Source organism: Haematobia irritans, chromosome 2 (genome assembly GCF_050003625.1).
Source record: "Haematobia irritans isolate KBUSLIRL chromosome 2, ASM5000362v1, whole genome shotgun sequence".
NCBI classification, from domain to species: Eukaryota; Metazoa; Arthropoda; class Insecta; order Diptera; family Muscidae; genus Haematobia; species Haematobia irritans.
In genome coordinates, this window is record NC_134398.1 from 219,108,385 (window position 1) to 219,180,061 (window position 71,677).

The following is a 71,677-nucleotide window of genomic DNA, read 5'->3' on the forward strand; positions in this document are numbered from 1 at the left end:
GCTGTATATACTTGTTTTAAGTTAATTTTGATTTTTATTTTAGCCGTCAGGGCCCAGCGCCTTAGATGGTTTCGCGCTGTTGATGACATTGGTAACTTCGGCTGCAGTAAATTGTGGTGTGTCATCGGCTCGGAGACCACGTACACGACGGGTGGCTCTCCTTATCGCTCTATCACTCTCGGGATGCTCGACAAACTGTCGGTTGAAGTATTTGGCGCACCTCTTCGGATCAGTCACAGTCACGCCGCCAAATGTGACTGAAATCCCATCATCCCTTGTGGAGGGGTTCGAGAGGGCTCTAACTGTTGACCACAATTTACCAGTTCCTGTTCCTAAGTTGCATTGCTTCAGGTGCTCTAACCAAGTGTTCCGCTTGTGCTCGTCGACTATCTTACTAATCTCTAGATTTAGTTCTCTGATTCTAGGATCAGCAGGGTTAGCACGACGGCGTTCATCACGCTCGTCTGCGAGTCCCGCCGCTTCGGCTGGGAAGTTGGGCCTCACTTGGGCAAATCGACCAGCGGGTATGAAGCGAGCGGCTGCTGCGTTGATGATGTCCCGGAACTCCCTCTGGGCAACATGAACATGTGAGGGGGACGGGAGATCACTGAAGCGGCGATCGGTGTATTCTCTGAAGCCTTCCCAGTTGGCTTTCTTTTGATTAATAAACGTCCGGCGTTCAGAGGTTATGAAATCGGAAGGTCGGTTGATGGTGAGAATTATGGGGAGGTGGTCCGAACCCAATGAAATGACGGGTTGCCAGGAGACGTCATTTATCAGCCCAGGCGATGCTAACGATAAATCTGGCGAACTGCTGCAGTCACCCATAATTCTCGTGGGGGCCTCTTCGTTCACCGTGCAAAATGTGGAGTCGTCTATCTGCTCTGCCAAAGCTATGCCCCTCTGGTCATTACCCAGGAGAGAATGCCAAAGTTCATGGTGGGCATTAAAATCTCCTAGAACCAATCGGTTATGCCCGCTCAACAACCACTCAATGTTTGGGCTATAACCAGGAGCACAGCTACCAACCGGCGGTATGTACACATTGTATAGCTCTATCTCGGCAGCCCCACACTTAACTGCTACCCCCATACATTCCATGTACGGGTCATTAGTGTCTAGCACAAGCGTGATAGGTCTATACTGCACGGAACGGTGTAATATGAAAGCCAGGCCACCACCTCCATTTCTTGTGCGATCCTTCCGTAGGACATTGTACCCATCACAATGTCGTAGGCTGCAGGTGGGATTCAGCTTTATTTCCTGGATCGCCGCGACCCTTATCCTTTTCCGATTCATAAAGTCTACGATCTCACTAATCTTACCACGGAGCCCGTTGCAATTAAATTGCAAAAATGATGCACTCTCCGGAACTGGTACAACAATATTCGGTGTAAGATGCTGCGGCGGAGAATATTGTTGTGCGGGAGAAGTCGGTGGGGTCACATAATCAGATGACCCACTGCTGCTGTCATTGGCACAGCATCCTGCCACGAAGTCAGTTTGACTATACTCCCGCAGCGATGTTAGGCCGGAGCAGTTCCGGAAGTGCACCCATTCCATGCACCGGTTACACCTCACCGAAACCGAGCGATGGTGAATTCGATTTCGGCAGACGGCACAGTACCATGGTCCGGGGTTTTCCTCTATCCCGGCTCGGACCAAAAGCAGGCGGAGAAGGCTCCCCGGGATGCACCTTCTCCAACACGAAAAAACGGACGAGACAACACGTACACTGAGGTGGCAGCCGCTGGCCGGACCACAATGAAAAAGTATTGAAAAAAGTACTATAGTACTGCATTTTTCATCCCTGAGCCAAGTTAACGTTTATGAAATGGAGAAGTTGCAAGTTTACTAACAATGATCAAAAATTAAAACCAACTGTTTTTCACGATCACAAAATCTAAGGGCCGTTTGCACTGAATGAAGACTCCAATTAATTTTCTAAATAATGCTAAAAGCGCCACAAATTTAACAAATTGGAATTATTTTTTCGGGATTCCGAAAAATTCCGGGATTAAAAATGCGACGTTCATATTACAAGTTCCATATCGATCTTTATCCTTATTAGATTTTTTGGGGATTTTCCTTTCCCCAACTACTTTTCTACTCTCCAATTAAATTTTCCCATCCTTACCAATGTTTAACTAGAAATATTAATGAACAAATTTTAAAATTTCTAAATTTGGTTTTATATAAATGCACATAATATATTTTCTGTATTTGTACTTATTTTTAATAAAATAGCAATTTTCATTGGCCGTTGTAGTACATTTCAAAAATGGAAAGGTAAGCTAATTCATAAGATAAAAAAGGGCTGGAGAAATAAAAGAAAACCTTTTACTAAAATATAACAAATATTGGCGTAAATAATAAACTCTAATTTAATAAATATTGTGTGTATTGATGATTCGAAGAATACGAATCGTTGGATTTCTATGTATGGAGTGTTCGGTGTTGTACAATATGTAAAAGTTTTTTTTTCCAATCGTTTAACATATATTCGACTATTGTGTTTTTTTTTTTTCTTTATGATAAACTAGATAAAAAAAGTTTATGCTGTAAAGCATTCTGAAAAACATTTTTTCTAAGCCTTATTGAGGGACGTATTCGCCGAAGATGTTGAAGATGGCGATCCATGCCAAACTTTACCCATTTCCAAAGCCTGTAACTTGAGTAATTCATTTTGGCTTTCTTTGGCCTGAAGCAAAAATACACTTTGCTGGAAAAAGATTATAGAAGAAAAATAGTTAAAATTTTTGCAAAGAGGACTTTTGTGGTAAATACCTTTATCTCCTTGCTGGTTAGAACATCCATTTTATCATAGATGATTGCATGCAAACCCAAATCTTTTAATAGTTTTATGGTAGTCTTGCAATTGTTATCATCGCCCCAGCAAAATACAACCAAGCCACGCTCCTTTGCCAGATTTACCTAGAAGAAAGAAAAGAATAGCAGAGGAGAGCTTAAGGATTGCAATAACAATCAAAATGTCGGCTTTTGCAACAGGGGTGGAATGACACCAACCTGTAATATTTTACGTAGTACATTATCTCTTCATATTCACTTGCTGTCCAATCTGATATTGGATATGGAATCATATTCTTTACCAACAACAAAAATTGCCCACTAAAAACTCTTACCAAATAATCTTGGAGGTAACTTAGTTCGAAATTGTTAAGCAGTTACTATTAAATGGAAATCTTGATTACCTTTGTGCTTTGAGGAAAGTACTTCTCTTCACCATTATCAAGAGTAACAATTGTAAGTTTGGACAAAATATGAAAACAATGTAGATTTTGAGAAAGGAATTAAGAACATCTGAAACGGCTGTCCATGTAGCCATCTTGGCCGTCTTTGGACTTTGCCCACACAAATTCTAAATGTTAATGGTGTTTATAAAAATTCGTTAATTTGTTATGTTTTAAAATGTCATCCAAAGGATGTTCAAGAACCTAAGTTAGGTAAGGTAGGTTAGTTATATGTATGTAGCGGAAGCCCAATATTTCAGGCTCACATGGCCTATTGAGTTATATCGGTCGTTAGAGAAGTTGATATATTGATCGAAGAATTCACGCTAATATCGAGAACTGAAAATTCTGATTTTTGCTCCATATAATATCACAGAATTCTCACACATTTCTTTAGTAGATGATTATCTCCATGGCTAAAATTAGCTTATATTAAAATGCACCAACTCACCTGAGATGGATCCCGTAGCAAATCTTCCGTATGTGCTACAATGCCCAATAATTCCATAGCCAGTGAATTAAAAACTGCCGTCTCAATACGATTGCCACGGGGATCCATAAATTTCTTATATTTATCCGTTTCACCAATAGTGAGGAACATAACAGGATAACGATTTTGTTTGAATCGCAACATTGTGCAAATATCCGGATCGAAACAAGAAAATATGATGCGCCTCTTGCCAGCCTTACGAAAGACTACATCCAGTATGCAATCGACATACAGATTACGATCAATGACATGTTCGAATTCTTCCTCCATGGTGCCATCGTGAAGGCGTTGTGACCATTTAACTTCAATGTTAAAGCCCACATGGGGATCTATGGCATCTAAGACATCGGAAAGTTGGGGAAAAGGTTGATGCTCCAACAAATCGTCGTTTTGAAAAGAGCGCGAAGAACGAGATTTCCCTTCGGCGGTATGATAGACTTTCAAGTTTTTCAATTGTTGCAAAGTTAACTCCCGCATGGGTAGGGCTAGAAAATCATTCTCTTCCAAATTACTTTTCGATTTCAATGAAACGTAGATCATAAAGTCATGATAGACAACAGGCACAAGGTCTTTGCTCAATTGAACATCAAATTCCACCATATCAGCACCATGTTCAGCGGCGTTCTTCAATGAGGTAATTGTATTTTCCCTAATGGATATATCATTGGTCTTGAATGAAGTACCCGATCCCCGATGACCAACATCCAAACCGGTCCATTTCTTATTCCAGTAACGCGCATACGACAAGGACATATCGAGAGCTAGAGAAGGGGTGGGTTTTACAAGTAAATAACCCAATTGCATCATACCCATTGGACGATGCTTTGAGGCACATGTTATGGGCACTTCCAGACGTCCTTCAGACATTTTAAAGAGATTTGGCAAAACATAATGATAACCCACATGATGCGGTGGTTCATCATCGCTGGCCTTGGAGCTATAGGTATACAGATCAATCAAGTAGGCGGTATTCTCAAAATCGCCAATAGTCAGATGGAATATGACCAAATCATCGGGTCCACATCTAGTACCAAATTGAGGTTGAGGTTTTATAATCGAATCATCTGCCGACAAGGTTACAACTTCGGAAAATGAAAATGCCAAGCCACAATCGCCGCCATTTTCTCTCGTATCATGGGTATCGTTCGATAAGGAATCTTCTAATGGGGCTATTGAACCGGCCAGCAGGTTAGTGCTTTCGGCACCATTGGCTGGTATTCGCAAATTCATTGGCGTAACTTTCACATACATCAAACGTCTCTTCATGCGTTGTTTCCAGGAAAATGGTGCATTAAAGATTTTAAATTGCACAAGAGTTTCGGATGATAGCCAACCACGGTCCACCTTTTCTCTTCCATTAACAATTCCAAAGACATCATGGCACTCAGTGGGCTGCTCCTGATCTGTTACACATATTTGCCTCAAAGCCATTGAGGTCTCCCAACGCCGTACCAGATTCTTCTCGGTACTCGGATCCACTGCACATACAAAATAACGGAAAGCTATTGTGCGATCCCTGGGTATAGGAACTTCCACACTCCATATATTCGAATCTGGAGAAGAGTTTAGGAAAAAATGTTGTGTTGTATGTGTGCGCGCACGAGGTCCTCTTTGACCACATACATGCGGACGATCATCATTGCCTACATACCCTCATCATCCTTGTTCATTACGACACTTGCATTTAGCTGCCAATTACCCAAAGAATCGCAGCTGCCCACCAAAGCCAGTTTTTCACTGGACGCCATGTAATCATTCATGAGAACCTTGAATGTCCATAATCGTTCGCCATGACCATTCGTACTTGTATTGGCATTGCGTACAGGAGGCGGGGCCAAGATCATAGCATCGCAAGCTTCCGATTCATCGTGTACCCACTCGTTATCCATGCTCGACGTTTAACGTTCGTTGACTGCTGAGCTATAACAAAAAATATGCTGCAAACAAAAGGGAAAGTGTACTCCTAAAGAAAGATCACCCATGTCGTCACCATACACAAGGGGTGAGTGACACAAGGTAAAGAGAAATAAATTAGAATGAATTGCCAACAGCGAGATACGTATTGTGACGATACGATTCTCATGTAAACACAAACTAGCACACATCAATACATACATACCTCTTGTAATGGACAATGGAAATATGCTGGTCGCCGATTTCCGTATTAAAACGTAGATTAGATGTAAGGCGACAATGAAGAATTATAGCGTTGTTGAATTTGAACCAACAAAAACAGGAAAAGTATATAAAATCTGCACTTACAGAATCAAGTCTGAGGTGATTTACAAAAGAAAAATTGTGAGTTGTTGGCTTGACTTGTTTTTCTGTCCACCTGGCTTATGATGTTGTTATTGGTAGCTATTGATGGCCTTGTTAAAATTCTTTTTGAAGGTTAATCATTTTTTGTGGTTAATTTTCCCATCCTTTGTAGAATACAGATTTTTCTCACTTTATCAATTCACTTTGGGATATTGGGCGAAATCTGGATGGGATTAGACAGCCCTACCAATTTTTCTTTATTAATTTTAATGACCACTAGGTCAATTGTGATTTTTTTATCAGTTTCACTTTCAATACTGCCGATCGCTAAATTGGCCCGTATGAGCGTGGCGTAGATGATATTAGAGGTGATTCGTTGGAAAACTACGCCACTGTCAAAGAGTTTTGGAATATGCATATAAATACAACTAGAAAGTCTTCTGCGCTTTACAGACTATCAGTTATTCCGGTTGGAATGTAGGTGTTTGTAAAGAATCTTACAGTGTGTCGGATCGATAAGACTTGTCGGCGATGACTAAATAATCGGTAAATGTGTTATCGATCCCATAAACATGCAGCAGTATCGATTATGCCTTCAGACTAAACTTATAATGTGCACGATATATGGGATATGTTCGACACGAGCACTGTCGTCCGGAATAACTGATAGTCTTAAAGCGCATTACGGTTAATTAAATTATATCTATCCCAATAAACACAAACGTTTGAAAAATGCTAAGTTTCAACAATTTTTCAAACATTTTTTCAAAGGTTGAGAAATTGTTGAGAAAATCGCGTTCTCAACAAAAAACAGTGAAATTCAACACATTAGGAATAATATCTCAAATGTTATCCTCAAATTGAAATATATTGCTACTCAATACTTTGTCAAACAAATTTGCAAATACTTTTCAACCTAAATTTGTATGAATGATATCCCTACTTCAAATTGAAAGTCAAAGCCAAAATTCTTTGAAGTTTGTATAATTTATTCATTTTCATCAAAATAAAATATATAATAATATACTACACTGCATAATACACTACAATACCAATTGATAAATAACCCTGCCAACATTTTTTGAATTTGGGGACTCTTTTGAGAATCCTCACTACGTCGAAAACAATCATATACGACATCAAAAACTCGTCGGAAAAGCGCCGTCACTATTGAGAAGTTGTACCACGCCAAGTTACTACAAAAATGTTTCGCATGAGTGCAATTATTAGGTGCCTTTATAGATCAATTTAGAACGACGCCAATAAGGGACCCTCCAAACAATCAAAAAAAGTGAATTTTAAGATAGTTGTAAAAGAATCATTGTGGTCGAGTAAAACACGTTTGTTTAGATATTTATTAATTTGATTAAATATTTACAAATTCTTAAAAATATAACATTTATACCACTATCACATTACATTTAACATAATTTTTCGCATTAATGATGATGTTGAGTTACAAGTAGCGAGTTACATGTTGCTGCGTCTATCAACCAGTGTTTTTATTCCATGGAGGCAGCGTGTCTGTAAAATATCTGAAAAACAATCACTTTATTCCATTTGGAAAATCACCAAATTGTTCACCAATATACCTTTCACAATTTTAAGCGTATAATCTATGTTTTCAGAACTTTATTTTCGTTTTTATTTAATTAAAATATAACAAGCTGGTTGCGCTTGGCGTTTCACAAAAAAATGGCTTTTTTTAACAGTAGGGATGGCAAATTACTTGCATGTACTTTTTGATGTACCTTTTCATGATGGTTGAAGTGACATTTACGAGTCTGTGGTAACGATGAGGTTGAAATGGAACTTTGAAATGCTGGCAGGGAATAATCTTATTAAACATATCAACAAATAAGAACAAAAAAAAAAACAAACAACAAAACTTTAACAGCCGTATTCATAAATTTTTAACAAAGGTTTATCAAAAGAAAATAGGCTATCTTTGCTGTAACCTCATTCATAAACATAAAATAGCCTATCATATGTTTAATAACCTCTTCATAAGTTACAAAAATTTATTGTAGGTCTTACCCTTCTTTATCACTACTTTAATTTGACATTTGACACTTTTTGACAATTGGCCGTTGATTATAGATTGTTTGTGTAGCAGATTTTCCTTAAAACAAATAATAAAATGGATAAAGTGCATAAAATTAATAAGATAAGGAGAATTGGTGAGTTTTGCATTGGAAAAATTTAACATATATTAATTTCTTCCTTCCCCACAGAGCTAATTAATAGGATTGTAAATTACCATTCCCCAAAAAATTATAAGGAACGAATCGACCCTTTCTTACTGGAAGATGACCAATTATTCAAAAGAAAGTATCGTTTCACAAAAAACACGGTAAAAAAATCGTTGAATTGGTCAAGGAAGACATACAGCTGGATAAAAGAGGTTGCGGCACTTCTCCTGAACTACAGGTAATGGTTGCTTTGCGTTGTTGGGGACGAAGAGAGGTAAGTTGTTGGTTTCATCTGGAGAAATTGTGCTATTATATGAATAATCGATATATTTCAGTATCAAGACGATGCTGGTGACCTTCATGGTCTCTCACAACCAACGGTATGCAGAATATGTGCAAGAGTGGCTCGTGCTATAGCAAAGCATGCGAGAAGCTATATTAAAATGCCTGAATGTATTGCAGAGGAAACAATAATTATGCGGGATTTTCAGCGGATTCAAAATTTTCCAGGCATAATTGGGGCTATAGACGGCACTCATATTAAAATAAAAAAGACTGGTGGCGACCTGGCCCAGTACTATATAAATAGAAAAGGCTATTATTCGCTAAATGTACAGGTAAAAAGCAAAATTTATTGCATCATGTAATTTCGATTATATTTTAATTTAAATTTCAAGGTAATTTGTGACGCAAAACTAACAATTCGAGATATAGTAGCAAGATGGAGGGGAAGTACGCACGACTGTAGAATTTTTAATGAGTCCACAATCAAAGAACGGTTCGAAAAGAAAGAGTTCAAAGGACGTTTACTCGGGGACTCTGGATATAAATTAACTCCGTATTTATTTACTCCATTGCAAAACCCACAAACAGAGAAGGAAGTAAAATACAATAAATCTCACATTTCAACTAGGAACACTGTTGAACGGTGTTTTGGAGTTTGGAAGCAGAGGTTTCGTTGTCTCCTTGACGGTTTGACAGTCTGCCTTTCCAATGGTAAAACGGTCATAGTAGCACTTGCCGTTCTCCATAATATAGCAATTGAAGAGAATGATGAACTGCCAGGTGAAGTATACGTTACTTTTTACGAAACATTATTGAAGAATATGTGATAACAAAAAATTAAATTAGTAGATGATATCACTGAGGAGTTCCAATGTCCAGCGCATGTCACCGAACCCCAAACGTATGCGGGAGCATCAGAAGGAAGAGTAAAAGCTCTGCTTAAATCATTTATACAACGTCATTTTTAAAACGGACTATATTCTACCTTCCACCAATTTGTAGACCAACACAGTAATTCCAATCTAAAACAGTTCAAATTTGCTGTTATTAAAATATTAAATTGATGTTAAAATATGGTATGTTTATTGCAAAACGAATATTTTGTTTTAGTTTATTTGTACATTTTCTCAAACCAATAACATTTTTTTCCATGTATGTCTAAAAAAAATATGAACTAACCGCGGGTATTAATTTCAATGAACATACAAATAAATAAGCTGCAGAAATTAATGAAATGATTTCGGAAAGTCAAAATCGCAAAATGTCAGTAAATGCTGGCAGTTTTCTTTTTTGTGTAAATAAAAAAAAATAATTTGCAATAAACATAAGTTAATTTGCATTTAACAACAGATTTTTTCTGTGTAGGGACCTATGTTAAAGCCGATGTGTCCAACTAAAAACAGACCAACATCGTGCAATTGTTTCAGCACCTTCTTGGAGTTACATATAAATGCCCAAAGTAGTACCCTGTACCGCAGTAGTAGTGAAGGACATAAGCAGTTGTATATATTTATCATATCATATATAAAGTTTTCTGTCAATTTTAGATATTTCTTAATAACCAAATACTTACAAATTTTTCAAATTACCAAATAAAAAATTGTATGTCTTTGAAATAAAATTTTGTATTTTACTTACAAAAAGTGAAACAATATATAAAGTGAACAATATTAATAATAAAAAATGAAATTAGTAATTGAAATGAACATAAATTGGACAATGTTTATTTTATGCATATTATAATTATAAAAGAAAAATTATTAAGTTATAATAAGCTTATAAAACTCTTACATACAAAATAATTATTAACTCGAAATAAGATTCAAATTCATTTTATAACATTCAATAAAAAACTTAAGACACATTTCATGCGTTTTATTAAAAAGTAATTAACCAACGAGTTATATACACACGCTTCGCGTAGTAATGAATAAATATATTTTGTTTCCGAACACTAAACAAGTGATAGCATTTTCATCCCTAAAATTTCCAGATTGAAATTATTTGCAATTATATATTGTCTGTAAAAAGAAATTTAATTTGAATGCAAACGAACAGATCATACTACTTGTTTTGGAAACAGAACGGTATTAAGCAATATCAAGTGGTTGATTGTATTAACATTTTTTATGATCACAATTTATGACAGCAAGTGAAGCTAGTTAATAAAAATGTCATAACTATTTTAGAAGACCTTTCCGAATACAAACTGACATGTAGTTGACTAATGAGCAAGTTATGAAATTTTAATTAGTCGACTGCATTTGTTCTCATAAATTGCCCCTAATGAAATTACACAAACATTTTTTTCTAATTGAATCACGAAATTAATTGAAACAATTAATTTTTTATTTAAAATTGCTTCAATGACGAAAATCATCAACCCCAGAATTAAATAGAATAGTATAATGTACTTTCCTATTATAATTCTAATTGGATTTTTTAGAATAGTGAATAGTATAAAACTAATTATTTCGGAAGGAAATTTGCAATTATATTTTAATATATTTTAAATATATATTTAAAACTATACGGCCGTAAGTTCGGCCAGGCCGAACTTACGGCCGTATATACTTGTTGTTTAATTAAAATGTTAATTAAAGAAAAAAAATATTTTTTTTAAATATAAAAATCGAAAGCATAACAATTTACAATCATTTTTTTAACTTAAAGGCCGGTACTATGTTCATTCTTGCGAAAAATTTTTATGGAAACCATTATTTCGCACATAGAAAGCGGCGTTTTTTTAGGTAGCTTGGAGCGCTATTTTACAGGGAGCGATATTGGATTAAGTTGGTGGTTGTTGCTTGTTTTTACAAAATAACATTTTATTTTTCCTTGGGCAATTGATCTGCTATTCCTTTGATCCTTTGTATAGTTTCGGAACAAAAATATGGTCCGTGTTTGATTTATAAACCCGCACAAATAGTTTTTAATAAATAAATAATTTCTTAATTCACATTGCAAATGGCGCCGTGCTATAAACGTCAGTTTTTCAACACGAAAAAAAACAAAGTATCACAAATGGAGAAAATTTCGCAAATTTTTCGCATTTTTTGGTTTTGTATGGAGTTTCAACGCGAAAACCGAACAGAGTACCGGCCTTAAAGGCCGGTACTATGTTCATCCTTGCGAAAAATTTTATGGAAACCATTATTTCGCACATAGAAAGCGGAGTTTTTTTAGGTAGCTTGGAGCGCTATTTTACAGGGAGCGATATTGGATTAAGTTGGTGGTGTTGCTTGTTTTTACAAAATAACATTTTATTTTGCCTTGGGCAATTGATCTGCTATTCCTTTGATCCTTTGTATAGTTTCGGAACAAAAATATGGTCCGTGTTTGATTTATAAACCCGCACAAATAGTTTTTAATAAATAAATTATTTCTTAATTCACATTGCAAATGGCGCCGTGCTATAAACGTCAGTTTTTCAACACGAAAAAAACAAAGTATCACAAATGGAGAAAATTTCGCAAATTTTTCGCATTTTTTGGTTTTGTATGGAGTTTCAACGCGAAAACCGAACAGAGTACCGGCCTTAAGGTGGTACTAAGTTCGAGTTTAGCCGCTAAAATCAAAAATAAATCTGCAAAAGCATATTAACTTCATAATTTTGGACTAATTTTGATATAACTTGTTGGGGAATGATCCAAAGAACAATTGAAAAAGTTTATTTTCTCTAAAATGAATTATTAGAGAAAAGTAATCGCGAAAAATGGCTATTTTAGCGCGATAATGCCAACTTTGTACTGGCCTTTACTTAATTTTTTAATTTAATTAAAATTTTAATTGTATCAGTAAATTTTTTAATTGATAACATTTTCAACTTCAAATAACTTGTTAATTAGTCGATCACACAACATTAAAGCGAAAGTGGAATTTCTAAACAACTTTGAGAAATGTAATTATCTCTAAAATAAGCCAATAACTCGATTTTGAAGATCTTTGCTAATATCGGCTTTTTTGAAAAGGTCAAAACTCATAGCTTAAATTTTGACTTCTTCAAACTTTAAAAAGTCGATAAGTTCATCTTTGATTCTTTTCATTCAATGAACTTTGTAACGGCCTTAATTCTGATTCTCGATACGGGTGAATTTTCTTTCTAAAGGTGGGTACTAAGTCCGATTTTAGCCGCTAAAATCGAAAACAATATAAAATTGTACCTCTTTGAGGCAAATTTTAATATAACTTAATGGGCTACTAAGCAACTTTTTATAAAGTTTATATTCTTTAAAATGGATTATTAAAGTAATCGTGAAAAAATTGCAGTTTCAGCCGCTAAACTCGAACTTAATACTCACCTCAAATTCTAAACTACGTTTTCGTACGAAGTGCTTACCAACTGTTCTCTTTGTGTAAAAATTGAGTTTTGCCTGAAGAATGTCGTACTCAAGATCCAAGTTACGGAGTTTCTTTTTCTCGACTTCAACTTGAAGTTTGTGGAGTTCCATTTGGCATTCCACCTCCGTTGTTACAATTTTTATTATATTGTTTTCTGCCACACTCGATTTCTCCGCGGAAGGTTTCTACATTCAAAATATAAAAAAGATAGATTGCGACTTCTCGAATTCTAGATTTATATAGGTACAACCTTTTTTTTTAAAGATTTGACTGTTTTCAGTGTATCTGAGTTGAGTTTAATTTCTTCTTTCACTTCCTCCTCAATATCTGACAGCATCTCAACCTCGAGAAACGTATTTTCATCCAAAGTATCATCGTTCTGGGGAGTATATACATTTTGAAGGGGTCTTTTGATAAAATTAAATATTCTTACCTTAGAAAAAGTAATATCGGAGTCGAATTCGTTCTCGTCTAACACGAATTCGTTTGGTAGCAAGATCGCTATGTCATTACCCTGTAATGGGGCGCCCAGGGGAGCCTGACCTCCACCTGTCTTTCTTATTTGTGATCGATATTCCGACATCTCTTTTTTTTAATTGTGGAACAGTTCGATGTCCACAAGATGTCATGTTGTTAAAGCTACAAAAATAACACTTTATCCTGGGCAATGTATACTTCATGATGAACTTACTCTTTCTCGAGCTCCAGCCAAGCTTTCTTTTTCGCCTGATTTGTATTTGTGTCCGTATTTTTATTTTCAATGGCTTTCACCCTCATTTTTACGAGCTCCTTTAATAGTTCCTGTAAAAGAATTGGAAATTTGGAAAATGTAAGAACCGAATGACCAACACTACTATTATAAAGCCCGTAAAATAGATACATACCTTATCATCTTCACTCCAGTTTTCAGAACGTGGGCGTTTGCTGCGGCTTTCTGTTTTCTGAACACTCTCCTCCATTTCTTTTATAATTTTTAATAAAACTTTTTATAATTGTGAAATACTGTTTGCCGGTAGCGCCAATGAATGAAAAACAACGCTGTAGTGATACGTAAACATAACAGTTGGTTCGTATACTCGGTTATTCTCCGGTTCTTTTTTAGTTGTATTTAAACAAAATGATATGTGGACACCTAAAATTCGTCTTAATGGGTTGGTTCCTTATACCCCGTAATATTTACGAGCGACACAATTTTGTTTATTTTAAAAATTTAACGAAATTGATGATTTAATTTTCTTAACGAGAAATCCGAATCAATTGATTTCCATCACTAACATCATCCGTCAGTCTGAAAATGTTAAGGGTTGCCAATATTAACAGCAGAAACGTACAATAGTTATCAAGTCCCAATTAAATGGTTATGAATGCAAATACTTAACAGAAGTTTATAAAACCAGATGTGTTTGATAACTAAAGTACGCTGTAAGCGCGTATTAGGATTTTTTTATGAATACGGCCGTAAATATCTTCAACATTATTAGTAAACACTTTTGCATTGATAATTCGATTTCCTTCCTTTTGGTGTCATAAAACAGCATTAAAATTTATTAACCTGCGGGCAATTTGAAATTAGGAACGTACTGGACCGCGTGTTAGAATTGATTTCCAGCAGAAGGAATTCACAAAATATCAATTTTAAACTAATAATAGCATATGAATTAAACTCACGATGTGATGCACATTTTCATCCAGAAGTTGTTGATTTCAACAATTTGTTGTTTTTAACAATTTTAATTGGTTGCACTTGTAATGTTTCTGGAAACTTTTTCTTGTCGATAAGCCACTCATTTTTCATTGGTCTGCTTCTTAATGTTTGCAAGAATGTAGCATCCAAAGATTTTAGTTTTCTGCAAAGAGATTTAAATTTAGTGACTTCTTTAAAGTGTTGATTTAATTTTTCATATTGACGTACCAATTATTATAAACTATTTGAAGCAGTTCCAGTTAATTGTACACCATTTTTTCATTGGTCAGCTTTTTAATGTTTGCAGGAACGTAGAATCCATAATTTTAGTTTTCTGCAAAGAGATATACATTTATGGTGTTTTCTTTTCTGAAAAAAGTGCTTTGCCGTCATTTTGTCTGTACAGAATGCGCATTTTTAAAATGTTACCAGCAACCTAAAAAATGCTATCATTTCAGCGGGCAGAAAAGAATTCAAAGAAGGAAACAGGGCAATCGCAGCACTCTCTTGGCAGTGCTGAAAATGCCCGTAATTTGCCTCTATGCGTGGCACTATTTTCACAACAGAATTCGAAGCCTTTTCGCACTTTTGCCTGTTTTTTTAGAAAAGAACCTAAAAAGTACATTTTCCGGCCAAAATGCAAAAAAGTGCGCATTTTTCATAAGAAAAGAAAACGCCATTAGATTTTTTTAAATCCCAAGTTAAGGTGGGTACTATGTTTGTTGGCACGAAAAAAACTTCACTTAACCATTCTTTCGCGTTGAAAAATGAGTGTTGACAATACATTTCGAACGAAGAAAACAGCTATTTTGGAGCTATTCCGCGTTTATTTCTCTGCAATTTAATTGACAACATCGCCAAATGTCATACTATTTTTACTTATACATACGCAGCAGCTGATTGTTTACATACACGCATTCATGATAATTGTTTTGAAAAGTGTTTTTCTACCAGTTTTTGGATTGTTTTGCTAAAAAATCTCATACAGCACTGGACATTAATAATTGTTAAGAATAAAGCTCCAGCCGCTCTACTCCTGGTGTCTTACCACATTCTGCAACAGCTTTTACAACATGTGGTACATTGTCTTCTTCAGCTTTTCCAAATGGATACCGTCAATTTGTAACGCACATCAAAAAAACATATAATTCCGGTGTTATGCAATCTTTTACATCATCCGCAGCAATGGGTTCATAATTCGTTCAGCAACAAACTTAATTCGTTGGTGTCCACAATATCTACATAATCGCATTGCATTAACAGTGGACAAGAGTGTACTTATGCACATGCTGTTGCCGCCTCACTAGCAATTTCAACTCCAGTGGTCACCACCACAGTTCCCACAAAGGATAATAACGCCATTTCATTTGCCAATATTGTTACATCGGGGGGAACAACCAACTTAAGCCCATAACTCAAGTTCAAGGGTAGTTCCTAAGCCAAAGTCACTGTTCCCGACTTATATTTCGTCACAAAGGGATGTTAGTGTTCTATACCAGACTCTTCGTTGACTGAAATTAATACATTGAGAAGCAATTGGCTGGTTTACTGAAGGATGTTATACTCTCCCAATGTATAAGTTCCAATAACTATTTCAGTCACGTTATGAAATTCAACCAGTGTTTTGAATTGATAAAATGCAAGAATGCCGCTAACTGAAATTTAAAAGCCACAACGAAATTAAATCGTTTCATTCCAGCCTATCGCAATCATTTTGGACAAATGATGAATACAAGAAAATTATTTTGCTATTTAAATAAAAATTATTTAATTATTTACTATAAACATTTATTTTGGATATAACTTTGTTCAGAAAAATTTACTAATTTTATATTAAAAAGTATAAAACGTATAAGACCACCCAATTACCTATACCCCGGTATATAAAAATAAGACAAGTTCGATTATAATTTTATTATGAGTTTTTATTAATTTGTACATTTATACACTAATTAAAGACCCTAGAACACAATGTTTTCTTTTCTGGACTATCAGCTTTCTTTCATTAATATTGTTATATTTAAAAATTTTTAATTATCATTTCTCATATTTAGCTTTCATGTTGTTTCCATTAAAAATTACAATTGCATTAACATTTCTTTTGTTCAGTTCTCATTCATTTACGCCTCTTACACACAAAAAACGAGCTCGCTTAACAAATAGAAAAGGGAGCAATTACGAGGAGCGGTAAAATAATAAAAAAAGTACAATTCATTTCTTTGTAAAAAATGGGTGTTGAATGTAGAAGCACTGGGTTTACAGAGATAAGACGAAATCGTTTTTAAGCATATTTTAAAAAAGAAATCTTCATCGATTACATCTGCAGTATTATGACAATTAGCTTCTTCTACTTCTTCGTGTTCTGTGCAAACATTATGTTGCATAACATTAGTCAATTCTAAATTAGCAGGGGATGATGATAAATGGTGGCCTGGTTGTATCTCTACAATATGACGCTGATGGAATGCTATTGTTGCTGATGGCTGAAGCGATGATGGTACTGTTGTAATAGGCGGAGTTTCCAACGGGCACCGGTCGCCGATTGGAAACTCCTAGAAGACATTCCTTAGGGGTAAAATTTCACCCAGCCACTTCTTCGCCAGCAAAATCCAATTTAACAACATCACCTGGTAAACATTCCTCCACATCAACTTCATTCTCTGCCGTATTTATACGGTTCAATGTCATTGTAATATCTGGACCAGACTTAAGTCCCACGGTAGCTCCTGCTAAAGCCATTGTAGTGGTGGGAACAACAATATTCGATCCAGCTGCTGGTGATACTATTGTGGATGATTGTGAAACCACCATTGCATTAGTATTGCATTTGTATTACTAACGGCAGCAACAGTCGATATTGCATTTGAAGAATTAGTAATAGTGGCTAATGTTGGAGTATTTGCTGCCACCCCAATGGGACCACTCACTACTTGGGCGGCCGTTGTATTTGGTTGTTGCAATACAATATTTGCGGTCACAGCCACTGTGGTCGTGGCAGGCGTTGAGGGTGCTATGTTGGAGTTGTTCACTGTAGCTGATGTAGTGGCTGCAATTGTGGGTGTCAGGGATGTGAGGGCAGACGCTACTGTGGCAGAAACGGCTACAGAACCAGATGCTGTTATATATGTTATATACATATAGCACTCCGTTATTTTTATTTCGTCAATCGAATTGCATTTTTAAATAACAACGCGAACCACTTTCGTATTCTAATTTAACACAAATCATTTGAATAAATCAATTATTTCTTAATTCACATTACAAATGGCGCCATGTTTTGAAACTAACTAATCTCAACATATGGAAAAATTTAAAGCCGAACTAATTAGGGACTATGCACTTTATGTCAGTTTTTCAACTCGAAAAAAAAACAAAGTACCACAAATGAAAAAATATTTCGGTAATTTTTCGCATTTTTGGTTTTGTATGGGATTTCGCTTCGGAAACCGAACATAGTACCTACCTTTATTTGTAAAATAACTTCTGCTTCTTCTTTTTCAATTTAATTATGTATGCGTTTGTGTGTAAATCGAGCCACTAGTTTCCTATGTATATGTAATCATCTCGTGACATTTTGCGATGTTGTCAATACATTTCGATGAAATAAACGCGAAAAAGTTCCAAAATGGCTGTTTTTTTTTTTCTTCAAAATATATTGTCAACACTATCATTTTTCAACGCGAAACAATGATTGAGGGGAACTTTTTTCGCACCAACAAACAGAGTACCGGCCTTTAAGTGGGAAAATAGAATTTGGTGTCTGTTTCGAATGTCCTTCTAAGTGGACATCGGTAGTGAAAGGGTTAACAAAGGAATTATGTTGAATTTTAAATTGTAATTCTACTATATTCAGCAGATACTCCGGCGTCTATCAATGTTTATTGTTGAAAAACAGTCACTTTATTCTATTTGGAAACTCGCAAATTGTTCACTAGTACACCTTTCATTATTATAAGCGTATTAACTATGTTTTCAGCATTTATTTTCGTTTTTATGTACATAAAATAAAAAAAGACGAGTCTGTGATAGCGTTTCATTATTTCGCTTTTCAAATTTTTGTTGGCAATGTTATTAAAAAGGGTGATTTGTTAAGAGCTTGATAATTTTTTTTTAAAAAAAAACGCATAAAATTTGCAAAATCTCATCGGTTCTTTATTTGAAACGTTAGATTGGTCCATGACATTTACTTTTTGAAGATAATTTCATTTAAATGTTGACCGCGGCTGCGTCTTAGGTGGTCCATTCGGAAAGTCCAATTTTGGGCAACTTTTTCGAGCATTTTGGCCGGAATAGCCCGAATTTCTTCGGAAATGTTGTCTTCCAAAGCTGGAATAGTTGCTGGCTTATTTCTGTAGACTTTAGACTTGACGTAGCCCCACAAAAAATAGTCTAAAGGCGTCAAATCGCATGATCTTGGTGGCCAACTTACCGGTCCATTTCTTGAGATGAATTGTTCTCCGAAGTTTTCCCTCAAAATGGCCATAGAATCGCGAGCTGTGTGGCATGTAGCGCCATCTTGTTGAAACCACATGTCAACCAAGTTCAGTTCTTCCATTTTTGGCAACAAAAAGTTTGTTAGCATCGAACGATAGCGATCGCCATTCACCGTAACGTTGCGTCCAACAGCATCTTTGAAAAAATACGGTCCAATGATTCCACCAGCGTACAAACCACACCAAACAGTGCATTTTTCGGGATGCATGGGCAGTTCTTGAACGGCTTCTGGTTGCTCTTCACTCCAAATGCGGCAATTTTGCTTATTTACGTAGCCATTCAACCAGAAATGAGCCTCATCGCTGAACAAAATTTGTCGATAAAAAAGCGGATTTTCTGCCACTGATTTTGGTAATAAAATTCAATGATTTGCAAGCGTTGCTCGTTAGTAAGTCTATTCATGATGAAATGTCAAAGCATACTGAGCATCTTTCTCTTTGACACCATGTCTGAAATCCCACGTGATCTGTCAAATACTAATGCATGAAAATCCTAACCTCAAAAGAATCACCCTTTATGTATTCGTCGTGTAAAAATGATTCGCCTAACGCCTATCGCTATGGTTAGGTTTGCCCAATAACACAGTTCTTTCTCAGCTCTCATTTGCCGGCAAACGATTTCATACTCCGTCGAAGAAAATATTGGTCGACTCTGTAATCTTTTTGTAAACAAACACAATTATCCTTTATTTTTTTTTTCGAAATATGACGGCATCTGTAAGAAAGAAACGAACCACGAGTAAGTTGGTTGTACTCAATGAGGAGGAACTTATACATCAGGTACATCTACGTCCTATCCTCTACGACCGCACATTGAAATCTTTCCGTAAGCCATCATTGCGCCAATTCCAGTGGCAAGAGGTTAGTGATATTATGGGAGCTACGACATCTGAATGCAGGCGAAGATGGAGATCTTTGAGAGATTCCTTTGCCAAACATTATAAACAAATTCAGCGTACAGAGGACGAACACATTCGAAATAAGCATAGGAAATGGATATTCTATGACCAGATGTCTTTCATGATACCCTATGTTGACAATGCCAGGTAAGCAAAGGGAAAACCTTAGATACTGAAATACTAGGGAATGAGATTAAATCTTAAAAATATATTGTGGAGATCTGAAATAAAGCGGCACAAGCCACTAGGCAATATCATGAATCGGCCGTGTTGAAACGATAATAAAACAGCCGCTACAAATGAATTGATACTATTATGTTACATGAATATTTGAATATTTCATTTCAGCTATGTCCTAGATGATCAACTTATTGAAGAATTCGGGGACAATTCCGATGATCAGAGTGTTCATTGTGAATCGAATGTTATACAACCGCCACAAGGCACACAAGGAAATACCACTAAACTCTCTTCTAGCATAGAGGAACACAGTGATGATCACGTACATCAAAATACCGTATCTGTGCAAGCAACTGATTTTGTACCCATACCGGAAGAGACTGTAGTAATGGACCATCACCATGGTAGTTCAACAAAAGAAAATTTTGATTTCTCCAGAGCGGATCCCCATAATCACATAACCAATAGCAATACCAATCAACATTCATGTAGCAATTCTAAAAATTGTTTTGATTCAGATGAAAAATTCCTATTAAGCTGTGCCCCAGCCATGCGTCGTTTAACAAATAAACAAAATGCTCGGGCTCGTCTCGAAATTCAGCAAATTCTCTTTGATATTGAATTTGGAAGTGATCGATCAAATCACCATTAGTTAGAATAAATCGATTCGAATGAAATAGATGGAATCTACAAATGCCGAAAAGTATTTTTCACATGGATATTATGTTGTAGTACATGTGGAATATACATTGATAATAGCAATCTAGAAGTCGGAATGAGTGTTTTCGTAATGTTATTGGTAAGTTGTAAAATCCTTCAATCAATAGTATCGATAGTTTTATTTTAAGCTACTATCGATATTTAATTTCCGATAGCGATACTATCGAAGAAATCCAGATCCAGTTAAAAATACCACCGATACTATGTACTAATGTAGGTAAAAATAAACCAACAATTAAAAATTCTGATTTATTTTGATGTCTAAAAAGTTATTGCTTTAAAAACAGACTAGCCTTCCCGGCACTCGAAACTCGAGTGCATTGTAAGCCATTAACGGTGGGATAGAGGTCCTAGATGATACGGAACTCTAGCGAACTCTATATCATATAATTTATGTTAGTTAGTTTTTTAAAATAGTCTTCTCTGAATTCTGTAACTGATATTTTACATTGTTCTTCTATATTGTGTGCAAGTAAAGTTAATCGGAGTATGATATAAGTGGCGCACTATTTATACAAATGTAGCCACAATTTTTTTTTTGAAAGTTTTATAAAAAGTAGTGTGTTTTTGATGTTACTCATTTAAGGTGGGAATAGGGAGCCACCGTGGTGCAATGGTTAGCATGCCCGCCTTGCATACACAAGGTCGTGGGTTCGATTCCTGCTACGACCGAACACCAAAAAGTTTTTCAGCGGTGGATTATCCCACCTCAGTAATACTGGTGACATTTCTGAGGGTTTCAAAGCTTCTCTAAGTGGTTTCACTGGAATGTGGAACGCCGTTCGGACTCGGCTATAAAAAGGAGGTCCCTTGTCATTGAGCTTAACATGGAATCGGGCAGCACTCAGTGATAAGAGAGAAGTTCACCACTGTGGTATCACAATGGACTGAATAGTCTAAGTGAGCCTGATACATCGGGCTGCCACATAACCTAACCTAACCTAAGGTGGGAATAAAGGTCGAGTTCATCCGCTAAAATTGAGAATAAATCTGAAACAACAATAAGAAATTATAACTTTTTTGAAAAAAATATTATAACTTGGTGGAGAATGCATAAATTTAAAAAGCATAATATTAAAAAATTCAGTCCTCATTACTGTCAGGCTAACATAAAAATAATTGTAATTTTTTTTTTCTTTAAAATGAATTATTAAAGTAAACTAACAGTGAAAAAGACTTTTTTACTTTGATAATGTGAACTTATTACCCATCTTTATCGTAAAATGATAAAAAAAACTATTCGCATACAAATTAGTGTATGCGTGTATGAAAACCATTTCCTTACTTTTAAACCAACAGTCTTTAAATAAAACAACAAAATGTTTTTTAAAGTGAAAAACTAAAGGTTACTAAATAAAAGAGGCTCCTAAAGATACACACAGATTTTCTATGATGATTTTTATAATGTAATTTCCATATATTTTATTTTCGAAACCAAATTTTTAGTTAACTTAAAATTTAGGAGATTAGTATATATATTCAATATGGCTCGTGTACTGAAAGCATACTCTATTATTTGTATGCTTCATCTTACCTAAACAAACTTCTTTAAAGTGGCAGTGAATATTACCCGTGTAAAAATTGGTGGATCTGACCAGATATTATTAGATCTGCCGCCATATCTGATTAGATACGGTAGTATATCTAGGCAGATGTGTTCAGATCCGAAAAATGGTAATATCTGATCAGATCTAATTCTAAAGGAGTTAGATCTGACCAGATCTCAAATTTGGCCCACATCTAATTATATCTAATCTGATATAATTAGATGTTAATATATCTAATTATATATAATTTTATCTACAAATTGTAACACTTCCCCGTTACATATAATATTACCCTATTTAATAAAACGAATTATATAATATACTATATTAATAATGGTAAAACTGTATTATATAAATTACTATTAATTTCGTACATTTTATGTATGTTAAGTAACTTAAGTTTTAGAATTCATTAAAAACAAAAAACGAAAAAGTTAAACAATAGTGGTCTATTTACTACTTTTGTCGTTTGATCTCGCCAAGACGTTGGGACATTGCCCTCTCGACGTCTTTTTTCGATTGTGGCTCCCAATTCCGCTCTTTCGCAACCCGGAATGAAAAATCTAAAGACAGAAACAGATTTATCAGTTAATTTGAAATTTATAGATTTGGTATAAGGGTATACTTACCAACAATAGCTTCTCTGGCCCTGTAATTTAGGGCAAAAACGGGTTCTAACTGTCTCTCCAAACCCTGTGCCCTTGGGGGTTGTCCAGTGAGGGTGGCTTTCTTAAGTACATTTCGTTTGAATACGCCTTCCAGCAATTTGCGAGCCACATGCGAAGCCTTGTGGGACGTCCCCAATGCCATGTTGTGAATGATGGCTCGACAATATATGTTGTTCCCAATACATATCATCTGTAAAGAAACAAAAATAAAAGCATTGCAAAATATTTAATTTTGTCTAAATTCATTGTTTCAAAAAAAGTAAAAGTAGGTCCAACAAAACACTTTTGACAACTATTAGATTTGCTCTTGATACTTACCTTTTCATTAAAATTGCTGCAAAGAAGCTGCTCCTCATCATCACTACATTGGACGGATTGCTCTACCGTAATTTCTGGTAAAGCCTGGCTTTGTTTTAGAGCTTCTAGTTGATCCTCCGTCTCCCTTATTTTCTTTTGCAGAACCTCAATTTCATTTTCCTGAAAGAAAAACCATTTAGTTTTATATTTATACACTGAAAAAAAAACATGCCCGGTTCCAAAGATTTTGTCTTTACTTTAAAAATTTTGGTATTGATTCCGAGCCAAAGAAGCGGAGAATACAAGTAAGGATACTTTTAAGACACTATTCTCTTTTAAATTTGGGTTTTGTGTACTTGCTTTTAGGAAGCAAATTTTAATTTTTCGCTTTTTCAGCTTTTTTTTCTTCATATGCTATCAAAGTCCTCTAAAAACGAGTTAACGACAACTTTATTTTCCAAATTAAGACTTGACTTCCAGTAGAAATTATGATCTGTTTCAAGTACTAAACGTCTTTAAAATGAAGTGTTGAAAAATATGTCCTATATTTGAACGATTTTTTGCTTTGTAGTCAAGATGCAAAAAGGCAACAAATTTAAAGACAATTTCATTAAATGTAAAGCTTTTTCTGAGTTATTAAAGTCAAGTTGACCTTAGCCCAAACATTTTTCTTTCATGTTATGATATCCATTTTTAAGTGAAATCACTTAATTATAAGGATAATACGACTTCATTGAAAAGTTTATTGACTTTTGGACAAGGAAAAAAACTTTATGGTAGAGAATTGCGTCTTCCGTGCTAAGCAAAATTTGCATTCGTATTTTAAAGACATGAAATCTTTGACCTCACGACAATATTTTTTTCAGTGTATATAGATAATAACAAAACACAAAACTTACCTCGTCACTGGACGTAGTTATACGTCTTTTTATGTTTTTTTTTATTTGCATTTGCATTTCATCAATATATAAAAATTGCAACAAAACAATAAACTTACCTTATCACAGCTTCTCTTACTCTTTTATCTTCCTCGAAAAATGAGAAGACATTAGATTTTTATATGAAATAAAAATATCAAACTCGCATTATCAAATATTTGATAATTTTTTTTTTTTCAAATTTAATAACAACAGGCGTTGCTAATGGTGATAGTTATGGGGTGACATTTTTGAAAACAAAAAGACAGTTGTGTCTGAAAGTCAAGCATTTTATGAAGACACTTCAAAATGATATTTAAAAGGGTTTCTTGAAACTGTCGCAATATATAAAGATTGTTTGGTTATGTTCACCACTTGTTTTGATGTGCTACCAAACATACGTGCTTGTAACCAAGTATATCACGTTAATATTCTCGTAACAAACACATTATTTTTAAACACAAACATATACAAATATTTTTTTATCCGTGTTACAGAACTGGTTCATGATTTAATGCGATATATATATATAATTAGATATGGAGCTATATATAGTATATATAATTAGATATGATGTCATATATGAAGATATAAAATTAGATCTTACCAGATATGACTGATATAAATAGATATAACAACATATATAATTAGATCTTGAATCAGATCTAATCATATATCACACTATACATAACATATCTCCGTAGATCTATTTATATCTACAACCATATCTGAGCAGATATAATTATATATACTTTGATATTATTAGACATGATTAGATCTCTCAATTTTTACACGGGTATTTCATTATTTCATAAACAGAAAAATGGGTTTTATACACATATCATATGATTTGCACTAATAGTGTCACATGCATTTTTATTTAGCTTTAAAACTGTCTTCTCTAAATTTTGAAATTGATATTGTAATTTATTATATTTATGTGGATTCGATTAAGACATATATGTGGCGCACAGTTATACAATTTCCTTAGGACAATTTTGTAGAATGGATAATTTAGAGCTATTCCCAACAGTTTTGCGCAAATTTTCCGTATTTATTAACCGACCCTCTTCAACTACAATTAGTAAAAGTGCATTCGCCTCAATAATTTATATTGGAATTCAATAGAATTAGAAATAAATTTATTAAATGGTTGGTAAGGGTGAAAAAAATAGTATGCGTGTGTTACACTAATTCATTCCTTCCTTTATTTTTGCCCAAATGATAGTTCCATCCAAAGTTTATATTAATTCATAATATTTTGAGGTATTCTATATGCAAAAATTAGGACAGTCTCCTTCGATCAATTATTCGAATCGAAATCGCCATTAATCTTGAAAACCAATTCAAAAGTTTGTATTTTACTCCTCTCATCACAGCCCAATCCTATTATTCCTATTTCAGTAGCACGCTCACATCTCTCTATTAATGCTCTACCAATGACTCTGAAACTGTATCAATGGTCGCATAACAAAAGCCAAACAAATACAACAATCGGCATAAAAATAAATCGATTCTTGGGTACGACCGTCTTCAAATTAGAATAATGCCTTAAATTGGTTTAATTGTGCCCACTCAATAATTTTGGAAAAGTACACTCAAAAAAGGGGCTATAATACCAACTGAACTTTATTTTAGTTCATAAAGATTTATTGATGTTAGTGTGAGCAAGTGTTCCTTAGATGAATATTTTTTTGCTTATTTATTGGTGTGTACTAAAAAAAAGAAAACAAAAGTTTTATGCAAATATAGTAATTTTACTAAAAAATAAAATATTTCATATTTTCCTAAAATGGGAGAAGTTTGCTTAAATTGTGTTCATAATCCTCTCAAATGAGTAAATTTTACTAAACTTTTACCGGCCTTGAATTTCGTACAGCGCTAAAGACATTTTAACAATTTTTGGATCCAAATTTTTTCTTTCAACATATTAAATTTTCTTAAACAACACAAAAATATTATTACTTCTAATAAATTTTCTTCAATTTGACAAAAAGAATTAGCTTATTTGTAATATGTTGCAATTAAACAAAATAGTTAAAATTTTCCAAAATAATAGCAACCATATATCCGTATATGGCAACCCTATAGAAGTAAGCTTAACTAAATTTAAATTAAAATTGTTTAATGTATTGGTCTAAATATTATTTAACAAAATTAAATATAATTTTACTTTCCAAAATTACTATTTCCAGCGCCTTTAGAAAATAAACACGACTAACTGATCACTTTACTACGTAAAACATGAAACCACCCACTCCCCTCCCACCCTATATATTACCATCTTACAATCCTATTATTCCCATTGCTCCCAATCAACTCTCACATTATCGCTCTCAAGCTTACTCTCCACCATGCCAGCATAACAAAAGCCAACATAAAGGGTGATTTGTTAAGAGCTTGATAACTTTTTTTTTTAAAAAAAACGCATAAAATTTGCAAAATCTCATCGGTACTTATTTGAAACGTTAGATTGGTCCATGACATTTACTTTTTGAAGATAATTTCATTTAAATGTTGACCGCGGCTGCGTCTTATGTGGTCCATTCGGAAAGTCCAATTTTGGGCAACTTTTTCGAGCATTTCGGCCGGAATAGCCCGAATTTCTTCGGAAATGTTGTCTTCCAAAGCTGGAATAGTTGCTGGCTTATTTCTGTAGACTTTAGACTTGACGTAGCCCCACAAAAAATAGTCTAAAGGCGTCAAATCGCATGATCTTGGTGGCCAACTTACCGGTCCATTTCTTGAGATGAATTGTTCTCCGAAGTTTTCCCTCAAAATGGCCATAGAATCGCGAGCTGTGTGGCATGTAGCGCCATCTTGTTGAAACCACATGTCAACCAAGTTCAGTTCTTCCATTTTTGGCAACAAAAAGTTTGTTAGCATCGAACGATAGCGATCGCCATTCACCGTAACGTTACGTCCAACAGCATCTTTGAAAAAATACGGTCCAATGATTCCACCAGCGTACAAACCACACCAAACAGTGCATTTTTCGGGATGCATGGGCAGTTCTTGAACGGCTTCTGGTTGCTCTTCACTCCAAATGCGGCAATTTTGCTTATTTACGTAGCCATTCAACCAGAAATGAGCCTCATCGCTGAACAAAATTTGTCGATAAAAAAGCGGATTTTCTGCCAACTTTTCTAGGGCCCATTCACTGAAAATTCGACGTTGTGGCAGATCGTTCGTCTATTCATGATGAAATGTCAAAGCATACTGAGCATCTTTCTCTTTGACACCATGTCTGAAATCCCACGTGATCTGTCAAATACTAATGCATGAAAATCCTAACCTCAAAAGAATCACCCTTTACAATGCGCACACACCCACACGCAACAACAAACCAAACAACAACTCTTTCGCTCTCACTCTCAAAGTACAACACAACAACGACAACAACGTCAATAATTTTAGAAAAATGCAATTTTCTCCATGAAAAATGCATCAATTTAAAAAATTAAAACAATTCGCCATATCTACAGAAAATTACCTTTCATTTGATACCAAATTTACCCCACAACACCACCTCCCGCGCCCACAATATGTACCCAAAAAAAGTGTAGCGTATTAATATATATATATTTTTTTTTTCTAAAGTTGAGTACTTTGTATGAAATGCATTACCTTCTTTTATTATGTAGCTAATACTTTTTTTAATGGTAGCCCGATTAACTTCATGTTCATTTAGATTGTGAAAAATTTTGCAATAATTTCCATCGGGATGTCGGTTATAAAATCTTTCGTCTAGCGTTTTGTTTGACATTCCAACACCCACGGAGTCAGAAGGAATGTTCAGAAAACCATAATTTCAAAACGGACTTGTTTGAAATCAAAAAAAGTCAACATGTTCTCAATGGACCTTTGTAATTACACTAAAAGAAGAGTTCTTTTCTTAGGAACGAAATTTTAGACAAAGTTTTATCTTGACACTAAAACATTTTGTTTAAAAACAAATAAAACGGAATAGAAACAATCGTTCTAAAGTTTGAGATAAATTCGGGTTTATTTTATTCTTAAAGAAAAAACTCTGTAATAAAGGTGAGTAATAAGTTTGAGTTTAGCCGCTAACTCAAAAATAAATCAGTAAAAAATATAAAATTAAAAGTCTTTGCACATTTTAATATAACTTGATGGGGAAAAGCCCAAAGTAACCATTTCGAAAGTTTTCATTCTTTAAAATGGATTAGTTAAGAAAAGTAATCGTGAAAAATGACGATTTTAGCGGCTAAACTCGAACTTAATACCCACCTTAAAGGGGAATTTGGTTTGGGTGAAGCACTTGAAGTCAGTGTTTGAATTTTGCTCAAAAATGTGCTGAAAAAAAAACATAAAAAACCCTTTTTATTTGAGTGCCGGAGCACACTGCAACTCGGCGCTTTTTAAAAGGAGCGTGCCGACATGACAGCTCCGCTTACAAGTGCCAATGAAATGAGCAGCACTTTTCAAAAAATCGTCAGTAAATTATTGTGTTTTTTTTTTTTTTTTTTTTTTTTTTTTTTTTCCTTTATTGTTCCTCTTGGGAGCATAGGGCTTCTACAAGAATTTTATATCTACTTTTATCGATACATATAATTTTAATATCGTTTAGTGTCTTGTTTATTCTTAATAATTCAGTTTGTACAGTTCTGCGCCATGTATTTTTGGGTCGCCCTGGTCTTCTCGATCCTTGGGGGTTCCACTCCATGGCCATTCTAGAGATGCTGTTTGTCGGTTTCCGTAATGTATGCCCAATCCATCTCCATTTTCGTCTAGCAATTTGTCTTGTTATTGGTTCTTCATTTACTTTTGTATACAGTTCTCCATTTGTTATTGTATTGGGCCAGAATATACCACATACTATGCGGAGGCACTTGTTGATAAAAGTTTGAATTCTTTGTGCTATGTTTTTAGACATGAGCCAGGTTTCGCTTCCATATAAAAGTATTGACTTCACGCACGAATTGAAAATCTTTATTTTTGTGTTCTGAGATATTTGTCTTGCCCTCCATATTTTCTTCAGTCGGCCAAATGCTGATCTGGCTTTTTTCAGCCGATTGTCAACGTCCTCTTCTATCCCGTTGTCACTAGACATCATACTACCCAAATAGCAAAAGTTCTGAACAAAAGAGATAGGCTGATTGGAGATGGTGAAGTTGCTATCGGTAGATTGGTTAATACGCATTGCGAAAGTTTTGCTAATATTCACTTCCAAACCTACTTGTTTTGACATGGCGACGAGGTCGTTAAGCTTATTTTGCATGTCAGAGTGTTTATGGGATAATAGGCAGATGTCGTCTGCGTACGCTAGGTATTCAAGGTGCCTGTGCATGTTCCATACTATCCCTCTTTTTTGTTGAGACAACTTTAGCATGATGTCTTCTAGCACTACTGCAAACAGAAGTGGCGAAAGTGGGCAGCCTTGTTTAACACCAGCATTTGTGTAAAATGGGTCACTGATCGTACCATTGTGACGTACTTGTAGCGTGAAGTTTGTGTACATAGCTTTGATGATATTTATTATTTTCTTCGGGACCTCTTTGCGTACCAAAGCTTCCCATATCGATCTTCTCTTTATTGAATCAAACGCTTTTTTAAAATCTATGAATACCATATACAACGGTGTACGCCATTCGATAGATTGTTCTATAACTATACGGAGTGTGTTTGTTTGATCTAAACAACTTCTGTGCGGTCTGAATCCTGCCTGCTCTTCGCTTAACGCTTGCTCTACACATTGCATTCTATTATTGAGAATTATCGCTAGTATTTTGTAAATCGTGTTCAGCAGGGTAATGCCTCTCCAATTATTGCAGTCCGTGAGATCGTTTTTCTTTGGTAGTTTTATTACTGTTCCTTTTGTCCACTCTTCTGGCAGTTGTTCCGTTAGCCATGCTTTTTGTATATGTGGGGTTAGTATTTCCGCTGATACCTGAGGGTTTGTTTTTAGGAGTTCAGGTGGGATACCGTCTTCTCCTGGAGATTTGTTAGATTTTAATTTGAGGATGGCATTGGCTATTTCATTAATGTCTGGCATGTCCACGTTTATGCTACTGATATTCGCTTCCGATTCGTTGTGTTCGCTATACCCGTTGTCTTCGTAAACTCCATTATCGTTGCTAATCGATTCAAAATGTTGTTTCCATCTACGTGTTTGTTCCTCAGTTGTGGTTAGGAGTCTACCTTGTTCGTCCTTGATTAGCTGATTGTGGTTTCTGTACTGGTTTGATATTTGACCAATTATTTTGTGTAGTTCCCTCATATTATTGGCTCCTGCTGCCGCCTCTGCTTCGTTTGCCAAATTCTGGAGGTAATTCCTTTTATCATTTCGCGCTGATTTCTTAACTGCCTTTGCGATTTCGTGGTATTGGGCTCTGAGGTTCAAGTTATCCGACTGGTGCCTTTTTAGTCGGTTTCTTTCCTGTATAAGTCCCCACGTTGTTTCCGATATCCATCTTTTCCTTCTCTCGGGTTGCTTGTGTCCTATTTTATTTTTTCCTATTTCTCTTAGCATGTTGCACGTATGTTCCCACGTGTCGTCATTTCCCGGTAAGCAACTCCGTAGAGAGTTTCCTACCTCCTCTTTTAGTTCTACGTTTCTCAGTTTCGATACGTCTAGGAGTTTGTGTAGCCTTCCCTTGTTTCTGGCGATAATGTTTTTTAGTTTGATTTTTATTGAAGCGACTACTAGCTCGTGGTCGCTGTCTATGTCAGCCCCTCGTTTTGATCGAACGTCTTGGAGCGAACCTCTCCATTTACGACCGATGCATATATGGTCAATTTGATTTTTCGTTGTGCCGTTGGGCGATGTCCATGTGTATTTGTGTATGTCTTTATGGGGGAACAGTGAACCACCGATAACCAGATCAAAAGTTTGTGTATATGAGCATAAATGTAGAGCGTCCCGGAAGGCGGTAATCAGTCCAGTGTAGTACCAACTACGAGCCATTAAAAGAAAAAGGTTTAAAAAACAATCAAGAATTTGTGCCATCTCCTGTATCGTCTACAACCGTGCATCGAGCCAAAAAACGAGCCGGACTATCGACTTACAAGAAGGTAGTTACTCCAAATCGCGATGATAAACAAAATACGACGGCCAAAGCGCGATCCCGGAGGCGGTACACGACGATTCTGACGAAGTTTGACTGCGTGGTAATGGACGACGAAACCTTCGTCAAAGCCGACTACAAGCAGCTTCAGGGACAGGAGTTTTATACGGCAAAAGGAAGGGGAAAGGTAGCAGATATTTTCAAGCACATAAAACTGTCAAAGTTCGCAAAGAAATATCTGGTTTGGCAAGCCATCTGTACCTGTGGCTTGAAAAGCAGCATTTTCATGGCTTCCGGGACTGTCAACCAAGAAATTTACGTTAAGGAGGGTTTGAATAAACGTCTGCTGCCTTTCCTGAAGAAACACGGTTGTTCCGTACTGTTTTGGCCGGATTTGGCATCTTGCCATTACGGTAAAAAGGCCATGGAGTGGTACGCCGCCAACAACGTGCAGGTGGTTCCCAAGGACAAGAACCCTCCCAACACGCCAGAGCTCCGCCCAATTGAGAAATACTGGGCTATTGTCAAGCGGAACCTAAAGAAGACCAAAAAACTGCTAAGGACGGGTAGCAGTTCAAGGCAAACTGGCTTTCTGCGGCGAAGAAGGTGGACAAGGTGGCTGTACAAAATCTGATGGCAGGTGTCAAGCGTGAGGCCCGGCAATTCGGATTTGGAAAAGCGAAAGCCTAACTGAATATTTTTCCTGAATTTTATACTAATTGAACTTGAAAAAGAAATTTAATTTGATTTTTTAAATAAACGATTTCACCGATTTACACGCGTTTTCCCTTGACCAAATTTTGACCGTATCACCCTTTATATCCGTGGGCGGGATTATTTTCGTGAGCGTATTTTTCTGAAATTCGTTACTCACACACACCACTATCGTGGTTTAATATTTAAAGAGTTACATACAAATTGTGTATGAACACAATTAAAAATTCAAATCAGAACACGTCTCCATTCATTTGATTTGTATTTCAACTTAAAAAAATCACATATGGCATCACCAAATTCTATTTGTGTCACACATACTACTACATATTTTTTGTGTCACATATGAAAGAGCTGTGTGACCAAGAATTTTTCGTTTAAATTAGCTCGAAAAGAGCCTATTTTTCCGTGCCGCTCATTCGTTTTGGCACTTTATTCAGAACACGTCTCCATTCATTTGATTTGTATTTCAACTTAAAAAAATCACATATGGCATCACCAAATTCTATTTGTGTCACACATACTATTACATATTTTTTGTGTCACATCCCACCCGACCAAAGTGCCGAGAAATGGCGAAGGTTCGCTAAAGCGAACATTTTTCGAAATAATTTAAAGCGCACATTATTCGAGAAAAGTTCTATAATAGAAAAATTTCGAACGTTCGTTGTTTCGAAGTAATAACGAATATTTTTCGGCTTATTTGTTGGTGTTCCGCCATGTTTATTTTTGACAAAGACAGAGATTAAAAAGTCATTTCAGTTTAAGGAATTGTTAAGTGCGGGTGAAGTGTCGTAGCGAATCTAAAAGAGGTAAGTAATATATTTATATATCTTAAAAAAAAAACTATCAATTTTCTTTCTTGTTTAATTTGCAGATGTATCCAGGAAAATGTTACTCATTGATTATAGTCCTTTTCAATGGCATAGCCACGACCGGCTTAATAAGAAATTCCGCGCAAAGAAGTCAAAGCAGTGCCTTAAATCACTTTAAATATATATTCCTAAATGTAAATAATTTAAGTATTTTGTTCGCAACACTAATATCTATATTATTTTGTATTATAATTATCTATATTGTGTTGTAATAAAATAAAAACAAACTTGAAAATTTTCTTTTACTACACAACTTATAATGGGAACAAAATGGGAATAAAACAGTATAGAAAACCTTCGAAAGCGGAATGATATCGAATACGAAAACGAATTCGAAATAGATTCGTTAACGATCAATTATAGATATCGCGAAACCTTCTTTAACGAATCACTAGCAAGCCTTCGAAAACGAAGAGTTTGCTGGCAGTAACAGCACGACAGATGAACGTTTTTCGAATTTTTTTCGAACCATTCTCGATATCGTTTTCGATAGTTTTATTCGAGAAAAAACCGAGAATATTTCTATATCGAATACGATAACGAATATTTTTCGGCTTATTTGTTGGTGTTCCGCCATGTTTGTTTTTTACAAAGACAGAGATTAAAAAGTCATTTCAGTTTAAGAAATTGTTAAGTGCGGGTGAAGTATCTTAGCGAATCTAAAAGAGGTAAGTAATTTATTTATAAAGGGTGATTCTTTTGAGGTTAGGATTTTCATGCATTAGTATTTGACAGATCACGTGGGATTTCAGACATGGTGTCAAAGAGAAAGATGCTCAGTATGCTTTGACATTTCATCATGAATAGCCGAACGATCTGCCACAACGTCGAATTTTCAGTGAATGGGCCCTAGAAAAGTTGGCAGAAAATCCGCTTTTTTATCGACAAATTTTGTTCAGCGATGAGGCTCATTTCTGGTTGAATGGCTACGTAAATAAGCAAAATTGCCGCATTTGGAGTGAAGAGCAACCAGAAGCCGTTCAAGAACTGCCCATGCATCCCGAAAAATGCACTGTTTGGTGTGGTTTGTACGCTGGTGGAATCATTGGACCGTATTTTTTTCAAAGATGCTGTTGGACGCAACGTTACGGTGAATGGCGATCGCTATCGTTCGATGCTAACAAACTTTTTGTTGCCAAAAATGGAAGAACTGAACTTGGTTGACATGTGGTTTCAACAAGATGGCGCTACATGCCACACAGCTCGCGATTCTATGGCCATTTTGAGGGAAAACTTCGGAGAACAATTCATCTCAAGAAATGGACCGGTAAGTTGGCCACCAAGATCATGCGATTTGACGCCTTTAGACTATTTTTTGTGGGGCTACGTCAAGTCTAAAGTCTACAGAAATAAGCCAGCAACTATTCCAGCTTTGGAAGACAACATTTCCGAAGAAATTCGGGCTATTCCGGCCGAAATGCTCGAAAAAGTTGCCCAAAATTGGACTTTCCGAATGGACCACCTAAGACGCAGCCGCGGTCAACATTTAAATGAAATTATCTTCAAAAAGTAAATGTCATGGACCAATCTAACGTTTCAAATAAAGAACCGATGAGATTTTGCAAATTTTATGCGTTTTTTTTTTTTAAAAAGTTATCAAGCTCTTAACAAATCACCCTTTATATCTTTTAAAAAAAACTACAAATTTTCTTTCTTGTTTAATTTGCAGATGTATCCAAGAAAATGTTACTCATTCATTATAGTCCTTTTCAATGGCATAGCCACGGTCGGCTTATTCCGCGCAAAGATGTCAATGCAGTGCCTTAAATCACTTCAAATATATAATCCTAAATGTAAATATTTTAAGTATTTTGTTCGCAACCCTAATATCTATATTTTTTGTATTCTAATTATATATATTGTGTTGTAATAAAATAAAAACAAACTTGAAAATTTTCTTTTACTACACAACTTATAAGGGAACAAAATGGGAATAAAACAGTATAGGAAACCTTCGAAAGCGGAATGATATCGAATACGAAAACGAATTCGAAATAGATTCGTTAACGATCATTTATAGATATCGCGAAACCTTCTTTAACGAATCACTAGCAAGCCTTCGAAAACGAAGAGTTTGCTGGCAGTAACAGCACGACAGATGAACGTTTTTCGAAATTTTTTCGAACCATTCTCGATATCGTTTTCGATAGTTTTATTCGAGAAAAAACCGAATATTTCTATATCGAATACGATAACGAACATTGTGGTCAGGTGGGATATGAAAGAGCTGTGTGACCAAGAATTTTTCGTTTAAATTAGCTCGAAAAGAGCCTATTTTTCCGTGCCGCTCATTCGTTTTGGCACTTTTTTCATAGGGCTCCGAGAGCAAGAGCTAAAAAACTGAACAGCCCTTTTTTAAAAAAGTGCCTAGCCGGAGCTTCGGAGCCATTTCGAACATAGATTGGAGTAGCTTTTTTCGTTATTTTTGCTTATTCATTTTAAATAATCTACACTCAATAAAATGTGAGTATTAAACGCACCAGTAAAAATTATCATAATTTTGTTTAATGGAAATCATTTTAAATCGGAAATAATAAGTTAAAATTCGATAGTATTGTTACTATTGATTGTTTTTTTTTTTTGGAACTATCGAAAATATCGAGTGGTGCGACTGTCGATAGTTTTGAAGCTATATTATCAATGGACAAAATTTGAATATAGAACCAATTGGAGGTTCATACTATCCTGAATTCTTATATGAGAAAGTATAAATAATGACTGCAAAAAACATGGCACTGATACTTTTACTCCAAGACTTCAGTGTAATTTTAATGCTTATTAATGAAATCGTTATGATGAAGCACTATGTGTGTTGATTAAGTAATCAATGTTTATGGTCATATTCATACTTTATTTGTAATTTCCCAATTATTACAAACTTACACAGACTACAATTCAATCTACTAAAAAATACATTAATTCAAAACAGAATTGCAGAATCCTTAATGCTTACCCTAAACTCTTAAAAGTAGATATGTACATATATAGCCCAATGAATTACAGATCAGTTCGCTATACTGCTAAAAAATGATAATCCAACGCAAAAATAGCAAATATCTTTATTTTTTACCTTAAACTCGTAACAACAATAATATATGTAATAACAAAATTCAATATACAAAAAACCCCCTGGCAAATTAACAATAGTTCACATAGCAATTACAGTAATCATAATAGTGAACTAAAGTGTTGCAATAGCCTACAACGGTACACCGAATCAGACACTCCAAACGTCCTCAAGGCGTCAGGAAGGGCATTAAAAGCCCTCAAAGATCTCTCAACCAGCCCATATTCGACCCTTGGTACGAGCAATTGATTGTTCCGCGAGCAATGTGTGAACACAAATGACTGCGTCAGAAACGTAGGGCACTGATTCCTCTATACCCTGTAAAACAGCATCAGACTATGAATAGATACGAGACTGTGGAACGAACACCCCACAAAGCACTCAACAAATGGTGTTATATGAGGCACCCGACTGACTTCCTCAGTAATGCGCTTTACAGACTATCAATTATTCCGGACGTAATGTCGGTGTTTGAAAGGTATCTTACAGTGTGTCGGATCGATACGACTTGTCGGCGATGACTAAATAATCGGTAAATGTGTTATCGAACATGCAGCAGTATCGATTATGACTTCGGACTTAACTTATAATGTGCACAATATATGGGATATGTTCGACACGAGCACTGTCGTCCGGAATAACTGATAGTCTGTAAAGCGCATAAGGTACTTTCCAAAGCATATTTAGGAAGGTAGTTTCTTGCTATCAGGTGATTACAATTTTTTCATTTGAGCAGAACTTTGATTGTCGGTATTTGCTTAATGGCATAGGCGTAGCTAAAGGGGTTTTATGTGTTCGTTATCTCCCCCTACCAGCAGAGTACGGCCGATGACATTTATTTCTATAGAGTAAAATTGTGACAAAATTTTCCAAAAAAAAAAAATCACAAAATTTTCTAATAAAATTTGTAAAAAAAATCTACAGAAATAAAATTTGGACAAAAAAAAAAATTGACAAAATTTTCTACAGAAATAAACAAAAACTATAGAAGTAAAAGTGTAAACAAATGTACAAAATTTTCTATAGAAAGAAATAATGACAACATTTTCTATAGAAAATTTTGAAAAAATTCGCTATCTAGGATAATAGTTGAAAACTAAAGCAGCAGAGGTCTATGCCAACATAATACCATCAATTTTGCGTCGATAGCTGAGTAGTGGGATTCTGTATTCAATCTTAAGGCCGGTACTATGTTCATTTTTGCGAAAAATTTTTATAGAAACGATTATTTCGCACATAGAAATTATTATTTTTTTTTTTCGAGTTGAAAAACTGACGTTTATAGTATGGCGCCATTTGCAATGTGAATTAAGAAATAATTTATTTATTAAAACTATTTGTGTGGGTTTATAACGCAAACACGGTTCATATTTGTGTTCCGAAAATATACAAAGGATCAAAGGAGTAGCAGATCAATTGCCAAAGGAAAAATAAAATGTTAATTTTGTAATAACAAGCAGCAACCACCAACTAATTCCATATCGCTTCCTCTTAAATAGCGCTCCCTGTTACCTAAATAAACGCCGCTTTTTATATGCGAAATAATGGTTTCTATAATTTTTTTCTCGCAAGAATGAACATAGTACCGGCCTTATGATGGGATGATGCCAAAGGAAAAATAAAATGAAATGGGATGATGCCAAAGGAAAAATAAAATGTTAATTTTGTAATAACAAGCAGCAACCACCAACTTAATTCCATATCGCCTCTTCTTAAATAGCGCTCCCTGTTAGCTAAATAAACGCCGCTTTTGATATGCGAAATAATGGTTTCTATAATTTTTTTCTCGCAAGAATGAACATAGTACCGGCCTTATGATGGGAGAAACTTATCAAAAAGTACGTAATATACATGAAAGTATTTTGTTACTACCCTGCCAAAATTTTTTGAATTTGACGGCGCTTGTGAGAATCCCCACCACGTCGAAAACAAACGTATTGAAAAGTTGTACCACGCCAAGTTTCTATAAAAAAAGAATCGCATGAGTGCAATTATTAGGTGCCTTTTTTAATAAATTTAAAACGACGCCAATAAGAGCCCCTTCAAACAATCAGAAAAAGTGATTTTTAAGATAGTTGTAAAAGAATCATTGTGGTCAAGTAAAACACGATTGTTTAGATGTTAATTTGATTTAACATTTATAAATTCTTATAATTATACGATTTATACGACTATCACATGACATTTAACAGAATTTTTTGCATTAATAAAATAAAGATGTTGAGTTGCAAGTTACATGGTGCAGCGTCTATCAGCCAGTGCATTTATACTCGACGGAGGCAGCGTGCCTTGAAAAAATATTTAAAAAACTATCACTTTATTCCATTTGGAAAGTCAAAAATTGTTCACTAATATACCTTTCACAATTTTAAGCGAAATAACTACGTTTTCAGCACTTCATTATCGTTTTTATTTAAATAAATTATAAGAAGCTAGTTGCGCTTGGTGTTTCACAAAATATAAAATGGCTCTTGTAACAATAGTGACGGCAAAATACTTACATGTACATTTCATACTTTTTCATGCGCTTCCCCCATCACAGTTGGCGATTGTTGCAGTGTCACTTACGAGTCTGTGGTAGCGATGAGGATGTAATGGAACTTTGAAATGCTGGCAGGGAGAGCATTGAATTTTAGCTGGCTTTAGTAGTGTTTGTGGTGGGAGGAGGTATGTTAGAATTTAAAATATATTTGTGATCCTTTTTGACCTTCGGGAGTTGGTATCACTGAACGATCATCCCCAGACCATGACGTGAGTCATCCCGCGCTTAAGGCCGGTATGCACCTCTTGCGACAAATTTCGTTCCCACAAGAAATGCATTACCATTTATGCTAACGAAATTTTCAGTATAAATATAATATAAATTTTCAGTAAAAATAATAGGAGTGTATTCATCAACCTCGACCAAAGCGGGTGCATTTTTATTCATTTTTTGGTCCTTCGAACCTTTCGTAAGAAAGAATGAACCAGCGAAAGTTGTTCTACATCAAAGAGTAAAATGAAGCAGTAAACAATCCCTCTACGAAGAAACTCCGTGGACAAACGAGAGAGGAAAAAGTCAAATAGAAGACAACGAAGAAGATTACGAAGAAGATAGCGTAGAAGGTTACGAAGAAGATAACGAAGACGATAACGAGGAAGATAGCGAAGAGGATAGCGAAGACGATTACGAAGAGGAGAACGAAGACGATGACGAGGAAGATAACGAAGAGGAGAACGAAGACGATGACGAGGAAGATAACAAAGAGGATAACGAAGACGATTACGAAGAGGAGAACGATGACGAGAAAGATAACGAAGAAGATACCGAAGACGATAATGAAGATGATAGCGATAACGAAGATAACGAAAAGGAGAAATACGAAGAAGCGATAACAAAAGTAAGGTAGGAGAGCGAAGAAACAATAACGGAGAGTTGATTTCTACTGCCACGTTAGCTCAACGACGAAGAAGAACGAAGAGGAGAACAAGACTACGGCATAAAAACATCAAAGAAATGGACGAAGTTACAAAAATGCCTAGCAGTGAATAATTGTATGCTAAAATGCTAAATGCATCTGAAGAAGGAGGTTGCCGTGTGAAAATTATACCAGGCACGATTAAGCGGTGGAGGATGAAGCACTCAGAAAGAAAGGTGGAAAAGAGGAAAACGACAAATATTATGGCTTGAGGGCTTTCGCTAACATGCAGGAACTTCAGGGTGTATTAATTATGCTGATATTCAAGATACCCGTCAACAAATTGTGCCGATAACACATTTTTCACACCCCACCACTTATCCTAAAAGATTCTTGCAAAGCGATCCACATTTCACTTAGGGGCCGCAGAGAATGTTTGAATTTCTCAAACATCATTGATCGTTAGCAAACACATGGTGCTATCTGTACTGTAAACCAGATGTGTCTATATCAGGTAGAATAGTAGATATTGGCTGAATAGCTCAAAACATCTTTAGGGCTGTTTTCTTTTTGCACTGGATGCAATATTTGGGCTATCCAGAACATCGTTGCACTGGTGTTCTATCCAGAACATCTCATCAGTGCAAGTCGCGCCGATGTTGCCAGATTGTATTTGGATAAAGTGATGCTTCTTCGATTCACAATAGCAATTTATTGTGAATATTTTATCGAAAAACATGAAAATCAAAGTGATACAGTGTCATAAATAATCGCTGCAGTAAATATTTATTACTAATTGAAGCATTTCATACATTAAAAATGCAAGATTTCACTTCTTTTCTGTGATTGTTTTTAAACAGCTGATGACAGTGTTGCATATTTTTGGAGATGTCCTGGATAAACGAGTACTCTGTTTTATTTTAGTCCTTAACGGCTTAGCATATCCAGTGCTAAAAGAAAACAGCCCTTTTATTGATTTTCCATGTGTGTATTATCTTTTGTGTATACGTTACGATAATTAATGCTACCTAGAGTTTAATGTATAGGATTTCCAGGATATATGTTCTCATGTTAGTATATGGCATGATAAGAGAAAGTAGTGTGGAACTAGGTTAAGAAATAGTTTGTAAGATCGCAAGTAAGAAAGAAATTAAAAATAAAAGGAGTGTATTCATCAACCTCGACCAAAGCGGGTGCATTTTTATTCAAAGCTTCTCTAAGTGGTTTCACTGCAATGTGGAACGCCGTTCGGACTCGGCTATAAAATGGAGGTCCCTTGTCATTGAGCTTAACATGGAATCGGGTAGCACTCAGTGATAAGAGAGAAGTTCACCAATGTGGTATCACAATGAACTGAATAGTCTAAGTGAGCCTGATACATCGGGCTGCCACCTAACCTAACCTAAACCCAGGGATGTTAACTTAGTTATGCCAAATGATATGCCTGCCTATTTTTTCGTGCGAAAAATCCAGAGTTTTATTAATATGTATCTGAAAATACTCAAAACAAAGATTTCGCATTCATTCCGCGCTAACGTTTTTTATATGGAGTATAACAGTTTTTCGTGTGAAAACTGGATCTTAGTACTAAGCTTATTATGTAACTCTACCTATAATATGGGCGGCGCATTATTGGTTGCAATTTTTCGTTGATCTGCCTCAATTGTTCCAACGGCGCATTAGGAATGGTGTCATTCCCACTGTTATTAGTTCATATCAATTTCGGGGATAGCGACTATCTGCAAGATCTATTTTCTCCAACACAAAAGAATTATCTTATCGTTTGTCTTTGGACTAAAGCAAGAAATGATCTAGTCGGTAGCACCTACTAATTGTATTATTTATTATTAGTGGCAATATGAAAATCAAACAAAGAAGTTTAATCAGAGCACATTTTGAATGGAAATGCAAACACATTTGCGTTTTGTGGATAGCATGTGTAGTTATTTTGGCCAAGATCACGGGTATGCATAAATTGTATATATTTTCATATACGTGAATGTAGTACATATTTGTATTATAAACGTCTTTTTAGTTGAGGGCTTAGAATGTTACTCTTGTGATTCGACTGAAAATCCAGAATGTGCTACAAAGCCGGGCCAACAAATTTCCGTTGAAGAATGTCATTCCGATAATGATGAATGTGTTCAAGTTGTTGGTAAGTAAAATTATATATATACGGTGTTCTCACCAAGCATGTTTTGGGGTTTGAAATATTTTCCCTTTATAAGCACTTCAAAACGAGTCGTTTTCGCCATACTAAAAAAACAAGTTCAAAACACAAGTTTTCCTCCAAAACACGCCAATTTTAGAATGTGAACCCACCTAATTTGGAATATACCCCGAATGACATACCCTATTCAAAATATCTGTGGTCACAACCCATAACAGCCTAAGTCTGTTTTTCAATATTTTCAGTACAGGAGTTTAAAGTTTTGAATCTTCACTGAAAATCAGGAGAAGGTGTTTTTTGGAATTAGGAATTGCCTTCCTAGAAGAGATACAAACATGAAAAATTTAGAGCAAATACATTTAGATACGCTGAATACGATGGTGCTAATAACTCAATTGTGTCCTAACTCGAGTTAGGCTGTTAAGGGTTGTGACCACAGATATATGTCAAAATATTGAAATAAATTTCATAGAAAAAAAAACAAGTATATACGGCCGTAAGTTCGGCCAGGCCGAAGCTTATGTACCCTCCATCATGGATTGCGTAGAAACTTCTTTTAAACACTGCCATCCACAATCGAATTACTTAAGTTGCGGTAACGCTTGCCGATGGCAAGGTATCTTAAAACCTCCTAACACCATCTTCTAAATTGTATGTAAGTCCATACGTGGTATATATTAAATCAAAGAAGATCGATCCAATACGTATATAATTCAGTTTGACAAAGTAGACATAAACTTTTGACAAAATTTTCTACAGAAATAAAATTTTAACAAAATTTTCTATAGAAATAAAATTTTCACAAAATTTTCTATAGAAATAAACTTTTGACAAAGTTTTCTATAGAAATAAAATCTTGGTAGATTATTTTTGGCTCGAGTGGCAACCATGATTATGAACCGAATAAAATTTGAACAAAATTTTCTATAGAAATAAAATTTTGACAATGATGAAAATTTTATTATGAACCGAATAAAATTTTAATAAAATTTTCTCTAGAAATAAAATTTTGACAAAATTTTCTATAGAAATAAAATTTGGACAAAATTTTCTAAAGAAATAAAATTCTGGTAGACTATTTTTGGCTCTAGTGGCAACCATGATTATGAACCGATATGGACCAATTTTTGTGTGATTGGACCAATTTTGGTATGGTTGTTAGCGACCATATACTAACACCACGTTCCTAATTTGAACCGGATCGGATGAATTTTGCTCCTCCAAGAGGCTCCGGAGGTCAAATCTGGAGAACGTTTTATATGGGGGATATATATAATTATGGACCGATATGGACCAATTCTGGCACGCTTGTTAAAGATCATATACTAACACCATGTTCCAAATTACAACCGGATTGGGTGAAATTTGCTTCTCTTGGAGACTTCGCAAGCCAAATCTGGGGATCGGTTTATATGGGGGCTATATATAATTATGAACCGATGTGGACCAATTTTTGCATGGTTGTTAGAGACCATATACCAACATCATGTACCAAATTTCAGCCGGATCGGATGCAATTTGCTTCACTTTGAGGTTTCGCAAGCCAAATCTGGTGATCGGTTTATATGGGGGCTATATATAATTATGGACCGATATGGACCAATTTTTGCATGGTTGTTAGAGACCATATACCAACACCATGTACCAAATTTCAGCCGGATCGGATGCAATTTGCTTCACTTTGAGGTTTCGCAAGCCAAATCTGGTGATCGGTTTATATGGGGGCTATATATAATTATGGACCGATATGGACCAATTTTTGCATGGTTGTTAGAGACCATATACCAACACATTTCAGCCGGATCGGATGAAATTTTCTTCTCTTTGAGGCTTCGCAAGCCAAATCTGGGGATCGGTTTATATGGGGGCTATATAATTATGGACCGATGTGGACCAATTTTTGCATGGTTGTTAGAGACCATATACCAACACCATGTACCAAATTTCAGCCGGATCGGATGAAATTTGCTTCTCTTGTAGGCTCCGCAAGCCAAATTTGGGGATCGGTTTATATGGGGGCTATATATAATTATGGACCAATGTGGACCAATTTTTGCATGGTTGTTAGATACCATATACCAACACCATGTACCAAATTTCAGCCGGATCAGATGAAATATGCTTCTGTTAGAGGCTCCACAAGCCAAATCTGAGGGTCCCTTTATATGGGGGCGATACGTAAAAGTGGACCGATATGGCCCATTTTCAATACCATCCGACCTACATCGTTAACAACTACTTGTGCCAAGTTTCAAGTCGATAGCTTGTTTCGTTCGGAAGTTAGCGTGATTTCCACAGACGGACGGACGGACATGCTTAGATCGACTCAGAATTTCACCACGACCCAGAATATATATACTTTATGGGGTCTTAGAGCAGTATTTCGATGTGTTACAAACGGAATGACAGAGTTAATATACCCCCATCCTATGATGGAGGGTATAATAAACAAAGGCTTTTAAGAACATGGGCAGGTGAAAATAACATAAATTTTTTTCCCTTTGCGCTCGCGGTAATTATTTGGACATAGGTTGCATATATGTGAATTTCGAGTAAATGTGAATTTCTGGTTTCCAAGGTAACTGTCAAACTAAAACATCTCAACCCGATGTGAACGGTGAAATGTTTTGGAAAAACGAATGAGGAAAACGAGTCGGTGGGAACACAGCAATAGATCAAGAACTTTTTTAGTAACTTTAGCAAAATATTAAAATCTCCTCAATAGGGGAGAATCTGGCGTAAAATGTATGATTGTTTTCAGGGGGGTGACTAAAATCTCCTAGATATTTCTATACCTTTACACAAACATATTCCAGGTAGAACGTACTATAATTGTAGGAAAGGACGAAAATGTCGTACTTGGCGGTGGCGGTGGCTAAGCCGGCATAAATTTGGCTATTCGGCAGCGGACAATTGCCCATTATAAAGGGTGGTTAAAATTTCAAAGGCCGATGTTGATTTTGAATAAAACACAAACTATTTAGGAAATTATTGTAATTTTATTTTATTATGATATATTGGTATTACTCAATTATGTATGGAACAAAATATCGGCCAAATGGGCGCCGCGACCTCGGTGGCACACCTTCATCCGATGGTCCAAATTTTCGATGACGCTGAGGCATAATGGAGGTTCTATGCCGTTAATGTACCGAATTATCTCATCCTTTAGCTTTTGAATTGTTGCTGGCTTATCGACGTACACCTTTTCTTTCAAATAACCCCAAAGAAAAAAGTCCACGGTGTCAAATCACATGATCTTGGCGGCCAATTGAATTTGTTGCGCAAAGGAGCCATTGTTTCGTTAGCTGTGTGGCAAGTGGCACCGTCCTGCTGAAACCACATATCGTCCATATCCATATCTTCCAATTCGGGCCATAAAAAGTTCGTTATCATCTCACGATAGCGAACACCATTCACAGTAACTGCCTGACCGGCCTCATTTTGGAAAAAATACGGCCCGATGATGCCGCCAGCCCATAAACCCCACCAAACAGTCACTCTTTGTTGGTGCATTGGTTTTTCGACAATCACTCTTGGATTCTCATTCGCCCAAATGCGGCAATTCTGTTTATTGACGAATCCACTGAGGTGAAAATGTGCCTCATCACTGAAGATGATTTTCTTCGAAAATTGATCATGCACTGTTGCCATTTCTTGGAACCATTTAACACGTTGTTGGATTGTGTATCTCTCCATGGTTCAAATTGAGTAAGTCTGAAATAGAGAAATGTCAAATAAAATTCGGAAAAAAACTTGGCGTTTAGGTGTGGTTCACATTCAACATCGGCCCTTACAATTTAACCACCCTTTAAAATAAAATTGTCGTTGTCCGAACGTTTATGAGTTTAGTGGTACAACCAATCTTACAACAAAATGAGCGAGATTTTTTCAAAATTATAATAGCAATTTGGTATTGAATGATTTTTGATTGAAGGTTCAACAGAATATACAACAATTTTAAATAATTTTCTCTAATTTAAATATGGTTTAAAAAAATAATTTTGATTAGTTGGCGTCGTTCAGACTATAAGTTTTTTGGGCGACACGGGCACCATCTTGAATGTAATCGATAACACATTTATCGATAATTTTGCTATTGCCGACAATTCGTAGCGCTTGGCCACACTGTAAGATTCAGTGTGACCAAGCGTCAAATGTCAAACACAGATATTTCCCCCGGATAAACTTATAGACCGAACGACGCATAACACATTTTGTATAGCGTGATTAAAATAATTTAAATTTCATATTTTCTCTCTCTTTCTCTCTATCTACAGTTTCTGGTATCACTAGACGTGGTTGCCTATCTCGACTTTTTCCCTCACGCTATTGTCCAGAGCCTTGTGAACGTTGCAGCAAAAATCTATGCAATCGAGATGTATTTCCCCACGATCGTTTGCGTTGCTATCAATGTCTAGGCGCCGATTGTGTAAATGTTGATTATAAACCACAGTTGATAATGCCCTGTCCATTCTATCACGACAACGATCGGTGTTTCATGAAAGTACTTCATATTAATAATGTTCACAGGGGTTGTGAACATTCTGTAGAAGATGCCAATGACTGTGTTAATACTTGCATCAAATGTAATCGAGATGGTTGCAATAAAGAACCAGGAACACTGGAAAGAAATTGTATTGAATGTAGCCATACAGCGGCAAGTCCAAATCCCGAATGCTGGCGAGGTCAAGAATTCCAGGGAAAATCGATATGTGTTTCTCGACCATCGACACATTGTCAGAATAAGAACCTCTATGGAGAAGAAAGTCAATGTTTTACGTACATCAATGAACAGACAGGTGTGGTCAATCGTGGTTGCTCATCGAAGAAGCCATTTTATCCAACCGGAAATCTTACTGAATGCTATGGAGAAAATTGTAATAATGAATGCCTGACGATATCTTGTAATATATGCTCGTCGAAAGACGACCCAAATTGTATCTTAGGAAAAAATCTCAAATCCGCTAAATGTAGTGAAGGTACAAATTCTTGTTTCTCATGTGAAAATGGTAAACATGTAAGAAGAGGATGTGCCGATGATGAATTCCAAAAATCACGTCAATCGCACGAAGCCTGTTACTTTTGTCAGGATTCATCTTCAAGTGCCTGTAATCGGTTTCCTGTAAGGACTTGCTATTCATGTTCCTCTTTAGAGGAGGAGGATTGTGCTCTTATGACCTATCCCGATACGACAAATAAACGAAATTGTTCCTCGCACGATGATATTTGTGTCAGTACAGTGGCATCGAAATTGAAATTAGCTTATGTTCTAAGAGGTTGCGCATCCCATCTTGAGGAATGTACCAAAAATGATCCTTTGTGTGTGCGTTGTAATGGAAGCTTATGCAATGATGTATCCATCGATTTAAGTAATATTGATGGGAATTACTGGAAAAGTGATAAGCATGTATTGGCACCTATTGATGATCATTTTAATACACAAGTCAAGGGAAGTGGTTACCGCTTGTATGCCAGTAGTCTAATGGCATTGCTTATATTATTAGTTGCTTTATGTTATACGGTGTACTAAAAATACAATATGTACAATACAATTTGATTTAAAAATGTTTTAATTACTTTCTATATATCCATCTTGTGTTGATGTTAATACTTGTGCTTATTGGGATTTTCACAATATTATTAACATTATTGAACAATAGATGTCACATGAGTATGAAGGATTTATGAAGGGCGACCTCTATATATGTAACATTCTATGTAATTTGATCTACTAATGACATCTATATGCCGACTTGCGACATCTACATGTCGTTTAAAATAATTGGCACTTTGAAGTGAACGTCGTCAGTTTTTCCCAATCCGGCTATTAAAAAGTTAATATTAACCCATGAACTTTATAGCATATTTTTAGGCGAAAAATATCAATGTGATGAATATGACGATATTGAAGTCGAAAATGAAATATGACGATATCCAGCCTTTCATTTGGGAGCTACGAAAATTAAAAAGAGAAAAATTGCTAAGAAGTTATTTATTTATAGTTGATACTAAATTTATAGTAAATATAATATTAGTATAAAGATATAAAAAGTATTGACAACTGAGGCCATCAGCTAATTGCTAAGAAGTTAGAGAATCTGTCGCTTAAGGAATGTTCTTAGTGTTGACTGCATGGTCACCAATGGTCTGCATTTATAAGCGAATCGATATAAAGCGAAAAGGTAGAATTGGGTAATCTGACGCTGTGACATCGAATTTAATAATCAATTCATATTTGTTCGACTTTGCTAACTTCGATACGGAATATGGCTACATGCTGGACGAAATATGCTCTGCAGTATTTTGGTCCATTCCCGTCGAAGCGCCGTCTTGAGATGATCGAGACTTTGAATATTTGTAGTGCCAAAAACCTTATTTTGCAAATTTTTATTTCTATAGAATATTTTGTCAAAATTTTATTTCTATAGAAAATTTTACCAAAATTTTATTTCTATAGAAAATTTTACCAAAATTTTATTTCTATAGAAAATTTTACCAAAATTTTATTTTTATGGAAAATTTTACCAAATTTTATTTCTATAGAAAATTTTTTTCAAAATTTTTTATTGTTTGTATTTCTACAGAAACCTTTGTCAACTTTTTATTAAAATTTTGTCCAAATTTATTTCTATAGAAATTTTTACCAAAATTTTATTTCTATAGAAAAATTTACTACAGAAACTTTTGTCAACTTTTTATTAATATTTTGTCCAAATTTATTTCTATAGAAAATTTTACCAAAATTTTATTTCTATAAAAAAAATTATTAAAGTTTTATTTCTATAGAAAATTTTTTTTGTCAACTTTTTATTAAAATTTTGTCCAAATTTATTTCTATAGAAATTTTTACCAAAATTTTATTTCTATAGAAAAATTTACTACAGAAACTTTTGTCAACTTTTTATTATTATTTTGTCCAAATTAATTTTTATAGAAAATTTTACCAAAATTTTATTTCTATAAAAAAATGATTAAAGTTTTATTTCTATAGAAAATTTTGTCAAATTTTTATTCTATTAAAAAATTTGTCAACAAAAATATTTATACTTTTTTATTTCTATAGAAAATTTGTATTTGTTTTATTTCTCTAGAAAATTCTGTCTGTTTATTTCTATACAAAAATTTGTCAAAAATTTTTATGTTTTATTTCTATAGAAATTTTTTTCAAAATTTTATTTCTATGGAAAATTTATTCAAAATTTTTTATTGTTTGTATTTCTACAAAAACGTTTGTCAACTTTTTATTAAAATTTTGTCCAAATTTATTTCTATAGAAATTTTTACCAAAATTTTATTTCTATAGAAAAATTTACTACAGAAACTTTTGTCAACTTTTTATTAATATTTTGTCCAAATTTATTTCTATAGAAAATTTTACCAAAATTTTATTTCTATAAAAAAATTATTAAAGTTTTATTTCTATAGAAAATTTTGTCCAATTTTTATTCTATTAAAAAATTTGTCAAAAAAATATTTATACTTTTTTATTTCTATAGAAAATTTGTATTTGTTTTATTTCTCTAGAAAATTCTGTCTGTTTATTTCTATACAAAAATTTGTCAAACATTTTTTTGTTTTATTTCCATAGAAAATTTTTTCAAAATTTTATTTCTATAGAAAATTTTTTCAAAATATTTTATTGTTTGTATTTATACAGAAACCTTTGTTAACTTTTTATTAAAATTTTGTCCAAATTTATTTCTATAGAAATTTTTACCAAAATTGTATTTCTATAGAAAAATTGACTACAGAAACTTTTGTCAACTTTTTATTAAAATTTTTTCAAAATTTATTTCTATAGAAAATTTTACCAAAATTTTATTTCTATAGAAAAATTTATTAAAGTTTTATTTCTATAGAAAATTTTGTCAAATTTTTATTCTATTGAAAAATTTGTCAAAAAAAATATTTATACTTTTTTATTTCTATAGAAAATTTGTATTTGTTTTATTTCTATAGAAAATTCTGTCTGTTTATTTCTATACAAAAATTTGTCAAAAATTTTTATGTTTTATTTCTATAGAATTTTTTTCAAAATTTTATTTCTATAGAATTGTTTTTCAAAATTTTTTATTGTTTGTATTTCTACAGAAACTTTTGTCAACTTTTTATTAAAATTTTGTCCAAATGTATTTCTATAGAAATTTTTACCAAAATTGTATTTCTATAGAAAAATTTACTACAGAAACTTTTGTCAACTTTTTATTAAATTTTTTCAAAATTTATTTTTATAGAAAATTTTACCAAAATTTTATTTCTATAGAAAAATTTATTAAAGTTTTATTTCTATAGAAAATTTTGTCAAATTTTTATTCTATTGAAAAATTTGTCAAAAAAAAAATATTTATACTTTTTTATTTCTATAGAAAATTTGTATTTGTTTTATTTCTATAGAAAATTCTGTCTGTTTATTTCTATACAAAAATTTGTCAAAAATTTTTATGTTTTATTTCTATAGAATTTTTTTTCAAAATTTTATTTCTATAGAAATTTTTTTCAAAATTTTTTATTGTTTGTATTTCTACAGAAACTTTTGTCAACTTTTTATTAAAATTTTGTCCAAATGTATTTCTATAGAAATTTTTACCAAAATTGTATTTCTATAGAAAAATTTACTACAGAAACTTTTGTCAACTTTTTATTAAAATTTTGTCAAAATTTATTTCTATAGAAAATTTTACCAAAATTTTATTTCTATAGAAAAATTTATTAAAGTTTTATTTCTATAGAAAATTTTGTGAAATTTTTATTCTATAGAAAAATTTTTATTTTATTTCTATAGAAAATTCTGTCAAAATGTTAGTTTTATAGGAAATTTCGTCAAATTTTTATTTCTATAGAAAATTTTGTCAACATTTTATTTCTATGAGATTTTTTTCAAAATTTTATTTCTATAGAAAATTTTGTCTAAAGTTTATTTCTATAGAAAATTGTGTCAAAATTTTATTTCTATAGAAAATTTTGTCAAAAGTTTATTTCTATAGAAAATTTTGTCCAATTTTTATTTCTATAGAAAATTTTGTCAAAATTTTATTACTATAGAAAATTTCGTCAAAATTTTATTTCTATATAACATTTTGTCAAAATTTTATTTCTATAGAAAGTTTTGATAAAAAATTTTATTTCTATAGAAAATTTTGATAAAAATTTTTATTTGTTCAGAAAAATTTGTCCCTTGCAATTTTTGAATAGTTTCCAAGCTCATTTCTCAATATGTTTTGCATATGGCGATCTCGTGATGTGTTCAGCTTAAGAGCAAGCCATAGCCCAATTGGGCCTCTTAAAAATTTACACCTTCGATTGCGTACCAGAACCTAGTTCGCCACCAAGGGTCACTCTCCGTTCGTTTTCATTGTCTATGGGCTCAAAATAAATGCCGAATAATATCAGCAAAATGTCCGAAAGACAGTATTGAAAAATCTTCGGATATTAATTCGTTGGTCTTTTGCGCCTGGGAAATTTTGGTGTCGATCACCTTAACATGGTGCTTCACTGGGAATGATCCAAAATACCGCAGAGCCACTTTCGTTCCGAGTTTGGTGGCTTTAGGTGTATAATGTACATTCAGAGAAGGAATATGTTCACCTCAAACATGTTCAAGAGCAAAATGTTATTTTTGGACTGGAAACATGTAACATGTTTGTCGCAAAAATGTTATTTTCTCGAAAATTATGTATCTGCATTTTGCTCTTAAAACATGTTTGAGGTGAACATATTCCTTCTCTGAGTGTACTACGCTACCTTTTAATTTTTTGCTTAATTGACTACCCTCGTTAATTAATATCATTTTTTGCGCCTTTACTTGATTCTTGCTTTTTTAGCTCTCAAACTTTTGTGAGATATTGCAAAATTATGACTTCTATAGATTGTCCCGATCCGTTGACAAAACAAGCTGCCATCTTAATGGACCATGGGAATAATTAAGCTGATGATGATGGTGGTGAGATTTCATTTCCCCAGACGACACTTTGCCTCATTTGGAATTTACATCTGTGCTGTTACATTGCCACTTTGAAAAAACAAACGCCCACTTTCCACACTCTCATCATTTAGTTGACTCTTTGTCTGGCTGGTCGGTCTAATGATTGACTTACTTATCAACTTCCAATTATGGGGCTATGGTGCGATACCACCAAAGAGTTCGAGAATTTATTACTCGCCTTCAATGGTAATTACACTTATGACACATTCGCTGGCATGGTTGATATGTGACAGACACAGAGAGTATGGACAACTCTTACATTTATGGAGAATTTTATGGTGATTTTCTACCATGGGAATTTTTTTTTTTTTGAAAAAAAAAACAAAATCCACTAAAAAAACTTGGTTGCCGTTTGTTTTCTGTTTTAACTTAGGAATGTCTTTAAGGATGAGGATTTTTGAAGGCGGGGACATTTTCAATATTTTTGGAAAGAGTAGTTGGGATTTTTTATTGTTATTTGTATGAAGGAATTTGGAGACCAAGATGTATGAGAGCCATTGTGGTACAGTTATTGAAATTTACGGCTTTTAAGCAGAGGGTTGCAATCAACGGTTGCCACTCGAGCCAAAAATTAACTACCAACATTTGGAGAAAATTTTACCAAACAACTACCGAACAAAAAAAAAATCTTATTTTGCTACATTTTACTTCGTTAGAAAATTTGGCAAAGTTTTATTTCATTAGAAAAAATTTTATTTCTATAGAACATTTTGTAAAAATATTTATTTCTAAAGAAAATGGTGTTAAAATTTTATTTCTATAGAAAATGTTGTCAAAAATTTATTTCTATAGAAAATTTTGTCTAAATTATATTTCTATAGAAAATTTTGTAAAAATTTTTATTTCTATAGAAAATTTTGCGAAAATTTTATTTCTTTAGAATTTTTTTTTCTATAGAAAATTTTGTCAAAAAAAAATTTTTCTATAGAAAATTCGGTCAAAAGTTTTTTCTATAGAAAATTTTGTCAAATGTTTTTTTTCTATAGAAAATTTGGCCAAATTTTTTTTCTATAGAAAATTTGGTCAAAAATTTTTTCCTATAGAAAATTCGATCAAATTTTTTTTCTATAGAGAATTTTGTCAAAATTTTATCTCTATAGAAAATTTTGTCAAAATTTTATTTCTATTGAAAATTTTGTCGAAATTTTATTTCTATAGAAAATTTTGTCAAAATTTTATTTTTTAGAAAATTTTTTCAAAATTTTATTTCTTTGGAAAATTTTGCCTAAATTTTATTTCTTTGGAAAATTTTCTCTAAATTTTATTTCTATAGAAAATTTTGTCAAAATTTTATTTCTATAGAAAATTTTGTCAAAATTTTATTTCTATAGAAAATTTTGTCAAAATTTTATTTCTATGGAAAATTTTGTCAGAATTTTATTTCTATAGAAAATTTTGTCAAAATTTTATTTCCATACAAATTTTGTGAAAATTTTATTTGTTTAGAAAATTTTGGCAAAATTTTATTTCTATAGAAATTTATATTATTTCCATAGAAAATTTTGCCAATATTGTTAAAATATTATTTCCATACAAATTTTGTGAAAATTTTATTTGTTTAGAAAATTTTGGCAAAATTTTATTACTATAAAAAATTTTGTCAAAATTTTATTTTTTTTTAGAAAATTTTGTCAAAATTTTATTTCTATAGAAAATTTTGTCAAAATTTTATTTCTATTGAAAATTTTGTCGAAATTTTATTTCTATAGAAAATTTTGTCGAAATTTTATTTCTATAGAAAATTTTGTCAAAATTTTATTTTTCCATTTGTTTTGTTTTGTTATTGTTGGTTTTGTTCTTTAAGCATTGTTGTTGATTTTTTTTTATTTTTTTTTTATTGCAGCTTAAAACCATACATTGACTAAACTACAATTGTAGCTTAACCAACAGAGGAAAAGAATGTTTGTCAAATTTATTTGGGCAAAGCCCTATAGACTGCAAGATGGTTGGATGGACGCACGTTTCGGAATTACCACATTCCTCATCAGCATCCTCTACTTGCAGCAAAACTATCAACCAATTATCAGAATAAATTCGGGCAGTTCACTAAACCCAACAAAAACCACACTTGAACCGTCAAAATTTTATTTTTTAGAAAATTTTTTCAAAATTTTATTTCTTTGGAAAATTTTGCCTAAATTTTATTTCTTTGGAAAATTTTCCCTAAATTTTATTTCTATGGAAAATTCGGTCAACATTTTATTTCTATAGAAAATTTTGTCAAAATTTTTTTCTATAGAACAAAATTTTATTTCTATAGAAAATTTTGTCAACATATTTTTTCTATAGAATATTTTGTCAATTTTTTTGTTCTACAGAAAATGTTTTCAAGAATTTATTTCTATAGAAAATTTTGTCAAAATTTTATTTCCATACAAATTTTGTGAAAATTTTATTTGTTTAGAAAATTTTGGCAAAATTTTATTACTATAGAAAATTTTGTCAAAATTTTATTTTTTTAGAAAATTTTGTCCAAATTTTATTTTTATAGAAAATTTTGGCAAAATTTTATTACTATAGAAAATGTTGTCAAAATTTTATTTTTTCAAAAAATTTTGTCAAAATTTGAAAATTTTGTCAAAATTTTATTTCTATAGAAAGTTTTGTCAAAATTTTATTTCTTTGGAAAATTTTGCACAAATTTTATTTCTATAGAAAATTTTGTCAAAAATTTATTTCTATAAACAATTTTGTCGAAAATTTATTTCTATAAACAATTTTGTCAAAATTTTATTTGTTTAGAAAATTTTGGCAAAATTTTATTTCTATAGAAATTTATATTATTTCTATAGAAAATTTAGCCAACATTTTATTTCTATGGAGAATTCGGTCAATTTTCTATAGAAAATTTTTCAACATTTTTTTTCTGTAGAACATTTTGTCAATTTGTTTTTCTACAGAAAATTTTGTCAAAAATTTATTTATATAAAAAATTTTGTTAAAATATTATTTCCATAAAAATTTTGTGAAAATTTTATTTGTTTAGAAAATTTTGGCAAAATTTTATTACTATAGAAAATTTTGTCAAAATTTTATTTTTATAGAAAATTTTGTCAAAATTTTATTTCTATAGAAATTTTATTTCTATAGAAAATGTTGCCAACATTTGATTTCTATGGAAAATTCGGTCAACATTTTATTTCTATAGAACATTTTGTCAACATTTTTTTTCTATAGAACATTTTGCCATTGTTTTTGTACAGAAAATTTTGTCAAGATTGTATTTCTATAGAAAATTTTGTTAAAATTTTATTTCCATACAAATTTTGTGAAAATTTTATTTGTTTAGAAAATTTTGGCAAAATTTTATTACTATAGAAAATTTTGTCAAAATTTTATTTTTTTAGAAAATTTTGTCCAAATTTTATTTCCATAGAAAATTTTGGCAAAATTTTATTACTATAAAAACTGTTGTCAAAATTTTATTTTTTCAAAAAATTTTGTCAAAAATTGAAAATTTTGTCAAAGTTTTATTTCTATAGAAAGTTTTGTCAAAATTTTATTTCTATAAACAATTTTGTCGAAAATTTATTTCTATAAACAATTTTGTCAAAATTTTATTTGTTTAGAAAATTTTGGCAAAATTTTATTTCTATAGAAATTTATATTATTTCTACAGAAAATTTTGCCAACATTTTATTTCTATGGAGAATTCGGTCAATTTTCTATAGAAAATTTTGTCAACATTTTTTTTCTATAGAACATTTTGTCAATTTTTTTTCTACAGAAAATTTTGTCAAAAATTTATTTATATAAAAAATTTTGTTAAAATATTATTTCCATAAAAATTTTGTGAAAACTTTATTTGTTTAGAAAATTTTGGCAAAATTTTATTACTATAGAAAATTTTGTCAAAATTTTATTTTTTTAGAAAATTTTGTCAAAATTTTATTTTTATAGAAAATTTTGTCAAAATTTTATTTCTATAGCAATTTTATTTCTATAGAAAATGTTGCCAACATTTGATTTCTATGGAAAATTCGGTCAACATTTTATTTCTATAGAACATTTTGTCAACATTTTTTTCTATAGAACATTTTGTCATTTTTTTTTGTACAGAAAATTTTGTCAAGATTGTAAAATTTTGTCAAAATTTTATTTCCATACAAATTTTGTGAAACTTTTATTTGTTTAGAAAATTTTGGCAAAATTTTATTACTATAGAACATTTTGTCAAAATTTTATTTTTGTAGAAAATTTTGGCAAAATTTTATTACTATAGAAAATGTTGTCAAAATTTTATTTTTTCAAAAATTTTTTTCAAAATTTGAAAATTTTGTCAAAATTTTATTTCTATAGAAAGTTTTGTCAAAATTTTATTTCTTTGGAAAATTTTGCCTAAATTTTATTTCTATAGAAAATTTTGTCAAAATTTTATTTCTATAAACAATTTTGTCAAAATTTTATTTCTATAGAAAATTTTGTCAACATTTTATTTCTATAGAACATTTTGTCAAAATTTTATTTCTATAGAAAATTTTGTCAAAATTTTATTTCTATAGAAAATTTTGTCAAAATTTTATTTCTATAGAAAATTTTGTCAAAATTTTATTTCTATAGAAAATTTTGTCAAAATTTTATTTCTTTAGAAAATGTTGTCACAATTCTATTTTTTTAGAAAATTTTGTCAAAATTTTATTTCTATAGAAAATTTTGTCAAAATTTTATTTCTATAGAAAATGTTGTCAAAATTTTATTTTTTTAGAACATTTTTTTAAAATTTTATTTCTTTGGAAAATATTGCATAAATTTTATTTCTATAGAAAATTTTGACAAAATTTTAGTTCTTTGGAAAATTTTGTCAAAATTTTGTTTCTTTGGAAAATTTTGTCAAAATTTTATTTCCATAGAAATTTTGTCAAAATTTTATTTCTTTAGAAAATTTTGTAATTTTTTTTATCTATAGAAAATTTTGTCAAAATTTTATTTCTATAGAAAATTTTGTCAAAATTTTATTTCTTTAGAAAATGTTGTCACAATTCTATTTTTTTAGAAAATTTTGTCAAAATTTTATTTCTTTAGAAAATGTTGTCACAAATCTATTTTTTTAGAAAATTTTGTCAAAATTTTATTTCTTTGGAAATTTTTGCCTAAATTTTATTTCTATAGAAAATTTTGTCAAAATTTTATTTCTATAAACAATTTTGTCGAAAATTTATTTCTATAAACATTTTTGTCAAAATTTTATTTCCATAGAAATTTTTGTAAAAATTCTATTTGTTTAGAAAATTTTGTCAAAATTTTATTTCTATAGAAAATTTTCTCAACATGTTATTTCCATATAAAATATGTAGTTACAGTTGTGTTGACCAAACCTATGGCGTTTGGCAATGCCACCAGTATTATGGCATTATGGCGCAATACGCAAACATCACTCTAAGACTTTTTAATCAATCAGTATTTTAATTTGTTGAATATATGTATTTTTCAAATTCAAATTGTACTAATGGATTTCCTTAACCTACCGAACCATTGCAGATATAGTTATAGTTTATTTTGAACGCCGCTGTGGTCAAAATAACCGGAATTTATTATAACAAGGAATTTATTTATAGACGTTTTTAATGAAAATTTCTTACGGAAAAAAAATAAAATTTTGTTTGTTTGAAATTTTGCTCCTAAGAAGAGAAATTTATTTTATCAGTGTGAAGAAGTGCATCTATCAGCTAATTTATAATAAAACCATTCAAAAATACGTTTCCCCTTATATTGGTTTCCCCAACTTGACATCCCTGAGACTCCCCATATGGCATCCCTAACATTCAACTAATAAGCGAGGATATGAATTGAGATAAACAAGAAAACAAAAATGTTTCAATCAAATCGACAGACTTTTAATTCCGGACAAGCATTAAGTGCTTGCTGTTCGAATGTTGTCAATTTATGTTCGGAGATAAGATAGTTTTATTAAAACAAAAAAACTATTAGGAAAGAATAACACCGAGTGTACTACAGATGAGAATCCCCATACAAGATGGAATTTTGTTTACACAAATCATTTTGAGTTTGTTTATATGGAGTTTCTTTTACAATTTTAAGTTAATTTCAAGTCTCACATAACGGAATCATAATCGTATAAAGTGTTTATAAATCTGTTAACATTTTTGAAGGTTTTTAGAAATACTCTTTGAACACATTCTTAGTGAAAACGTTGCCTTAAAATTGGAAGAATTTTGAGAAAATTTTATATCAAAATCAAATTTTGAGAGATTTTTCATAATAATAAAATTTTGTCTTTTGACTTAATTTTCGATACAAATAAATTTTTGACTTGATTTTCGATACAAGTAAAATTTTGAGAAAATTTTCTATAGAAATAAAATTTTGAGAAAATTTTCTATAGAAATAAAATTTAGGAAAAATTTTCTATAGAAATAAAATTTAAAAAAAATTTTTTATAAAGATAAAATTTTGTGAAAATTTTCTATAGAAACAAAATTTTCCATAGAAATAAAATTTTTAGAAAATCTGAGAAATACTGAGAAATACTATGATCAAAACCTTCAAAGACCGATTTTTAAATTTGGGAGATTTTTGGTAAAATTTTGGTAAATTATTTTAGACACGACTGGCAACCGTGGTGGGAAATCCAAAATCAGTTGTTGTTCCGGAAACCATTGATGCTGTGCACCAACTGATATTGCAATATCGTTATGTGGTCATCGTGAGATTGAAACTACCTTAGACATTAGTCAATCCTCGTATGTAGCTCCAAGTAATCCACCACAACGAAAGGGGGATACATACGATTCGGGCCTGCCGAATTTTCAGTCCTATATAACTACTTCTTTTGAATATAGAAGACAAGACAAACAAGTTCATTATAATACCACAGCTTATGGATTTCTCCATAATCAATGAGAGTTTGCCAATTCTAGGGAGCCACCGTGGTGCAATGGTTAGCATGCCCGCCTTGCATACACAAGGTCGTGGGTTCGATTCCTGCTGCGCCCGAACACCAAAAAGTTTTTCAGCGGTGGATTATCCCACCTCAGTAATGCTGGTGACATTTCTGAGGGTTTCAAAGCTTCTCTAAGTGGTTTCACTCCAATGTGGAACGCCGTTCGGACTCGGCTATAAAAAGGAGGTCCCTTGTCATTGAGCTTAACATGGAATCGGGCAGCACTCAGTGATCAGAGAGAAGTTCACCACTGTGGTATCACAATGGACTGAATAGTCTAAGTGAGCCTGATACATCGGGCTGCCATATAACCTAACCTAACCTAACCTTGCCAATTCTATATTAATCTCAAGGAGAAATTACCTTCCTCCTACATATGTTCAGTCTCATTATATGCTTTTTAGAAATTTATCAAAATTATTTGGGTTCTTGGGGAGTTTTGTTCTAAGTGCTAAATTGGGCTCCTTTACTACTGGAAAATCAATTCAATTTTTCAAATTTTATGATTCCTAAGACAAGTCTCTATAGAAAATTTTGTTAAAATTTTATTTTTTTTAGAAAATTTTGTCGAAATTTTATTTCCATAGAAAATTTTGTCAAAATTTTATTTCTATAGAAAATTTTGTCAAAATTTTATTTCTATAGAAAATTTTGTCAAAATTTTATTTCTATAGAAAATTTTGTCAAAATTTTATTTCTATAGAAAATTTTGTCAAAATTTTATTTCTATAGAAAATTTTGGCAAAATTTTATTTCTATAGAAAATTTTGTCAAAATTTTATTTCTATAGAAAATTTTGTCAAAATTTTATTTCTATAGAAAATTTTGTCAAAATTTTATTTCTATAGAAAATTTTGTCAAAATTTTATTTCTATAGAAAATTTTGTCAAAATTTTATTTCTATAGAAAATTTTGTCAAAATTTTATTTCTATAGAAATTTCATTTTATTTCTATAGAAAATTTTGCCAACATTTTATTTCTATGGAGAATTCGGTCAATTTTCTATAGAAAATTTTGTCAACATTTTTTTTTCTATAGAACATTTTGTCAATTTTTTTTTCTACAGAAAATGTTGTCAAAATTTTATTTTTTTTAAATTTTGTCAAAATTTGATGTCTAGAGAAAATTTTGTCAAAATTTGATGTCTATAGAAAATTTTGTTAAAATTTTATTTTTTTAGAAAATGTTGTCAAAATTTATAAAAAATTTTGTCGAAATTTTATTTCCATAGAAAATTTTGTCAAAAGTTTATTTCCATAGAAATTTTGTCAAAATTTTATTTCTTTAGGAAATTTTGTAATTTTTTTTCTATAGAAAATGTCAAAATTTCATTTCTATAGAAAATTTTGTCAAAATTTTATTTTTTTAGAAAATTTTGTCAAAATTTTATTTTTTTAGAACATTTTTTTAAACTTTTTTTTTTTGGAAAATTATTGCCTAAATTTTATTTCTATAGAAAATTTTGACAAAATTTTATTTCATTAGAAAATGTTGTCACAATTCTATTTTTTTTTGAAAATTTTGTTAATATTTTATTTCTTTGATTTTTGTTTATTTTAATGGGCTGTTTTGGTCAATATATATAAATGCAAATAAAACAAGTTTATTTATTCCATTGCAATAATTTAAAGAGTAAACATACATAGTTCTGTTATATAGATTTGTGATATAGATTTAATTTGATTTGATATCTATAGAAAATTTTGTCAAAATTTTATTTCTTTGGAAAATTTTGGCTAAATTTTATTTCTATAGAAAATTTTGTCAAAATTTTATTTCTATAGAAAATGTTGTCGAAATTTTATTTCCATAGAAAATTTTGTCAAAATTTTATTTCCATAGAAATTTTGTCAACATTTTATTTTTTAGAAAATTTTGTAAATTTTTTTTCTATAGAAAATTTTGTCAAAATTTTATTTCTTTGGAAAATTTTGCCTAAATTCTATATTAATCTCAAGGAGAAATAACCTTCCTCCTACATATGTTCAGTCTCATTATATGCTCTTTAGTAAGAAATTTATCAAAATTATTTGGGTTCTTGGGGAGTTTTGTTCTAAGTGCTAAATTGGGCTCCTTTACTACTGGAAAATCAATTCAATTTTTCAAATTTTATGATTCCTAAGACAAGTCTCTGCTATGGCCTGGAGCCTGTTGGACAGACTTTTCCACATAGAAATGCATTGCCATATGCTTGTATGATTACCCCAGAGGGTGTTAATAGAATAATAAAAGAAGGCATCTGCTCAATTTAATGTCTTTAGACTCCTACAATTAATTACTGTGACAAATAGATAACATTTCGATGTGTCTCGATTTTATGGCTACGCAAAGAGGATCGCATCCACCAGTTCAAGGATATCAGCATGACTATGTAGTCATCAGACTATGTAGTCATCATTGTCATTGTGGTACTGCTTGACATGGTTTTATGTTTGCATAGATTTTAGGAATCATTAGCAAATCTTTGTAACATTGTATCCTTATCTATTGAACCAAAAAGGACAAAGCCATTGCTCCATGTCAACATTTTTCCAACACTAAGGAGTCCAACATATAAGGGAGTAATGTGGCTCGTGCCTTGACATAACCAAACATGATGAAGACAATCAATAGCAGAATATTTGTTTTAGTCCCATGGTTGTCTCTGGCTATATATTCCTAGGGTGGTGATGGTATGTTACAATAAAATTGGAACGTGTCTTAAAATGGACATATGACCCTCTTGCCCCTTCTCAATTGATGATAACATGGTGCCATTGATAATAAATTTCTCCACCCATGTCACATGCTAATATTTACACAAAACATCTGTTTTATTATCCTCTGCAATTATGCACTGGACATTGTTTTTGAGATGAAAGGGGAATATAGAAATGAAATTATTAAACAATTTCCTATAGAAATTAAAATTTTTAAATATTTCATATAAAAATTAAATTAAAAGAAAAAACAATTAAAAAATTCCCTATAGAAATTAATTTAAAAAAAATCCTATAGAAATGAAATTGTTAAAAAATTTGTAAAGAGATGAGATTTAAAAAAAAATCCCATAGAAATTAAATTTTTAAACGGCCAGGCCGAAGCTTATGTACCCTCCACCATGGATTGCGTAGAAACTTCTTCTACACACTGCCATCCACAATTGATGACAATGGGGGCTATACCAAAACATGGACCGATAGGCACCATTTGCTACTCACATATTTGTGATCTTAAAATACCTCCAGATTTTCAATTTCAAACAAATCGGCCAGAAAATATAGTCTCTAGACGCCCAAGAAGTAAAAATCGAGAGATCAGTCTATATGGGGGTTATACCAAAAAATGGACCGATATACCTCAATTTCGGCACTCTTATTTGTGGTCTAAAAATACCTCTAGATTTCGAATTTCAGGCAAATCATGCAATAAATACAGTTTATTGTAGCTCAAGAATTTCAGGCAAAGCGGATGGTAAATATAGTTTCTAGAAGCCCAAGAAGCAAAATGGGAGATCGGTCTATATGGGGGCTATACCAAAAAATGGACCGATGGGCACCATTTTCGGCACACCTTTTTATGGTCCCAAAAGAACTCTAGATTTTTAATTTCAGGAAAATCGGATAGAAAATATAGTTTCTAGAAGCCCTAAAAGCAAAATCGGGATATCGGTCTATATGGGGGCTATACCAAAACATGGACCGATGAGTACCATTTTCGGCACACCTTTTTATGGTCCTCAAATACCTCTATATTTCCAATTTCAGGCAAATTGGATAAAAACTACGGTTTTTATAGGCCCAAGACTCCAAATCGGGAGGTTGGTTTATATGGGGGCTATACCAAAATATGGACCGATACTCACCATTTTCGGCACACCTCTTTATGGTCCTAAAATACCTCTAGATTTCCAATTTCATACAAATCGGATAGAATATACTGTTTCTAGACGCGTAAGAAGCAAAATCGGGAGATTGGTCTATATGGGGGCTATACCAAAACATGGACCGATATGGACCATTTTCGACACACCTCTTTATAGTCCCAAAATACCTCTAGATTTCCAATTTCTGGCAAATCGGATGGTAAATATAGTTTCTAGACGCCCAAGAAGCAAAATCGGGAGATCGGTCTATATGGGGGCTATATCAAAACATGGACCGATACGAACGATTTTCGACACACCTCCTTATGGTCCTAAAATACCTCTAGATTTTCAATTTCAGACAAATCGGATAGAAAATACTGTTTCTAGACGCCTAAGAAGCAAAATCGGGAGATCGGTCTATATGGGGGCTATACTAAAACATGGACTGATATGGACCATTTTCGACACACCTCTTTATGGTCCCAAAATACCTCTAGATTTCCAATTTCAGGCAAATATGATAAAAACTACGGTTTTTATAGGCCCAAGACCCCAAATCGGAAGGTCGGTTTATATGGGGACTATATCAAAACTTGGACCGATATAGCCCATCTACAAACTTGACCTGCCTGCAAACAAAAACCTAATCTGTGCCAAATTTCGGGACGATAGCGCCATTATTGAAGGCTGTAGCGTGATTACAACAGACAGACACACGGACAGACGGACATGCTTACATCGTCTTAGAATTTCTCCCTGATCAAGAATATATATACTTTATATAGTCGGAAATCGATATTTCGATGTGTTGCAAACGGAATGATAAACTTATTATACCCCCGTCATAATTTTATGGTGGTGGGTATAAAAAGACCGATTAAATACGTATATAATTCAGTTTGACAAAATTTTCTATAGAAATAAAATTTTAACAAAATTTTCTATAGAAATAAAATTTTGACAAAATTTTCTACAGAAATAAAGTTTTGACAATATTTTCTATAGAAATGATATTTTAACAAAATTTTCTATAGAAATAAAATTTTAACAAAATTTTCTATAGAAATAAAATGTTGACAAAATTTTCTATAGAAATGATATTTTAACAAAATTTTCTATAGAAATAAAATTTTAACAAAATTTTCTATAGAAATAAAATTTTAACAAAATTCTCTATAGAAATAAAATTTTAACAAAATTTTCTATAGAAATAAAATGTTGACAAAATTTTCTTTAAAAATAAAATTTTGCTAGGTTATTTTTGGCTCGAGTGGCAACCATGATTATGAACCGATATGGACCAATTTTTGTTTGATTGGGGATCGGCTATATATAACTATAGACCGATATGGACCAAATTTCAGCCGGATCGGATGAAATTTGCTTCTCTTTGAGGCTCCGCAAGCCAAATCTGGGGATCGCTTTATATCGGAGCTATACATAATTATGAGCCGATGTTTACAAATTATTGCACGGTTGTTAGAGACTATATACCAACACCATGTACCAAATTTCAGCCGGATCGGATGCAATTTGCTTTTCTTAGAGGCTCCGCAAGCCAAATCTGGGGATCGGTTTTTATGGGGGCTATACGTAAAAGAGGACCAATATGGCCCATTTGCAATACCATCAGACCTGCATCAATAACAACTACTTGTGCCAAATTTCAAGTCGATAGCTTGTTTCGTTCGTAAGTTAGCGTGATTTCAACAGACGGACGGACGGACGGACGGACATGTTTAGATCGACTCAGAATTTCACCACGACCCAGAATATATACCCAGCAAAAAAATTGGAAGTAGTTCCAAAAACATTTCTTTTAAAGCCCATCCCAGAATCCCCCATCAAGTTTTTTCAACTTCCGATGCTGTCCTTTTGGACAAGTGCACAAACATTTCTTCTAAAGCGCATCTTGGGATCCCCCAATGATTTTTTTCTACTTCCGATGCAGTCCTTGTGGACAAGTATTAGAAAGAACGCAATCAGGCTATTTTCAGTGCAAATTTTGTATAATTAAATTTTACAAAAAAATAGAAAACTAATAAAAAACTAAAAAAAAAATTAATTAAAAAGTAAGAAAATAAAAAAAAAATCATCCATTCATTCTTTTGAGAAGGTTTTGCAAATTACGAGAATTTTTAATTTTTTTGAGGATTTTTAATGGAAAAAATATATTTATACGAAATTATATGCCGAAAATAGAAAATAAAAACGATGCATGACGTAAAAAATAATATTTTTTTAGAAAAATATTTGATAAAAAAATTGCCGCTGGTGAGATTTGAACCTGCGTTTCTTATTTTTTCGTTCATACTAATAAAGAACATCTCGAGAAGCAATTAGAATGTTATTCCTTGGTGTCGTATTACGATCATATCACAAACATTTGAATTGACCTTTCGACGCTTTATGTTCAATGGCGTTTGTGGCTGAGTGTGCTAAGACGTTCTGTTATGGTGCCAGCTAATCCAGGTTCAACCCCTGGTGGAGCGAAAAAGTTTTTCAAATTGTAAAAATTAGATAATAGGAAAATAATTGTGTAATAAAACATATTGATGAAAAAAAGTGAAATTGGTTGAAAAAATTTTTTTTTCGATTTTTAAATTTCTTCATTCAAATTAACTTCCAGGGCACAACTTCTAAAGCAATGCAAAAGATCCAAAAGGGGAATACACCCGTCCTATGACAAGCCCATGAAAAATTCATTCATCAAGTTTGCACTACTTCCAGATCACAGATTGGGGATCCAAACTACTTTTTTGGAAGCTCTTTTTTTACTGGGTACTTTATGGGGTCTTAGAGCAATATTTCGATGTGTTACAAACGGAATGACAAAGTTAATATACCCCCCATCCTATGGTGGAGGGTATAAAAAATATAAAGATAGATATTGCTTACAAGCGACGAAATATTTCACATTTGTATTTCCCCATAACATTCTAAAATATCTCTAATGGGTTTTCATATCGAATTCCTTTATATCCCATTTAGTAACCACTGCTCATAGCGACATTTGTGTACACTTCGAAAACACACTTAAACTTGAATTTCATTTAAACTTGAATGGCTTAAATGCATACTACTTGAGAAGCGCCATTGATAAGTGGGGAATGTTAGAAATGCATGGTGACATGAGATGTTTTGTCGCTAATACACACTTCAAAAATCCCACAGTGGACTAAGTCATTTTCCAAACACTTCACTCATCATCATCATCATCATCATCATCATCATCATGCAATGCGATAATAATACAATGCTAACTCATAGTTATTGCAAGTGGTCTCTCTTTGTCAATTACACCAATGTAAACAGGGAATAGTGTGAATGGTGTAGGAATATAGAAAACAACACTTACGAGCGATTATGGCAAAAGTCGAGAAGCATTGCAAGCATGCAAGTGGTAGCATGACAATCTAAGATAACCATACTTAACCAAACAAAACAAAACTTGAACAAAGCTAATAATGTTGCTGTTGCTGGGTGGAGAGTGGGAGAGGAAAGTGGAGCTGGAGCGAGAGACGATCGCAAATACTTAATATAATCATATCCGTAGCGTCAAACTACATCAAAAATTAGTTGCTGTTTAATGGCTGACTGACTATTCTTTTTGTAAAGGGCAGGGTTGGGCTGTCACAAGCTGTGACTTTTGCGACATACATTTGCGACGGTATAATATGTATGTCGCAAAAGTCGTAAACCTACTGTAGAAAACCAAATTTTGAATAAAAGAAATCCTGAAAATTTTTTAATTTAGTTTGACAGCATTCGTTGTGAGTTTCTGCAGAAATTTGTGAAAGTTTTCCCATGGTCAAGCCTATTTTCTTAGGTGGTATCGAAATTCCCGTTGGTGAGTGTGCAAAATACCTTGGGGTTATATTGGACAGGAGACTGAACATAAAGCTAAGAAAGGACGAGAAAATCCACGGTTACCCTCTACTCGTGCAAAAGGCAATAGGGAAAACGTGGTGACTAAAATCGAAAATTGTGAACATTCCTAAGAATTGAAACTTCTTCGCACATACCATCGTCTTGGATATCATCGAATTCGCTGCCTAGCTGACGCGACTAAAGTATTTTCAGTTTGCGACTTTTGTTACTTTTTCTACATTTACGGCGCGTATGTGACGTTTACGATGTTTACAACTTTGCGACAGTCGCAAACCTAAAAAAGTTTGATACAGACCATCTCTGGTAAAGGGTGGTTAAATTGTAAGGGCCGATGTTGAATGTGAACCACACCTAAACGCCAAGTTTTTTTCCGAATTTTATTTGACATTTCTCTATTTCAGACTTACTCAATTTGAACCATGGAGAGATACACAATCCAACAACGTGTTAAATGGTTCCAAGAAATGGCAACAGTGCATGATCAATTTTCGAAGAAAATCATCTTCAGTGATGAGGCACATTTTCACCTCAGTGGATTCGTCAATAAACAGAATTGCCGCATTTGGGCGAATGAGAATCCAAGAGTGATTGTCGAAAAACCAATGCACCCACAAAGAGTGACTGTTTGGTGCGGTTTATGGGCTGGCGGCATCATCGGGCCGTATTTTTTCCAAAATGAGGCCGGTCAGGCAGTTACTGTGAATGGTATTCGCTATCGTGAGATGATAACGAACTTTTTATGGCCCGAATTGGAAGATATGGATGTGGACGATATGCGGTTTCAGCAGGACGGTGCCACTTGCCACACAGCTAACTAAACAATGGCTTTTTTGCGCAACAAATTCAATGGCCGTGTTATCTCACGTAATGGCGATGTCCATTGGCCGCCAAGATCATGTGATTTGACACCGTTGGACTTTTTTTCTTTGGGGTTATTTGAAAGAAAAGGTGTACGTCGATAAGCCAGCAACAATTCAAGAGCTAAAGGATGAGATAATTCGGCACATTAACGGCATAGAACCTCCATTATGCCTCAGCGTCATCGAAAATTTGGACCGAGGTCGCGGCGCCCATTTGGCCGATATTTTGTACCATACATAATTGAGTAATACCAATATATCATAATAAAATAAAATTACAATAATTTCCAAAATAGTTTGTGTTTTATTCAAAATCAACATCGGCCCTTGAAATTTTAACCACCCTTTATAAAAAATACAAATATTTTTTCGTTCAGTATAAAATTTTGAACATTTCTAAGAAATTGTATAAACTATAACAATACTATATCGCATACTAAAGCCAATTCCCTGTGTTGGGAAAATTTCCTTGGTTTAAATAATTTATAGTTCAGAATTTCTTAAAATATGTAAATTTTATTAATAATACGACCATCTTGAATTTCTTATGACACTAAAGATATTTTCCTCCAAATTATGAAATTTTCTTTAATAAGTGAAACAAGTAAGGAAAGTCTAAAGTCGGGCGGGGCCGACTATATTATACCCTGCACCACTTTGTGGATCTAAATTTTCGATACCATATCACATCCGTCAAATGTGTTGGGGGCTATATATAAAGGTTTGTCCCAAATACAAACATTTATATATCACTCGATCTGGACAGAATTTGATAGACTTCTACAAAATCTATAGACTCAAAATTTAAGTCGGCTAATGCACTAGGGTAGAACACAATGTTAGTAAAAAACAAGTAAGGAAAGTCTAAAGTCGGGCGGAGCCGACTATATTATACCCTGCACCACTCTGTAGATCCACATTTTCGATATTATATCAACTCCCTCAAATGTGTTGGGTACTATATATAAAGGTTTGTCCCAAATACATACATTTAAATATGACTCGATTTGGACAGAATTTGATAGACTTTTACAAAATCTATAGACTCAAAATTTAAGTTGACTAATGCACTAGGGTGGAACACAATTTTAGTAAAAAAAAAATATGGGAAACATTTAAATCTGAAGAAATTTTAAGGAAACTTTGCGCAGGTTTATTTATGATTTAGGAAAATTAGAGTCATTTTAACAACTTTTCGACTAAGCAGTGGCGATTTAACAAGGAAGATGTTGGTATTTTGACTATTTTTGTCGAAATCAGAAAAACATATATATGGGAGCTATATCTAAATCTGAACCGATTTCAATCAAATTTGGCACACATGACTATATTACTAATTGTACTCCTAGTGCAAAATTTCAACCAAATTGGGCCAAAACTCTGGCTTCTGCGGCCATATAAGTCCATATCGGGCGAAAAATATATATGGAAGCTATATCTAAATCTGCACCGATTTCAATCAAATTTGGCACACATGACTATACTACCAATTGTACTCCTTGTCCAAAATTTCAAGCTAATCGGGATAAAACTCTGGCTTCTGGGTCCATATAAGTGCATATCGGTCGAAAGATATATATGGGAGCTATATCTAAATCTGAATCGATTTCAACCAAATTTGGCACGCATAGCTACAATGCTAAATCTACTCCCTGTGCAAAATTTCAACCAAATTGGGCCAAAACTCTGGCTTTTAGGACCATATTAGCCCATATCGGGCAAAAGATATATATGGGAGCAATATCTAAATCTGAACCGATTTCAATCAAATTTTGCACACTTGACTATACTACTAATTGTACTCCTAGTGCAAAATTTCAACCAAATTCGGCCAAAAATCTGGCTTCTGGGCCATATAAGTCCATATCGGGCGAAAGATATATATGGGAGCTATATCTAAATCTGAACCGATTTCAATCAAATTTTACACACTTGACTATACGACTAACTGTTATGTTTGTTCAAAATAAAACTCTGGCTACTGGGTCCATATTAGTGCATATCTGGCGAAAGATATATATGGGAGCTATATCTTAATCTGAACCGATTTCTTCCAAAATCAATAGGGTTCTATTCTGACCCAAATTAGGAACATGTGCCAAATACGAAGGCGATTGGACTTAAATTGCGACCTAGACTTTGATCACAAAAATGTGTTCACAGACAGACGGACGGACGGACAGACGGACATGGTTATATCGACTCAGGGTCCCACCCTGAGCATTATTGCCAAAGACAACATGTGTCTATCTCGTCTCCTTCTGGGTGTTACAAACATATGCGTCCTGGACGGACGGACAGACGGACATGGTTATATCGACTCAGGGTCCCACCCTGAGCATTATTGCCAAAGACAACATGTGTCTATCTCGTCTCCTTCTGGGTGTTGCAAACATATGCACCAACTTATAATACCCTGTTCCACAGTGTGGCGCAGGGTATAAAAAAATTATTATAAATAATTTTTTGTGAAATCGTCACAATATCTAAACTTTCTAAAAATTTTCCTTCCTGCTCGCGGCTTATTGAGCGAAAAGAACAACGGTCGCAATACCAGTTTGTCAACATCAACGATGTCAACGATTAATTGTTTGATTTATCCAAGTGGTGTAGCTGGCCAAAACGGTTATTTGTATATTAATGGAGACATGTATGTATGCTTATTGTTTGTTAGTTTGTTTGTGTGTGTGTGTTTATTTTTATGACAAAGTATTTATTTATTTCGGCAAATTTTCACCCTTTGTCGGATTGACCGACAAAGGATTGCCGATGTTGATGTTACATACAGAGAGAGAGAGAGATCGAGTGAGTAAGAGTAGCAAATATTTGCTCATTTGTTAACCCAACACTTGACACTCTTAGCAGACTCAACCAAGTATTTGGCGTCTTCTCATCTCCATTTGTTTTTGTTTTCTGATCTTTTTTCCGTTTCCTGTTTGCGGGTAATCATTGCAGCGTTGATTATACATTCGTGTGCCCAAGTCTACGGTCATGACAATAATAACAAAGGCTTAGAAAATAATTTTGTATTATTTTATTGTGAGATTCACAAGCCATTGTGATAATTAAACAATACCTGATCAATTTCCCCACTTGAGTACCATGGGTATTTCGTATAAATTCGCAGAATTAGATGTTGTCAATGTTAGAGGAAAAATTAAGGCGAAAAAAGTGTAAGGTCATTACAGGAAATAACCAAAAAAAATCCAAATATCCTTCCATCACCGACAACGATGGTCGATTGTCAGTTGTTGCATGCCTTTGGCTTATCCTTCCGCTTGGCCATAATAAAAGATGTGATTTTGGAAAAGTTATTTGCTTTTTACTCGGGCGTGTGCATTTTTGAGTAAATAAATGCGTGTGCTTGTGAAAGAATTGTTTGGCTATATGCAAAGTAAAAGGCGGGAGTAGAACAAAAAGGACTAACGGAAGGGCGTATGGACAGACAGACAGACATACGGAAGGACAGACATCAAAATGAATAACTAACTAGTTAAATGGAAAGCATGGTACTGCTGGTACTGCATAATCATATCATAAAAAGGAAATCGCGTCGCCTTGCTATATCTCGCGCCTACCGTTTTTACAATGATCCTCTTTTTCCCCTGATTTGTTTGTTGTGATTTTGACATTGGCCCAAAAGGTGAAGTGAGATGAGATGTTGGCCATAAAAAAGGTCCTATGAATTTATGCTTTATTTTCTATATATATATATTTTTTTTGCTTGCTTCTGCTTATGGCCTTCCACGCGACCAGGTCAGCAAATACTCACATACCTACTCAAAATTCATATCCACACATTAAAATAAGAAAATCTTAGCGTATGTTTTTAGTTAACTAACGTGCGTGACAATGACAATTTCTTAGGAATTTTATTATTTCAATTGATTTGGAAGCTAGTTTGTTATCCTTGATCCTTTGTTCGTTTGTTTGTTACGTTAAAGAGGAAAAAACGTGGAAAAAATATTTAATATGGCAAAATGGGCTAAGAAGAAGAAGAAGAAGCCCTAAAACAGCAACTTATTGCTGGTGTCCTGTTTTCTAAATTGCCATCATAAATGCATCATAAACGTGGCCATAAAAATTTAAATCATCACCAGCAAACATAGTAATATTCAATATCATAAGAAACATACATTTCCTTACAACTAAACTAACTAGGAGTACGTATGTATCTGTGTGCATGTGTGTGTGTTTAGCTACTCTTTACTATCTCTATGATTTGATCCTGTGATTTTATTTTGAATTTTATTTTCAAATGCAATGACCCTCAATTTTATCGTTAACTATGTTTTTGGCCATATAAAATGTCCTGCGGTGTTTACAAACTACTCGCGTATGTCAAACAAAAACGACGACGAAAAGACAATTTCATAAATAAATGGATAATGCATGCTGCATTTACATCCAGGGTCACGAGTCTAAGTGTGGCGAAACGATAGAACAATCATTATTTGAAATATCTACTTAGTATGCGTAGAAAACTCCTTAGTAGGCATGATGAGTACGCAGATATCCTGCCGTGATATACAGTGACCATAAACGCAATGAAGAATCATAGTCGATGAGTATGACAAAATATGCTGGGGCATATTTTCAGTGTGAACGTATAAAAAAAAGTTTACCGCATACCGAAGATTTCGTCTTTAATTTAATTAATTTGGTCAAAATTTTATTTCTATAGAAAAAATGCTAAAATTTTATTTCAATAAAA

At 33.2% G+C, this 71,677-nt stretch overlaps 7 protein-coding genes and 1 long non-coding RNA gene across 10 annotated transcripts; 4 read left to right on the forward strand and 4 right to left on the reverse strand.

Moving 5' to 3' along the window:
• Positions 1-2,184: 2,184 nt before the first annotated feature.
• On the reverse strand, positions 2,185-6,330 carry LOC142227115 (glycerophosphocholine phosphodiesterase GPCPD1). 3 transcript variants are annotated; one of them, XM_075297464.1, is made up of 5 exons: positions 6,004-6,330; positions 5,393-5,678; positions 3,703-5,294; positions 2,788-2,934; positions 2,185-2,722 (listed from the first exon to the last, which is right to left on the reverse strand). In XM_075297464.1, the coding sequence occupies exons 2-5, from the start codon at positions 5,628-5,630 to the stop codon at positions 2,588-2,590; spliced, it is 2,112 nt and encodes a 703-aa protein (XP_075153579.1). In that variant the 5' UTR covers positions 5,631-5,678; positions 6,004-6,330; the 3' UTR covers positions 2,185-2,587. The 3 variants fall into 3 exon arrangements, with proteins under 3 accessions (XP_075153579.1, XP_075153578.1, XP_075153577.1); XM_075297463.1 differs by having other exon boundaries at positions 5,861-6,330; XM_075297462.1 differs by having other exon boundaries at positions 5,393-5,704; positions 5,861-6,330.
• A 997-nt stretch (positions 6,331-7,327) lies between these two features.
• On the reverse strand, positions 7,328-14,651 carry LOC142225282 (uncharacterized). The gene is made up of 3 exons (XR_012719222.1): positions 14,487-14,651; positions 7,593-7,837; positions 7,328-7,535 (listed from the first exon to the last, which is right to left on the reverse strand). It is a non-coding gene; the product is annotated as an uncharacterized LOC142225282 (long non-coding RNA).
• LOC142225279 (uncharacterized) lies at positions 7,905-8,800 on the forward strand. The gene is made up of 3 exons (XM_075295054.1): positions 7,905-8,180; positions 8,235-8,430; positions 8,528-8,800. Exons 1-3 carry the CDS (start codon positions 8,141-8,143, stop codon positions 8,607-8,609), a joined length of 318 nt encoding a protein of 105 aa, XP_075151169.1. The 5' UTR covers positions 7,905-8,140; the 3' UTR covers positions 8,610-8,800.
• LOC142225281 (uncharacterized) lies at positions 12,052-13,404 on the reverse strand. The gene is made up of 3 exons (XM_075295056.1): positions 13,252-13,404; positions 13,069-13,197; positions 12,052-13,003 (listed from the first exon to the last, which is right to left on the reverse strand). The coding sequence occupies exons 1-3, from the start codon at positions 13,399-13,401 to the stop codon at positions 12,749-12,751; spliced, it is 534 nt and encodes a 177-aa protein (XP_075151171.1). The 5' UTR covers positions 13,402-13,404; the 3' UTR covers positions 12,052-12,748.
• A 4,943-nt stretch (positions 14,652-19,594) lies between the features above and the next one.
• Positions 19,595-20,768, forward strand: LOC142227117 (uncharacterized). Its single transcript, XM_075297466.1, has 2 exons — positions 19,595-20,041; positions 20,243-20,768. The coding sequence occupies exons 1-2, from the start codon at positions 19,701-19,703 to the stop codon at positions 20,724-20,726; spliced, it is 825 nt and encodes a 274-aa protein (XP_075153581.1). The 5' UTR covers positions 19,595-19,700; the 3' UTR covers positions 20,727-20,768.
• A 2,019-nt stretch (positions 20,769-22,787) lies between these two features.
• On the reverse strand, positions 22,788-24,256 carry LOC142225289 (uncharacterized). Its single transcript, XM_075295065.1, has 4 exons — positions 24,206-24,256; positions 23,328-23,486; positions 22,971-23,199; positions 22,788-22,904 (listed from the first exon to the last, which is right to left on the reverse strand). Exons 1-4 carry the CDS (start codon positions 24,254-24,256, stop codon positions 22,798-22,800), a joined length of 546 nt encoding a protein of 181 aa, XP_075151180.1. The 3' UTR covers positions 22,788-22,797.
• Positions 24,257-40,991: 16,735 nt separating this feature from the next.
• LOC142227116 (uncharacterized) lies at positions 40,992-47,033 on the forward strand. The gene is made up of 3 exons (XM_075297465.1): positions 40,992-41,269; positions 41,341-41,463; positions 45,759-47,033. Exons 1-3 carry the CDS (start codon positions 41,164-41,166, stop codon positions 47,009-47,011), a joined length of 1,482 nt encoding a protein of 493 aa, XP_075153580.1. The 5' UTR covers positions 40,992-41,163; the 3' UTR covers positions 47,012-47,033.
• An 18,528-nt stretch (positions 47,034-65,561) lies between these two features.
• On the forward strand, positions 65,562-67,176 carry LOC142225290 (uncharacterized). Its single transcript, XM_075295066.1, has 2 exons — positions 65,562-66,062; positions 66,505-67,176. The coding sequence occupies exon 2, from the start codon at positions 66,523-66,525 to the stop codon at positions 66,919-66,921; it is 399 nt and encodes a 132-aa protein (XP_075151181.1). The 5' UTR covers positions 65,562-66,062; positions 66,505-66,522; the 3' UTR covers positions 66,922-67,176.
• The last annotated feature ends 4,501 nt before the right edge of the window (positions 67,177-71,677 follow it).

Coding starts and splice junctions, on each gene's coding strand:
- LOC142225281 (XM_075295056.1), bottom strand. CDS start 13,401: ATGTCGGAATATCGATCACAAATAAGAAAGACAGGTGGAGGTCAGGCT. Junction 13,198..13,251: donor CCGATATTACTTTTTCTAAG/GTAAGAATATTT, acceptor TATACTCCCCAG/AACGATGATACTTTGGATGA. Junction 13,004..13,068: donor TCAAATCTTTAAAAAAAAAG/GTTGTACCTATA, acceptor TTTTGAATGTAG/AAACCTTCCGCGGAGAAATC.
- LOC142227115 (XM_075297464.1), bottom strand. CDS start 5,630: ATGGATAACGAGTGGGTACACGATGAATCGGAAGCTTGCGATGCTATG. Junction 5,295..5,392: donor AATGAACAAGGATGATGAGG/GTATGTAGGCAA, acceptor ACTCTTCTCCAG/ATTCGAATATATGGAGTGTG. Junction 2,935..3,702: donor TGCTACGGGATCCATCTCAG/GTGAGTTGGTGC, acceptor TCTTTCTTCTAG/GTAAATCTGGCAAAGGAGCG.
- LOC142225279 (XM_075295054.1), top strand. CDS start 8,141: ATGGATAAAGTGCATAAAATTAATAAGATAAGGAGAATTG. Junction 8,181..8,234: donor TAATAAGATAAGGAGAATTG/GTGAGTTTTGCA, acceptor CCTTCCCCACAG/AGCTAATTAATAGGATTGTA. Junction 8,431..8,527: donor GCACTTCTCCTGAACTACAG/GTAATGGTTGCT, acceptor GATATATTTCAG/TATCAAGACGATGCTGGTGA.
- LOC142225289 (XM_075295065.1), bottom strand. CDS start 24,256: ATGCAAATAAAAAAAAACATAAAAAGACGTATAACTACGTCCAGTGAC. Junction 23,200..23,327: donor GCAGCAATTTTAATGAAAAG/GTAAGTATCAAG, acceptor GTTTCTTTACAG/ATGATATGTATTGGGAACAA. Junction 22,905..22,970: donor GGCCAGAGAAGCTATTGTTG/GTAAGTATACCC, acceptor TTCTGTCTTTAG/ATTTTTCATTCCGGGTTGCG.
- LOC142227117 (XM_075297466.1), top strand. CDS start 19,701: ATGACGGCATCTGTAAGAAAGAAACGAACCACGAGTAAGTTGGTTGTA. Junction 20,042..20,242: donor CCCTATGTTGACAATGCCAG/GTAAGCAAAGGG, acceptor ATTTCATTTCAG/CTATGTCCTAGATGATCAAC.
- LOC142225290 (XM_075295066.1), top strand. CDS start 66,523: ATGGAGAGATACACAATCCAACAACGTGTTAAATGGTTCCAAGAAATG.
- LOC142227116 (XM_075297465.1), top strand. CDS start 41,164: ATGAAAATCAAACAAAGAAGTTTAATCAGAGCACATTTTGAATGGAAA. Junction 41,270..41,340: donor TATTTTGGCCAAGATCACGG/GTATGCATAAAT, acceptor ACGTCTTTTTAG/TTGAGGGCTTAGAATGTTAC. Junction 41,464..45,758: donor TGAATGTGTTCAAGTTGTTG/GTAAGTAAAATT, acceptor CTCTATCTACAG/TTTCTGGTATCACTAGACGT.